Source organism: Lactuca sativa, chromosome 8 (genome assembly GCF_002870075.4).
Source record: "Lactuca sativa cultivar Salinas chromosome 8, Lsat_Salinas_v11, whole genome shotgun sequence".
NCBI lineage: Eukaryota > Viridiplantae > Streptophyta > Magnoliopsida > Asterales > Asteraceae > Lactuca > Lactuca sativa.
Window position 1 is genome coordinate 151462356 of NC_056630.2, and position 72089 is coordinate 151534444.

At 37.7% G+C, this 72089-nt stretch overlaps 1 protein-coding gene across 1 annotated transcript; it reads right to left on the reverse strand.

Annotated features, from left to right (window-relative positions):
- Positions 1-42572: 42572 nt before the first annotated feature.
- Positions 42573-47906, reverse strand: LOC128127860 (extensin-1-like). Its single transcript, XM_052766572.1, has 2 exons — positions 47419-47906; positions 42573-42585 (listed from the first exon to the last, which is right to left on the reverse strand). The coding sequence occupies exons 1-2, from the start codon at positions 47904-47906 to the stop codon at positions 42573-42575; spliced, it is 501 nt and encodes a 166-aa protein (XP_052622532.1).
- Between the last annotated feature and the right edge of the window lie 24183 nt (positions 47907-72089).

The window sequence follows — 72089 nt, forward strand, 5'->3', positions numbered from 1 at the left end:
TGTGCACCGATTACAGAGAGCTGAACAAGGAAACAATAATGAATAGATATCCGTTGCCGAGTATTGATGACCTGTTCGATCAACTACAAGGTTCAAGTTATTTTTCAAAGATCAACCCGAAGGTCAGAATATCTTCAGCTGAAAGTAAGAGAGCAGGATATCGAGAAGACTGCATTCATAACACGATATGGACACTACGAGTTTTTGGTTATGTCGTTTGGACTAATCAATGCTCCAGCATCATTCATGGATTTAATGAACAGAGTTTTTAATCCGTTCCTTGATAAATCTGTGATAGTGTTCATAGATGACATTCTGATTTACTCGAAAAGCCAAGAAGAGCATGGCAGACACTTGCGAGAAGTGTTAGAAGTCTTGAAAAAGGAGAAGTTGTATGCAAAGTTCTCTAAATGTGATTTTTGGATTCGAGAAGTCCAATTCTTGGGTCACGTGGTTAACCAATAAGAGATAATGATTGACCCAACAAATATTGAAGCTGTGATGAAGTGGGAACAACCGAAAAGTCCACAGAGATCCGAAGCTTTTTGGGATTAGCCGGATATTACCGATGGTTTATCCAAGGCTTTTCTTTGATCGCTACTCCACTAACAGCTGTGACCCACAAAGGAGCTACTTATGCTTGGAGTGATAAGCACAAAGAAGCATTCGAGTTCCTAAAGAAGAAGCTATGTGAAGCACCGATTCTTTCTTTACCCGATGGAGTTGAAGACTTCGATGTCTATAGCGATGCGTCTGGTGTGTTGGGTTGGGTTGTGTTTTGACCCAAAGAGAAAAGGTGATAGCATATGCGTCTTGACAGCTGAAGGAGCATGAAAAGAACTACCCCACTCACGATTTGGAGCTGGCAATGGTAGTTTTTGCTCTGAAGATATGGAGGCATTACCTCTATGGCACGAAGTGCAAACTTTTCACTGATCATAAGAGTCTCCAATATCTCATTGGTCAGAAAGAATTGAATATTAGGCAACGACGATGGCTAGAACTGTTGGATATAGTGTCTAAGTCCATAACTTTATTTGGTATGTACTTGATCCGACCCGGCATGGTCCATTTGGGTTGCATGGCATTGCAATACTTGGATAGACTAAATGAGAGAATATGACACTTATGATTATTAATATATTATAAGTTCTAATGTATTAATAATAGTGTTATTTAATTAGTATTGATCAAGTATTAATCTAGTATTAATTTGGTGATCAAAGTGAGACTAATTAAATATATAGGGTTGATTATGACAATCATCAATTCTTTTATGGTGGATTAATGATCCATGGTTTATGGGTTATGGATGTAACCATTTGGAGCTCCATGGATAGTCCATGGGAGTTACAAACCCATGGGTCATGAGAAATGAAGAGTCATGACAATTATGGGTCTTCTTAATGAAACCCTAATTATGACACCACTATAAAAGGAACCCTTTGGCTAGCAAAATCGGTACCTAGTGTTACTGGAGAGGGCATAACCGATTTTGAGTGCTAGAAGTATTCTCTCAAGTTATTCCAAGTTTTGTGGCGTAGTGTGAAGCATTTGAGCCACAACATTTGGGGTGCTAGGCTCACAAAGTCTTGAAGGAATCCAAGCAACATCAAGGTATGTATTTCTACTAGTTTATATTTTATTTATTCCCCATGCTATGCTAGTTAGGAAATAACCTTGAAAAAGAAATTTGCATGTATATAGAGAAAACATAGATTCAACGTTATTAGGGTTGCATGTACACTTAGGAAGTGTTAGAATGCTCAAAACCCATCAAGAACTACTTAAGGACTATGACTGTGAGATACTTTACCATCCCGGTAAAGCAAAATGGTGTCGTTGACGCTCTCAGTCAGAAAGTAAATCTTGAAAGAAATAGGCCAAGAGTGTTGAGAATAGAAGTTGTCTCGACGATTATGGAAAGTATAAAGAAAGCTCAATAAGAAGCTTCTGAAAAGAATGACCGGAAGGAGGAACGTTTAAGCAAAACGTTGGTGTTTGGTATAAACAGTCATGGACTGAAGGTATTCCAAGATCGTATTTGGGTACTAAAGTCAGGAGGAATAAGAGATCTTCTGATGGAAGAAGCTCACAAAACTATGTACTTAATTCATCATGGCAGCACTAAAATGTGTAGGGACCTAAAACCCTATTACTAGTGGCCAACGATGAAGCTTGATATTGCTAAGTACGTGGTGGAGTGTGTGACATGTGCGCGGGTAAAGGCACAAAATCAGAAACCATAAGGGAGTTTAGAACCTTTACATATGCCTATGGGTAAATGGGAAGACAGTGCTATGGATTTTGTCACTAAACTGCCCAGAACATAGAATGGTCACGACATGATTTGGGTGGTCGATGATCGCTTCACTAAGAGTGCGCATTTCATAGCAGCCAATGAGAAATGATTTATGGATAAGCTTGCGAATTCTTACGTGAAGGAAATTGTGAGGCTTCACGGTGTTCCGTTAACGATTGTGTCAGATCGTGACAGTCGTTTCACCTCGCGATTTTGGAGAAGTCTACAAGAGGAATGGGGTACCAACTTGTGTTTGAGTACAACTTACCATCCACAGACTGATGGTCAGGGCGAACGAACGATACAAACGCTTGAAGATATGCTGAGAGCATGTACCCTGGAATTCCAAGGCAACTGGGATGAACATTTGCCTTTGGTAGAATTTTCCTACAATAATAGTTTCCACTCGAGCATTAAGATGGCACCTTATCAATATATGTATGGACAAAAATGTCGTACGTCATCTTGTTGGCTTGAGGCTGGGGAAAAACAATTTATGGCACCTGAGATAGTCCATCAAACTATTGAAAATTTGAAAATAATTAGGGAGATAATGTTAGTAGCTCAGGATTGTCAAAAGAGCTATGCCGACAACAAGCGAAGACCGATGACTTTTGAAGTTGGAGATTCGGTTTTGCTTAAAGTCTCACAGTGGAAGTGACTTATAAGATTTGGAAAAAGGGGAAAGTTAAGTCCAAGGTTTATTGGACCGTTTAAAGTTCTTCAGAGGATTGGTAACCAAGCTTACAAGCTAGAACTACCAGAAGAACTGAATGGAATTCATAACACTTTCCATGTGTGTTATTTGAGGAAGTTCATGGGAGAAGTTCTCGACATAATTCCAATTTCTGAGTTAAGAATTGATGAAAACAAGAGGTTAATTGAAGAACCAGAGGCAATCGTTGACCGAAAGACTAAGAAGTTGCGACGCAAGATGGTCGAATTAGTGCTTGTCCGATGGAAACATACAAATAGGCCAAATCTCACCTGGGATACGGAGAGTGACATGATGAGTCGCTATTCACATTTGTTTGTTGTTGTGTGATTCCGGGGACAGAGTCAACCTATGGGGAAGAGAATTATAACGTCCGTGTTTCCAGGCTAGGCATTAATGATGATGTAATAGTCTAGGTTAGCCTTTGTAACCCATTTTGAAATAATAAGAAAGTATTATTTGAGTATTATGTGTTTATTGCTTAATTTTGTGATTTAAATGGATTAAGGAATAAAAATAAGCGATAAAGTAAAAAATATTAAATAAGCCCGATATCGATACATGAAGTTGTAGTGATCGTGGCAAGGTTTTCAAATATATAAAGAATGCCAAAATCCGAGTTATAACGAATAAGTAATGACCTGTCGAAGCTTCGCTACAGAACTGGCACTATACCGCGCGACATAAATAGTGAATTTACGATAGAGCGATATTTAGCCTTAGTAATCAAAACGAAAATTATAGAATACGTTAAACTGAGAGTGTGCATAAAAAGAACGTCTAAATCTGACTTCGTATGAGGAAGTTATGATTTTTCTAAGTTCCGACTTAGTAGTATGTAGTCCAAAAGTCGAATTTTAGATCGAGTGATTGTTAGTCGAAACAATCTAAACGAGAATAGAAGATCTCGTTAGTAGTAGTTCAACGGTAAAAGACAGACGAAAACGGACGTCGGAAAAAGAAGTTATGAATTTTTAACGGACTTTTCCTGTCCTGGCCTGTTACACATATAATAATAAAAATAAAGTCAAACTTAGCCGACAAAATCTAAATGAAAGTTGTAGAGCATAGTCTCACCTACACATGGATATAAAGAACGTCAAAAACGGAGCTCGTATGCGAAAGATATGAATTTTAGAAGTGTGGAAATGCGGAGTACGCCCAGCGTACTCATGGTTCATGGTCTGGGTTGGGCCACATCGCCCTACTCCACCTCTCAAGTGCCCCGGATTCGTAAGTAGTTACACACCGTTCTGATCCACTTAGTACACCCAGCGTACTTGGAGAGTACGCCCAGCGTACATGTCGACGAGCCAGTACGCCCAACATACTCGATGTACGCCCATCTTATTGCTTCTAGAGGGAGTACGCCCAACGTACTCTGAAGTTACGCCCAACGTAATCGCAGGGATCAGCCCCTATAAATAGAACTCATGGGCTGCCGAGTTTTAGTGGTTAAATTCTTCACTCTCACTTGTTATTGCCTCATTTTACATGCAAGTTATACCTCGAAGCCCCGATATCATTCCCGAGACCCGGAGCATGTCCCGAAGCCCTGAGGATCCCGAGAAGTAAAGTTTCTGAGCCGAAACTCTGCTCGCGAGAAGCCCAATTTTCAAGAAAGCATCCCGGTTTCACCGAAGAATACTACTCTTAGAGTCGTAGTATTGTACGATCATCTTCTGATCAAGTGAGTACATAGTACCTTTCACATACACGATTTTAATACAAGTATTGATGAATGTATTAGATATATTATATGAGTTATAGTCTATGAAATACGTGCTATGTGAGTATATACTATTTGTTATGTGGTATGAGTAATGAATGAATATGTTATGCAGATTTTAAGCTGTTTATAAACAAGTGTATTTTATCTACAAATATGTTGGATAGAACATGGGTAGATAGTGATGTGTGATGAAATAAAAATGATAAGAGGCCTTGATGTGATTGTGATCTAGTCGTCCAGCAGAATATAGATGACGACCACGGACTTTTCTAGACAGTTCAGTGGAATGCTGCCAGGCTCATTACTGTTGGATTAGTGTCTCAGCCCGTAACTATATTTGGTATGTACTTGACCCGGTTGTTCATGGTCCTTTTGGGTTGCCTTCACCAAAGCAACTTGACAAGGTAGTTTAAGGAGAGAGAGAGAGAGAGAGAGAAAGATTGAATATTATGGTTTATTAATATATTACAAGAATAATATATTAAAGGAGAAATCATATTTATTTAATTAGTATTGGTCATAAATTAATTAGGAATTGATTTGGTGACTAAAAGAGATTAATTAAATAAAGCGGCATAAACTGTCAAATGTATGATAGTTGAGTTTTGGGCTGGGAAACCAAATGGACTAAGGGGGGAACATAATTATGATGGGGATCCATCATATTTTCGTCCAAGGCCTTATTCTAGAAGGTTCCTTGGGCTGCTTGGTGGCTAAGCTGTCCATTAGGGTTTAGACTGAAACCCTAGCAGCCAGCAGTATAAATATGACCCCTAGGCTATGAAAATCGGCTACACTTGATTCCATGAGAACCCTAGGGCCGAAATTAGCATCTCTCACCCTCTCTCATATTGCCTTCTTGCTTGTGGGGTTTGTGAACCATTAGAGGAGTTGCAATTGTGACTCTAAGATCAAGATCAAGGAAGCTACAAGGATTTCAAGCTATTTGAAAGAGGTAAACACTTAAATCTGTTCTTATGATGTTATTTTCGAATTATATGTGATAGATCTAGGGTTGAAAGTCGTGGATTTAAAGCATGTACAATAGATAAACCTAGATCCAAGCATTACGGTTTGTATGAGCATATAGGATTGTTCTTATGCATAAAACCCATAAGTGGTATCAGAGCCTTTATTGGTTTCAGTTGTATGTGATGCTTTAACTGTTTGATTGCTGAAAATCGTTTTTTTATGCTAACTATTTGATGAACTCTTTGAGTTCCATGAGGAACTCGACGAGTTGGATGAACTCGACGAGTTCCAATGTGGACTCGACGAGTTTAGCTGTCAGACAGAGGATATTTCGGGATTTGTTGTTGTTTTGTCATGGGATTGATGCCTAAATCATTTTTTGAATATAAAATCCAAATTTTATTATATTTGCATGATTATCCCTGCCAAAACAATAGATAATTTCAAATCTTTTAAGTAATAGTTGTTTATATGATAAATATGGATTATTTAATTTATTTGGTAATTATCTTATGTCTAAAATTGGATTAGATCAAATATAGATGATTATGAAATTAATTGTTTAATTTAAATTATTTGTTATTTGATCCCTTTTGTTTTGAAAAGTTCAAAACTTGCCCTCAAGTTTTGAAATTTAAACTTTATGATTAAAAGTTTAATTTTGAATAATTTAAATTTCAAACCCTTAAAATTTTACAAGTTTAAAATTCAACCCTATACTCTTATATTATTACAAGCTTAATTAATATATATATATATATATATATATATATATATATATATATATATATATATATATATATATATGTATAACTGAAATGGTAGTCTTACCGTTAGTAGGACTCATTCACGAAGCCAGTCTATAAGGTGGGTATAAGGTTGTTGCCTATAAAATGGCGCTTAATGGGTGTACACTCACACCCACCGGTTGCTTGACTGGTGGAGGGTCATTAGCCGAACGGGTAGGATAGGGCAATCATCTCCTCATTAAAAGTATAATGTAAGATAAAATTATAATTCCCAATCTTAGTTACTTTAGGGTAAAATGTGAAAATGATGCTAATCCATGGAATTGCACTTTGTACCCTTGTCAAACGTTGGTGGAGCGCGTGTGGTTAACCGACACACTAATTTGGGAATGACACTGGTAGCGAAGGGTGACTCAATATTTCTCAGAAATCAATGGAGCGTGTGTGGTTTACCGGCACATTGATTAGGTGATGGAGACATTGAGTGCACCATGTTGATTCACATGGTTATTCACAACTTGTTTGCGATCCTCGGTATCTCGGTCGCAATTTGAAGTGCATATCGAGATTTAAACTTGCAATTGATAAGTTCAATGAATCTCAAAGATCTAGGAGTTTTCAATACATTTAAAATTTAAATCTCTTTTTTTGTTTTTCATGGTGAGAATTAGTGAATCGTCTTTCACTTACCTTCAAATTATTTACTTTTAGAGTACGGAATCCCTTTCTAAGTTGTAAATAATGTGGTTGGTTCCTAGCCCTAATTTCTCATTTGGTTGTTTAGATAGGGACTCATTTCTAATCAAACTTTGTTCCTTTCTTTTCAGATGTCTACAAACAACAACAACAACAACAACGCTTCTGGGTCATTCTCATTGATGAACCTATGTCAAAAGGTTACATTTGATGGGTCAAACTTCAACGAGTGAATGAGGTACATTCGCATGATCACACGCTACGAGGACAAAGAATATGTCCTCGATGAAAAGCTTGAGAATATCATCCCAGATGTTGCTACTCCAGAAGAGCTGGCCGCCTTTGAGGCCCATGAGCGTGATGCTACGAAAGTTCATTGCATCATGCTAGCCACCATGAACCTCGAACTCCAAAATTCCTATGAGGACATGTATCCGTATGAAATGCATCAAGATTTGTTGGACAGGTATCACCAGATCGCGAGGCAAGAGCGCTATGAGATCATTACTAACATGATCACTGCTAAGATGGGGAGTGGAGAATCCCTAACCTCTCATTTGTAGAAAATGCAGAGGTATGTTGATCGTCTTCTAAAACTTAATGTTAAGTTTGATGAGGATTTGGCTATCGACATAATCCTCCACTCTTTGCCATCCTGCTACATCCAGTTCAGAATGACCTACCACATGAACAAGGAGGAGGTCTCCTTGAGTAAGTTCCAAGGACTGTTGAGGACTGCTGAGAGCAACCTCAAAGACAAATCCGTTGCACAATCCCCTGCTGTGGCCACTCCTGTGATGCAATAGGTCAAGGAAAGGGTAAAAAGAGGAAGGCTCCATGTAAGAGCCACCTAAAGGGGAAGCCCCGTGATGGTTCATCCTCAAGTGGGACCAAAACAGGCCCCGTTAAACCCTCCTCCGATCCCAAGGAAGCAGAGTGCTTCTATTGCCACGAAAAGGGCCACTAGAAACGAAGTTGCCCTAAGTATCTGCAAGATATAAGGGATGGGAAGATTAAGCCCACCTTTGCAATTATGTATTCTATTAAATCTAACAACTCATCATTTGCTACTTCATGGGTTCTTGATACAAGGTGTGGATTTCATATTTGTTCTGATATGCAAGGCCTAAAAAGAAGTAGGGAAGTGGAACATGGAAAGATGAACCTGATTATGGGACACAGGGGATCGTCGCCTATGACCAAAGTCGGAGTTTCTTATTTAGTGTTGAGTAATGGGTTAAGGCTAGATTTAAATAATTGCTATTATTCTCCAGATATGGCAAGAAACATTAATTTATTTCATGGATTTTTTAGACAAGGTTTCAAATATTCTTTTGATAATAGTAATGGTTCTATTAATGTTTATTTGAATGGTGTCTTTTATTTCAATGCATTACCTTGTAATGGGATTTATGAATCTGTGATGGTTGTTGTTAATTTAGGAAATGATGTATTGAATACTGATTCATCTACTAGCCTAGACAAAGCATGCTTGTGGCATTGTCATCTTGGCCATGTCAACAAGAAACGCATAGCCCAACTCCAAAAGGATGGAGTGTTGGAGTCATTTGACCTTAGGGACGATGACATGTGTGAATCTTGTTTACTTGGGAATATGACCACATTACCCTTTACTGACACTTGTGAAAGGGGTGAGGGTCTATTGGATCTCATACACACCGATGTGTGTGGGCCCTTTAGATCCACCACAAGGGATGCTTGCCGCTTATACATGACTTTTACAGATGATTATAGAAGATATGGATATGTCTGTTGGGTTTTGAGCATTCTAACACTCCTAAGTGTACATGCAACCCTAAATACCTTGGATCTATGTTTTCTCTATTATACATGAAAATATGAACTTCCAAGGTATTATCCTAATCTAGCATACAAAACAATGAATATAACAAGATAGAATACAAACCTCTTTGATTTAGAAAGTCTTCATGAAGCTTGAGTGCCTAGTGCCCCAAGTGTGACACCTCAAATGGTTCACACAACACCAAATACACTTGGAATAACTTGAGAGAAACTTGAACACTCCTTGAAATCGTCTAGCCCTCACACTCACACATAGTGCATGATTTCTTGAGCCATGGGATTATTTTATATGGTGGCTATTAGGGTTACACCATGTAACTCATGACTTTACCCATTCCTTATGCTCCATGGATTTTAACCTCCATGGAGCATCCATGGGCCACCCCATGGACTTAGTCCAACATAAGGAATCTTGGATCACAAGCCCACATATATAAGAAGGAATGATTTACACAATCAACCCTTATATTTAATTAGTCTCCTTTTGATCACTTAATTAATTCCAAATTAATTCTTGATCAATACTAATTAAATAACCTTATTAATATATTAGAACTTATAATGTATTAACAAACCTTAAGTGTTATTTCTCTCATTTTAGTCTATCCAAATGCATGATGCCATTCAACCCAAATGGACCATGCCGGGTCAGGTCAAGTCTTACCAATTATAGTTATGGACTTAGACATTAATCCAACAATATCTACTTAATCAAGCAAATGTCAGAAACCTTTGAAAAGTTCAAAGAGTTTAAGAATGAAGTGGAGAATCAGCTGGGCAGGAAAATCAAGATGCTTCGGTCAAACCGAGGAGGAGAGTACCTAAGTCTTGAGTTTCACGACTATCTACTAGAATGCGTAATTGTTTCGCAATTGACGCCTCCGAGAATGCCACAATTGAATGGTGTGGATGAGAGACGTAATCGGACCTTGTTGGACATGGTTCGCTCTATGATGAGTCGGGCTTTGTTACTGATAACTTTATGGGGGTATGCCATAGAGACTGCCGCCCATATCCTTAACTTAGTTCCTACCAAGAAGGTTGCCAAAATGCTTCACGAGACGTGGACATGGAAAGCTCCCTCATTGGCAAACATTAAGGTTTGGGGTTGCGAGGCTTTCGTAAGACGAGAGACTCACGACAAGCTTGAACCTCGTAGTGAGAAGTGTTATTTCATCGGCTACCCACAGAAGTCCTTTGGTTATCTTTTCTATAGACCGAGTGACAATGTTGTCTTCGTTGCTAGAAGAGGAGTTTTTCGAGAAAGGGAATTGTAAGCCAAGAGGACAGTGGGAGGAAAATTGATCTCGAAGAGATTCAAGGGCAAAACGATGAAGGAACCTCTAACACTGACACTCAACCCGAGGAGGAAACTCATGTTGAGCCCATTGACGAGTCCTTACCTCTCAGACGTTCTAGTAGGGTTAGTATTCAACCCCAATTTTATGGTTTTCATATTACTAGTGAAGGGGATACGTTTATTAGTGATGAAACACTAATGAATTTGGACGAACCTAGCAGCTACAAGGAAGCCATGGCAGGCCTGTAGTCTGCTAAATGGAAAGAGGTGATGGACAGCGAGATTCAGTCCATGTACGACAACCAAGTTTGGAATTTGGTTGATAATGTACCGGGTCGTAAGACAGTCTGGTGCAAGTGGATCTTCAAGAAGAAGACGGACATGGATGGGAAAGTGCACACTTATAAAGCACGAATGGTTACAAAGGGCTTTACTCAAGCTCCCGGAGTTGACTATGATGAGACCTTCTCACCAGTTACGAAGATAAAGTCTATTAGGATTATGTTCGCAGTAGATGCATTTCATGATTATGAAATATGGGAGATGGACGTGAAAACCGCTTTCCTTAATGGAAAGTTGGCTAAGGATGTTTACATGAATCAGCCAGAGGGTTTTGTCAATGCGCAGCATCCAAATAGAGTATGCATGATTGAGAAACGCATTTATGGATTGAAACAAGCGTCTCACATATGGAATCTTTGTTTTGACAAGAAAGTTAAGGAGTTTGGCTTTCTACGAAGCGAAGATGAATCTTGTGTATATGTCAAAGCTAGTGGGAGTATAGTGAACTTCCTCGTATTGTAGGTCGATGACATACTGCTCACAGGAAATGACGTCCCAACCTTGCAGGAGGTCAAGTCATGGCTTGGGAAATGTTTCGCTATGAAGGACCTCAGAGAGCCTGCTTATATTCTTGGGATAAGGATAGTGTTGAGAGAAAAACTTGGGGAAAAACTTGAACAAACGTTAGTACAAGTATATTGCGGAATAGAGTTAATCTCAAAGGATCAAAAGCTCAACAATAATATAGTTAGATAGTTAGTTGCGGAAAGTAAAGAAATGTAAATGAAAACAATTGTTATATCAAGAATATGTTGGATTAATGTCTAAATCCATAATTATAATTGGTAAGACTTGACCCGACCCGGCATGGTCCATTTGGGTTGCATGGCATCATGCACTTGGATAGACTAAAATGAGAGAAATAACACTTAAGGTTTATTAATATATTATAAGTTCTAATATATTAATAAGATTATTTAATTAGTATAGATCAATAATTAATTTAGAATTAATTATGTGATCAAAAGAAGACTAATTAAATATATGGGTTGATTGTGTAAATCATCCATACTTATATAGTGGGCTAATGCTCCATGGATTATCAAGTTTAGCTCAAACCCATTGGATGCTCCATGGATGCTCCATGGTGTATTTGAACCCATGGATCCATGGAAATGGATAGCCATGACAATTAGGGTTTACCCTAATTGTAACACACTATATAATGATCTCTTTCTTGGGAAAAATCGGCGACTAAGATATGCATGGAGGGCAAGCCGATTCTTGAAGTGTTCTAATTTCTCTCTAAGTTATTCCAAGTGCTTATGGTGTTGTGTGAACCATTTGAGGTGTCACACTTGGGGCACTAGGCACTCAAGCTTCATGAACACAAGCACCAACAAAAGGTATGTTATTCTAACTTGTGTTATACAAAGTTTTGTATGCTAGAATAGAACAATACCTTGGAAAGTTGATATTTTCATGTATAATAGAGAAAACATAGATCCAAGGTATTTAGGGTTGCATGTACACTTAGGAGTGTTAGATTTCTCAAAACCCAACAGTGGTATCAGAGCCTCGGGTTGTTTTCTGTTATATTGATGCAAATATTTTATTTTCAAAGTTGAAAATAAAGGAAAAGAAAAACATGAAGTCTGTCAAATTTTAAGATAATTACTTGTTCTTGTGAAAAACTAATTATTTGTAAAATTTGAATAATTTGCTTTATGAGTTGAATTATGTCAAATTTAATAAAAGATAAAATGATATGATTATTTTATTAGTTTTAAAAGTTTGATCTAAAGAGTTTTATTTTTTGAAACCTCCATAAGTTATGGATATGAAAAGGTTTTAAAAAAAATTGATTCAAAGTTTTTATGGAGTTACAAAATTTGGTGTTAATGTTTTAAAGGATTCCATAACTTAAGAATAAGTTATGGATCACTAAAAGTTTTTTGTTACCTTGTTTTATGAGTGAATTTAGATTAATGAATAAAATTATGTGATAGTTGGTTTTAATCCAAATTAATATAAAAGAAGTTCATAAAATGTGTTTATGTAACTTATAAGTCACATTTATGAATCTTAAAACTCATATAAGTTGCCATAGGTTACAAAATGAAGAGTCTTTTTCCTCATTAAATTGTTTTATGACTCCATAACTTGTCCTCAAGTTATGGATGTTCAAGAGTCACCTCATTAAAGTTTTTAAAACTTTAATTAAACTCATAAGTTATGAAAATCCAAGAGTTTTGAATAGTTTCAAAACTTGCCCTCAAGTTTTGGAATTTGTAAAGTTTTCCCCATAAATACTTTAATTCCAAGTTAGCCCTTAGAATTTTAAAAGTTAAAATTCAACCCTTATACTTTGTAATATTATAAGTTAATATATATATATATATATATATATATATATATATGTGTGTGTGTGTGTGTGTGTGTGTGTGTATAAGAGTAAAGTCAGTCTTACCGTTAGTAGGCCTCTTTCACGAAGCCGGTCTATAAGGGGGTATAAGGTTACTGCCTATAAAATGGCAATTTAATGAGTGTCCAGTCTCACCCACCGCTTCCTTGACTGGTGGAGGGTCGTTAGCCGAACGGGTAGGAATGGACTATAATTCTCCCTTCATTAAAAGTATAATGAAAAATACTAAGTAACTAAACACTTATAAATTCCCAATCTTAGTTACTTAGGAAAATGTGAAAAGGTGCTAGCCCATAAAATTACACTTTGTACCTTACCAAGTCGTTAGTGGAGCGTGTGTGGTTAACCGGCACACTAACATGGACTAGTAAGAGTGGCAAAGGGTAACTTGACTTTATTATAGATCGGTGGAGCGTGTGTGGTTAACCGGCACATCGATTAGGTAATATTGTTAAGGGTACCAAGTCAATTTGTATGGTTATTCACACCTTGTTTGTGATCCTCAGCATCCCAATCACAAACTTGAGAGGGCACAATCGAGATTCAAACATGCCATTGAAAGTTCAATGTATCTCAAAAGATCTAGGAGTTTGAAAACCAATAAAACCTAATAATAAAATATTTCGTTTTCATGGTGGAAATTGGTAAATCGTCATTTACCTACCTTCAACTATTTTATAATTTGGATTACGGCATCCCTCTTCCAGTTATAAATAGGTTGCTGGGTCCTAGCCTTAATATTTCATATTGGGTGTTATATTAAGGACTTTAAATCAACTAACTTGAATTTCTCCCATTATAGATGTCTAGTTTAGACAACTATGGTCTTCCCAAATCTTTAGGAACAAGCTTCCTAATGAAGATGATATCCCAAATGGCAATCAAGGTGAAAGATCAATCCCTTGTTGGGCATTTGTGGGACTAGAAATCATACTTCACTTCATCCACCTCCTCCAATAAATCTTCCTATCCCACAAGTTTTAAGACTTGATAAGTTCTAAATCACTCAATCCCTATTGGCAAGCAAAGTCTATATGTTCTTAGATCTTGGGGATTAAGCCACATATTGACAAGTCGGGAGAGTCGGGTGTCGAAGTCTCGAGGTAGCTAGCTGCTGACTTGGTTCTTCAGTCACTTCATGATGACAGGTCGCGACAAGACCCTTAATGATCTTACCTATTTGCTTGATGATGCTAAATCAGCAGTGATTTGGAGCATTAGTAAAGCAAATTGAATTGGAAGATCTACTTTCCAAACCTATTTGGACATTGAAAATGGTGACATTGGAGGTCCAGGAAAAAATTTCTCTTCCCAATGGAAAGGGATCGGCCATAGTCAACTCGGTTGACCAAATGGTAAAGAGAAAGGTTATGTCTGTGATAGTCCCATTTACCATTTCCAAAGAGTCCATATGATTCTGTTGCCAAAGGAAAGACATTGGTTGCGAAGCTGCTAAATTTACCTGAAATATCTTAAGGATGCTAAAGTCAATAGATTTGACTCTACTTCAGGTAAAGTCCATTGTCTAATTCTATTAAGTTTCTATTCTGAGATTCTTATTGCAAAATGTGACGAGGTCACATGTTGATGTTTTAAGAGTCAAAGGAAAAGTGAAGAAACTTAAAGGAAGTATATGCTGATTCTGATCGCAAAGATGGATTTCGATCGCATGGTTCGGTGATTAGAATTTTGAGTTGTTACTTAAAAGTTATGATATATTGCTTAGGAATAGATAACAATAAGTTTTCCATATGGATTGTAAGGATAAATTTTTCCGCAAAGTTTTAAAATAAAAAGAAAAATGGTTTTGATTTTATTTATTTTAAGTATCCTTACAATGGCATTTGTGAAAAATTGTTGATTATATGTTTCCATTGATAAGCAATATGGGTAAATGAATTTGATTCTTTCATTAGTGGAGGTGTCATAATTTACCAAATAAGGAAAGATTCTCATCACCCAAGTTTCAGTTGGATAGAAACTTGGAATCATGCAACTTGTATTGTATGATCATGAGAATTTTTATTTATTTGGGAAATTAAGTCTAATTCCTTGTTCACATGTATATGTGAATCAAGTGAAGGACAAAGGGATCGGATACACTTGGGTGTGCGCTGATCAAGTCCACCACAAAGTTGATAAGATTATTCATTATTATTTAATAAAGTTTACTAAATGTGGTTATACTTACAAGTTTAAGGATAGTTCTGGATCATTGGAGAATTTTCAATGATAGACATAATGAGTAAGAAGAATCAAATAAGGCAGAAAAATAAAAGTTTCTCTAATCTGAAGAGATGGGAGAGTACTTGAGTATCTTGTTTTATGATTATCTTAGTGATTATGAAACCATGTCACAATTGATCCTCTAAGGACACCTTAGTTCATTTTGTTTGGCTAAGGCGAGGAATCGTGAATTGTTGAAATGGTTAGATCAAAAGATAAATTATACTTCGTTCCAAAATTAAATCTTAGAGTCATACTCCAAGATTAAGCCTTGAGTGACATAATCTTAAGAAAGGTTTAAAACACTTGTTAAATGTAGAGTAAAATGTGTTCTTACTCTTGTACATTTGAAATTGGTAAGTTGTGATGTTTTGGATAAAACAAAGACCAACTAAGACCAATTGTGAGAAGTGTTTAACTTGATAAGAATCTGCACTAACTCTTGAATATTCGTTTTTGTCAAGGAATGGTTCTTGACAAAGAGAATCTTATATGTCAAGAGGTCAGTGGGAGTCTTAAAAGGATCTTAAGATAGATTCAAGAACTAATCAAGGGTTTTGTTAATCACTAGACCACGACTTGAGGTTTGTAACCTATCATGTTGACATATTTTGTGCCTATTCCAGTTAAAGTTGGTTTTGCATTGGAGTTCTGAGAGTTCTGAACTGGTTGCATAACAACTTGGAAGCAATGGCAGGTCCTTGAGCTGCCAGGTGGCAAGAAATTAGATTGAGTTCAGTCCATATGAGTTTGGATTTGTCATTATCCTTGTCTTGTGACTATGGTTTTGACAATTCACATGGATAAGAACACATACACCATTAAATCTAAGTGTCATAAGGTTTCTCTCCGATTCATCAAAATGATAGTGAAGAAACTCTTTCACTAAGTAGATTTAAGTAGATAGCAAGTGTGAAGTTTGCATTCTCATGTCGTTAGTGGAGCGTGCGTGGTTAACCGACACACTAACTAATGAGAATGACAAAGGTTTAGACTCACATGTGAGATATCTAAGGAAAGGTTTAGACTCCAGGTGTATGATTTGATAAAGTCTTATCAAGGAAATCTAGTATCAGAAATCTGACTGATTTCTACGTACATGTCAAAGCTAGTGGGAGCATAAAGTGTTATGCTAGTTAGATAATAATCACTATGCTAGTGGGAGCATGATGATTATGTTGCAAGTTAGCAATGTTGATTATAGAAAACAAAAGTTTCAACTCGCTTTGAAAAAGTTGTTTTACTATAATTAAGGGAGAGAAATTTATACTTCATTCCAATTCTACAAGATTAGATTGAGATTTTAATCAACTTTAGTCAAGAATATATATGAATGTTATGTTGGAATGGTTCAACATAAGGAATTTCTATATATGTTGCTTTCTCAAAATTCGATTATGATTACGGTATCCCTCTTCATAGTTCGAATTATGAGAACATGGCAAATAAAAATTTTATAGCATGAATCGTATCCCATATGCTTCGGATATAGGATCGATTGCATATGTTATAATATTCATCCATTCTAAATTTTCCTAATGCTTATGGCGTTAAGAAGGGAAAAGGGATTAGAACTGGATATGACTAAGATGAATAAGCAATTGTCGAGAACAATTTGGGGTTTTCCAAAGTTTGGTTACTCATGGACAATTGGAAGTATAGAGTAAGGATCGTATTGACATATTTTGGAAAGAGGCAACTCTTGTTCAAAAGTGATGGTCAAGATGGGAATATGGATTTGTTTCCATAGGTGGAAGTTATTCTTTGAATCTGTGTAAGATTAAAGAACTTAATGCAAAGAAGGATGTTCAAAGGAATGTACTTTGAATTTGAGACTTCATCTCCATGGAATTGCTTTCCATTGGAATACTTTGTAATGTTTGTTGCCAAGTCTTTGTGACTTGTGTGAATATCATTACAAGAGGATCATTGCATAGATTACGGTAAATGACAAGAACTTGGTATTCTTACATTTACAATAAGGATTGGGATTGTGAAATGAGAATCATTGAAGTCATGTTCAATTGATATACATTTCACAAAGAGATGACCATATGTAAACATAGTGTGCATACTTGGAGTATGGCATAGCTATTGTTTAGAGAAACATAGTATGCATGCTTGGAGCATGGCATCACTACTGTTTCAATTCAAGTATTAAGTTGATTAATCGAAACATGAATAATGAGTGATCAATATGGTGCTTAGATAAAAGGTGTTTTATTTACGCTCAAAGTGTTGAGGCCATATAGGACTAGTATTATTTTGTGTTTCACTTTGCATGTTTTGACTTCCAGAATAACTAGGTCATTCTCCTGAATGACCAAGTTATTCAAACCATCCACAGTCGGTCATATGTTGGAAGTAGATATGAATCAAGACTGTCATGAATTTGGCTTGTATGATTTGTCTAAAGTGCTTTAGACAATGCAATAGTTGCTACAACATTCTTGAGTACTCATAAGGGCTGAGTATTGGATTCAACCCACGCTCATTGGATTCACTTCATGGATTTTATCATGAGTGAATCATGAGACGATAATATCTTATATTCTTCAAACCTAGAGATATGAGTTGTTGACTATGAGTTGGTTATACGTAAACGCATTGGTAACTCGATGTTATAAAACGTGCCTTTGTGTATGATTCAACAAATAGTTAGTGCAATCATATGAGTCTAAGTTAATCCATTCCTTTTACCTTCGGGATAAAAGCGATATCTTTGGGCCCCTCGATGATTTAGTGATGACAAAAGTAAGTGCTCGGCCGGGTCTGGACTGATTTGATTTGTTCAATTAGTCAGTCGTCATAAATCAGAAATTGGGAAACAACAAATGGACAGAGACAATGATTATAATCCATGTCTCAGTCCATATGATATCTAGAATAGAGGAATGTATGATCACTTATCTAATGGACAAGTCATTGACAGAGGTCAGAGTTCATCGACAAGGTCAGAGATCGACAGAAGCTTTTGAGAGCTACGATTCCTAGTCGGGTTCTGAAGTCATACTTGCAATAATAGTTTTAGACTTATCCAAGTGGGAGACTGTTGGATTAATGTCTAAGTCCATAACTATAATCGGTTAGACTTGACCCGAACTGGCATGGTCCATTTGGGTTGCATGGCATCATGCACTTGGATAGACTAAAATGAGAGAAATAACACTTAAGGTCTATTAATATATTATAAGTTCTAATATATTACTAAGATTATTTAATTAGTATTGATCAATAATTAATTCAGAATTAATTATGTGATCAAAAGAAGACTAATTAAATATATGGGTTGATTGTGTAAATCATCCATACTTATATAGTGGGCTAATGCTCCATGGATTATCAAGTTGGGCTCAAACCCATTGGATGCTCCATGGTGTATTTGAACCCATGGATCCATGGAAATAGATAGCCATGACAATTAGGGTTTACCCTAATTGTAACACACTATATAATGATCTCTTTCTTGGGAAAAATCGGCGACTAAGATATGCATGGAGGGCAAGCCGATTCTTGAAGTGTTCTAATTTCTCTCTAAGTTATTCGAAGTGCTTATGGTGTTGTGTGAACCATTTGAGGTGTCACACTTGGGGCACTAGGCACTCAAGCTTCATGAAGACAAGCACCAACAAAAGGTATGTTATTCTAACTTGTGTTATACAAAGTTTTGTATGCTAGAATAGAACAATACCTTGGAAAGTTGATATTTGCATGTATAATAGAGAAAACATAGATCCAAGGTATTTAGGGTTTCATGTACACTTAGGAGTGTTAGATTGCTCAAAACCCAACAAAATACTCTTAAACTGATTCATAACAAGGAATGCATTCACTCCAAGTTAGTAAGTGAGATCAAGTTTAGTGATTAATTCTAGAAGACTTGCTCCGAAGAGAGGTTATGTTCCAGTAGCAGTTTGAGTGTGAAGAGTAATAGGATACAGAAATGAGGAAGATAACTTAGAGAAATATATTCAGAATAAGTTCATGAGTTAACAGTAAGAAGTAACAAGTGAGAAGTAAGGAGTTGTAGTAAGAAGTTGTATTTTGAAGTCTATTTGATACAAGAGAATGAGTCTCTATTTATAGAGATTCAGAAATAAACTACTCTATAAGCAGCCATGCAAGGCATGCTGAACAATAGAGTACATTACATAAGATAAGTAAAGGAAATAACTAAGATTGCGGATGCTGAAGAGTTGATGACTCCAGATGCTGAGATGATTGCGGGAGCTGAACCGTTGCGGTAGTAAGGAGACGGTTGCGGTAGTTGAGTTCAAGAGGGTCACTTTTATGATTCAACAGATAGTATGAAACAGGGAAAAGAGACTGATAGGACCCAGTCAGGATACATACTTTGATAAAATACTAAAGCGTATTAGTATGGAAAATTCCAAGAAAGGGGAGTTGCCAATCCAAAGCAATACCAAGCTGAGTAAGACTCAGAGCCCGAGTACAGAGGCAGAGATAGCTGATATGAGCCGAGTACCTTACGCTTCATCAGTAGGCTCTATCATGTATGCTATGACTTGTACTCGCCCTGACGTGGCCTTCGCTTTGAGCATGGTCAGCAGATATCAAGGGAACCCTAGTAGAGCTCATTGGATTGTAGTTAAGAATATTTTTAAGTACCTACGAAGGACCAAGGGATAGTTTTTAGTCATCAGTAGGAGTGATCAATTTAGGGTATGAGGGTATAGTGAAGCTAGTTTTCAGACAGATCGGGATAATTACCGATCGCAGTCGGGCTGGGTCTTTACCCTAAACGGAGGAGTAGTGACTTGGAAAAGTTCCATACAGAAGACCGTAGATTATTCAATGTGCGAATCAGAGTACATTGCGGCGAGCGAAGCGTCAAAGGAGGCTATATGGTTGAAGAACTTCATTGGAGACCTTGGAGTTATGCCATCCATAAAGGAGCCGATGGAAATTTTCTGTGATAATGAAGGAGCGGTTGCCTTAACCAAGGAACCAAGAGATCATGGTAGATCTCAACATATCGACAAAAAATACCATTTTATCAGACATCAGGGATAAGAGGGGCTCCTTTTTGTGAAGAGGGTATCATCAGAAGAAAACCCAGCAGATCGCCTTACAAAGAGACCGAGTAGGGTCAAACACTTGTAGCACGCTAGGAGCATTGGGCTGAAGAATGATATAAGTTTGGATTAGATTGGAAACGTCTAATAGATAATTTGTACTTGACATTTGATGAATAAATAAAGTTGTGCTATTTATGAGTAAAGCTACTATCTTGTGTTGGTTATTTATCTATTATTTCAATTTTGCATGTTTTCACTTCCTAAATGATAGGATTTTTCGAACAGTCCACAGTCGTTCATATTTTGGAAGTAGATGTGAATGAAGATTGTTTGTAGATTGTCTAAAAGGTTTTGGGCATAGCAAAGGTTTGTTGAAAAGTTCATGAGTGATTATGAATATGATTTGAGCATTGGAATAAACCCGCGCTTGCTGGTATCACTTCATGGTGTTTTACCTTGAGTGATTGCAAAGCGATAATATCATATAGTCTTAAAACTTAGAGATATGGTGTTTGCTGGTTGGTTATACATTGATAATGTGTAAACACATTAGTAACTTGATGTTATAGAACACATTGTTGTGCATGGTTTAATTAGTAAATAATAGATGCATATGAGTCGAAGTTAATCTTTTCCTTTTATTCTATGAGAATAAATATGATATCTTGGCCACTTGATAATTTGGTTTGACTTATGTGCCAGGCTTGTTCAGAATGAAGTTGATGTGTTCATTTAAATTCTATGTCAAACAAATCAGATATCGAGGGACAAATGTTGGACAATAAGCATTGTCAGCATGATATCTAGAAAAGAGGATTATAAGATCCCTTATCTGAAGGACAATTTACTGATGAGAGTTGACAGCGAAGTATAAGAGCAACTATTGCTAATCAGATCCTGAAGTCGTATGTGAGATATAGTTACTAGACTTATCCAAGTGGGAGACTGTTGGATTAGTGTCTAAGCCCGTATCTATATTTGATATGTACTTGACCCGGTTGTGTGTGGTCCTTTTGGGTTGCCTTCACCAAAGCAACTTGACAAGGTAATTTAAGGAGAGAGAGAGAGAATATTATGGTTTATTAATATATTACAAGAATAACATATTAAAGGAGAAATCATATTTATTTAATTAGTATTGGTCATAAATTAATTAGGAATTGATTTGGTGACTAAAAGAGATTAATTAATAAAAGGGGCATAAACTGTCAAATGTATGATAGTTGAGTTTTGGGCTGGGAAACCTAATGGACTAAGGGGGGAACAAAATTATGATGGGGGATCAATCATATTTTCATCCAACGCCTTATTCTAGAAGATTCTTTGGGCTGCTTGCTGGCTACGCTGTCCATTAGGGTTTAGAATGAAACCCTAGCAACCTATAGTATAAATATGACCCCTAGGCTTTGAAAATCGGCTACACTTGATTCCAAGAGAACCTTAGCGCCGAAATTAGCATCTATCACCCTCTCTCATATTGCCTTCTTGCTTGTGGGGTTTCTGAACCATTAGAGGAGTTTCAATTGTGACTCTAAGCACAAGATCAAGGAAACTGCAAGGATTTCAAGCTATTTGAAAGAGGTAAACACTTAGATCTGTTCTTATGATGTTATTTTCGAATTATATGTGATAGATCTAGGGTTGAAAGTATTGGATTCAAAGCATGTACAATAGATAAACCTAGATCCAAGCATTAGGGTTTGTATGAGCACATAGGATTATTCTTATGCATAAAACCCATCAATAACCTGTAGGTGTAGTGAACTTGGGTGTTTATTTGATGTATTATATCCCCCTCATGGTTTCCTTAGGACATTCATTGTTGAGGAAACCCCTATGCAGTAGTGTCCGTCCCGATAAAAATCCATGATTAGGTCCCTTGTAATAGTTGTTGTCATAGGGACGTAAAGTGAGGATAATGGGAATGGGTAATCGGGTTATTGTTGGTTGGTGAAAATTAAATATAATGATTTATTGTGGGTTGAAAAGCCTATATGCTTACCAGGCTCCCAATCCTGACCCACTCAGTTTCTTTGTATTACAGGTAGTGGCGCGAGAGCATAAGCTGGAGAACTTGTGAAGATGTTTTTTTATAGACCTGTAGTTGTATATAACTCTGTAAGGTCTATGTTTTATTGTTTATTCTTTTGTGTCTGTATCGGAACATGACATCCTGAGTTTTGATATACAATGAAAATACATTTCTTTAAGAAATGCTTTGATAAATCTTATTTTATCATGTAATGTTTTGGGGACAATTCTGCAACTCTTTTAAATCAATGGATTTACTTTGAAATTAATTTAAAAAGCATAAATGAAACCGGTCTTTTCTGGCCCTGATTTTGGGACACCCACCAACCCCCAGAAGAGTGAAATATTGTCTACAAACCAAAATATTTAAAAATTGTTTTTAAACATCAAACCTATGGTTTGGTTTGATCATCCCTAGTTGGACGTGTCTTGGTTTCTCCCTATTCTCCTTTTTTCTTATCTACAAGACCCTGACCAGCATCAACAAGCTTTCCAGTCAACTTAGCCAAGGCGTCATGCCATCCTACTATGTTCTAGGATCCTACATTCTCCATTTCTTCTGCTAGCTTGAGCTTGGCCTCCCAGAAAGCCACAACAACACTAGCCTTTGTTTCAGTAATCACCTCATTTGTGACAACCCGATATTTTAAGTCAATATAATGACCTAAGTCAAGTAGCGTAATCTATTTTTGAATTAATAAATCAATAAAAATAGAGTTAGAAATGAAATGTTCAAAAGTCTCAATTGGTATACATAAAATGATAGATATCGAGTCAAGGTTTTCAGAAATATAAATAACACTCAAATATGTGTTATAACGAAGAAGAGATGACCAATCAAAGATCCGCGTCACAATCAGTAAAACACTGTTAAGTGTAAAACGCGAAATTTCAATAAAAAACTTCTTAGCCTTAGGTATCTAAATGAAAGTTGTTGATATCATTAAACCGTGAATGTACATAAAAACAACGTCCAAATCTGAGTTCGTATGAAGAAGTTATGATTTTTCTAAGTTTTGGAGTAGCGGTAGACAACTAAAAACTCAAAACAAAGACCGAGTGACGTTTAGCTGATACAACCTAAACGAGAATTGAAGATCTCGACAATAGTAGTACAACTGTAAAAAGATAGACTAAAACAAACATCGGGTGAAGAAGTTATGAATTTTTAGCAAACTTTTTCTGTCCTGACCTATTAAAAATATATATTTAAAAATAAATTCAAAATTTGCCAATGATGTCTAAATGAAAGTTGTAGATTATATTCTCACCTACGTGTGGATATAAAGAACGTCAAAAACGGAGCTCGTATGCGAAAGTTACGCATTTTAGAAGATTGGGGCACACAAACCAAGGGGGAGTACGCTATGGCGTACGAGGGTACGCCCAGCGTACTCAATGTTCGGCCTCGGATCGACCACGTCTCCCCTACTACCTTCTAGCCCGTCCCATCTGAAGTCCGGTATCTGACGAAGATGTCATGCATGACGTACGCCCCGCGTACGGGAGTACGCCCAACGTACGAGGTCAGTTCCCACCACTATAAAAATAGGATGCGAGGCTTCCGAACTTATTTGTTAATTTACAACATCTTTCCCATATTTTCACACTCTCGAGCCTTTCGAAACTACCCCGAAACCCCGGTTACATATTCAAACTCCGATGAAGGTCCAAAGGTCTGAAACTCCCGAGAAATTTTTCCATTTTTCCGGTTGAAGTGCTGCCCAAGAAAAGTCTCGTTTTCTTCAAATCATCACACTTACCAGGTGAGTTCATACTCCTATATTTTCACGTTTTTACTATATTTTAGGGGAAAATACAAGTGAAACGCAAGACAAATTTATGTTAAAAATGCAAATTTTTACATACAGTCTCTAATGCTTTATCTACATTTTATGTATAAATGTTAAATAAGTAAAATAATGTTATTATGAAAGCTATACTTTACATGCAAAGTTTGTAATCAATCAAGGGTTATCATTCAAATGAAACTCACTTTTGAAAAACTATAATATCTATAGTTTACAAGATATTTTACACTTTATGAACACTATAAAAAGGAAATACTTACATTTACAAAAAAAATGAACTTTTCGTACGTAAATCTATTTGATACTAACTTTTGTGAGACATTTATTTCACATACTTTCAAGTACGCATTTCAAGCACTGTGTTATAAACCATAATCTCATGTAGGGAGAGTGTGATACTTGTGTACAGATCTATACGGGATTGACAATCCCGCACCTAAACTGTTAGCTACAGTTGGACCGGCAGGTCCGGGGTGACAAACGTCATATCATTCCAACACCTGAAGAACATTGTTACAGCCAGTCTGGGTCAATAGTACGGTTATAAAACTCACATGAAGTATTAAAACATCTGGTTTTTAGGGCTATCAAACGCCTTAGTGGTTATATATACATATATAAATCTACTTACACGATTTTAGATTTGGAAAATACTTATGCATTCCAGTTTTTGGAACTTTTAAAACTACTATTCATTTATGGAAAATATTGGATTTTCTAGAAACAAACTCAGTTACTTTATACAAAAAGGCATACAATTCTTATACAAAAATGCTTATGAACTCACCAACTTAATTGTTGACACTTTTCAAAACTACTTGTATTTCTCAGGGATTCAGTAATACAAGTAAACAACAGGTTTTAGGGAAGGGACGCTAAGGCGTCAATTTCAAACTTATTATATCATCATAATGTAATTTCTTTTGAAACATGTATTACAATCAGCAATGTAACTTTTTAAATTATATTTATGATGATTGTGTTTGATTTCTTTTCTATTTACTCAACTGTTATGATACTACATGAAGTCATCCGCCCTCGAACAATTCCGTCGTTCTGGTTTGGGGGTGTGAGAGATTGGTATATCGAACCACATAAGATATACAAACTATAAATGAAAAGGGACTAAAACTCTCTGACGAAACGTTTACGCACCAACCATACTTCATTAAATTAAAATGTTAGTTTCATAAATGTACAAATACATGCATGCAACCGTTTAATGTCATAGTTAGAGCTATACAAAAGTATAAAGACAAGTTGGACACTATGACTAAGTCTCGGAATATGTAATCAGATCTAGGATGAATATAGCATGATCAACTATATTTATCCGAGATATGAACAACGTATGTCAGAGAATAGTCGTAGTGAGCAACAAGTCAAAAACTTACCAAAGTAACACTAGAATCAAACTTAAAAATTTAAATACTATAGGAGTGTTTACGACACAATAAAAACTATAACAAGCGAGTAAACGCTGACATTTCGTTAGGACTAGGATCATCAATTAAATAAAATTAAGCTTATAAAAACTAAAAACCTTCACTGACAGGGCTATAATTGCAAAATGAATACTTTAAGGTTACACATGATTGAGGTTGCATAGACTTAGGATTTATGATTTTGTTGTAGGCTCTTTTCCTTGTTTGGATGTGGGCTTAGAGTGAAGCTACTTATCCAACGGTCCATTCAATCTCAATTGTATGTAATTCGTATACACTAGATTATTATAGGAGGAATCGGTGTAGATCTTATCATAAAATTTTCTCTTTACACTCAAATTCTATATATAATTCTCTTATCTCTGTTCTTGATTAGACGAAATAGCATGATTTCATATTCCCAGGGATCCCTACTACCAAAACCAGGGCAATGGAGGTTGGGTCGAGGAGGATCTAGAAGAGGATCTTGAAGAGGTTCCCGAGGAAGATCCAGAAGAGGATCCCGAAGAAGAGGAAGAGGAAGAAGAAGAGGAAGAAAATGATGAAGGCACTGAGTCAGAACCCGAGGTCTACAATGCTCCCCAGGCAGTACCAAATCTCTGACGGAACTTTCAGGGCCTGGTTCCCCGCTGGGCTGTAGATCTAAAACGATGAGGCAGGGAACAAGGACAACGCTCCCCCTACAACATGAGACAAGGTTTTTATAACCTCAGTAATGGAGGTTCGGCTAACAGGGCACTCCCTGTCATGGTTCGTCGCTTCGCCAACCAAGGAGAGCAAGCAAGGGTAAACGCCAACCAAATCATGGACGTTGGTTCCACTGCCCAAATCACGGCGGTACGTCCTCGTCGCCTGGACAAACAACATGATCGAACAATAGAGCACACCTTTTCCATTCAAAAAGACATTACCGCTGCTAGATCTGAGGTAAGGAATTCCAGAAAAACCAAGCCGCAATGGAGAGGTGCGTCATCGAGGCTGAACATCAAGTAGCTCGAGCTCAGACTTCTATGACAACATACCATGGTCCACAACTTATCACCCACTCGGAGTAGAGCGCGTACTTCTTGAGCTATGTATAGACTTATCGAGTAAGCATTGGTGCTACTCTGTCCTTCATGTATGTAAACCCGACAGATTGTGAATACAAAATTCGAGGGTCTGAATGCTGTCAAATTTTCCCATTTTCATTAATGTACTCTACACCTATGTTAAGGTCAAATTTTCCTGATCGATGTATCGAATATTAATATCAATGAGATTGACACGCATTTATTATTTCATTGGGTATTTCGTTAAGGTCTTAAAATACTAAGGAAATCATGTACTTATTATTGTAAGTTTCCATTTCACAATTAACTTACAAATTCGGATATGTTCGGAACGTAAAGCATATAATACTAAGACTTTCCATAATCATTTCTGAAGACTTATCAAGAATTCGTCTTTTAACTTATGGCAGAATCATGCCACCAAGAAGGAATCCCCGATGAATTAATACTACTGGAACACCACCACCAATTCCTCCACCACCAGCCCCATCAATGGACAACATTGTTTTTCAGGTTGCCGTAACAGCTGCAATTACAGCAACGATGGTACAAATGAGTAACAACGGGTGGGGAGGCGGAATAAATAGCTCTACTAATGGCCAACACCAAGGTCGTTCCAGGGAATGCACTAACAAGGACTTCACCAATAGCAAACCCATATCCTTTAATGGGACTGGAGGAGTTATGGCTCTATCCCAATGGATAGAGAAAATGGAAGCAATATTCGAGATCTGCTCATGCCAAGAAGGCAGCAAAGTAAAATTTGTTGCCTGTACTTTCTCCGAACGAGCCCTAATGTGGTGGAATGGCCACGACAAGTCACTAACTCTGGTAGTGGCTAACTCCATGGGATGGGAAAACCTTAAACAAATGTTCTTGCAAGATTACTTCCCGAGAGGCGAAGTACAGAAGCTCGAGCAAGAGCTTTGGAGCCTTACTACGGTAGGCTCGGACATCACAACCTATACCATTAGGTTCAGTGACTTAGAAATACTTTTCCCGGGAATGGTTGCTCTAGAGAGCAAGAAGATCGAGAGATAGTGCCAAACAACTGGCACAGTCCCTCGTTGACCATGGTGTTTGCCAAGGATTTATGACTGTAGTTACGAAGCAACCCATAGAGAACAACTATAACGACAACAATAGCAACACAACAACAACAAGAATTTTTGGAACAAAAGGAAGAGTCAATCTTCACAAGAAGCTTCTAAGAGAAAACAAATAGTGGCAGTTCATGCCGCTACTGCTTCTACTGTTGTTCCTGTTACCCCTACACCAGCAAAGCAATATGCTGGAAACCTACCAAAGTGCAGAAAATGCAATTTCCATCACAACGGAAATTGTCGGGAGATGCACTATAATAACTGCAACAGGAAAGGGTACACTACCCGTTTCTGTAAGGCATCGACGTGACTAATCAGCCAAGTTCCTGGAGTCGGTGTGGTTCAGGCGTGTTATGGGTGTGGTGAAGCTGTGCACTACAAGAGAGATTTCCCTAAGTCAAGGAATGCTGGTGCCATAGGAAGAGTGCTCAAAATAGTGCAGAACGAAGCAATAGTCGATCCCACGGTGGTTACGAGTACGTTTCTCCACTATAGCGCTTATGCATGCATACTCTTTGATTGTGGTGCGGAGAGGAGTTTCGTGAGCCATGAATTCAAACACTCACTTAAATAAAAACCCCTAATCATTTAATAAGATATTTATAGTCGAAATGGCAAATTGTAAAATAGAAAGCACAAACAATATGTACGTAGGTGAGTTCATACCCCTATATTTTCACGTTTTTACTATATTTTAGGGGATAAATTACAAGTGAAATGCAAGAAAAAATTATGTTAAAATGCAAATTGTATAAATGTTAAATAAGTAAAATAACGTTATTATGAATGCTATACTTTACATGCAAAGTTGGTAATACACCAAGGTTTATCATTCAAATGAAACACACTTTTGAAAAACTATGATAGATATAGTTTACGAGATATTCATGATATTTTACACTATATGAACACCATAAAAAGGAATTACTTACATTTACAAGACAAATGGACTTTTCATACGTAAATCTATTTGATACTAACTTTTGTGAGACATTTACTTCACGTACTTTCAAGTACGCATTTCAAGTACTATGTTATAAACCATAATCTCTTGTAGGGAGAGCGTTGTGTATAGATCTATACAGGATTGACAATCTTGCACCAAAACTGTTAGCTACAGTTGGACCGGCAGGTCTGGGGTTACAAACGTCATATCATTCCAACGCCTGAACAACGTTGTTACAGGCAGTCTGGGTCAATAGTACGGTTATAAAACTCACATGAATATTAAAACATTTGGTTTACGGGGTTATCAAACGCCTTAGTGGTTATATATACATGTATAAATCTACGTACACTATTTTAGGTATGGAAAATACTTATGCATTCCGGTTTTTGGAACTTTTAAAACTACTATTCATTTATGGAAAATATTGGATTTTCAAGAAACAAACTCAGTTACTTTATACAAAAAGGCATACAATTCTTATACAAAAATGCTTATGAACTCACCAACTTAGTTGTTGACACTTTTCAAAACTACTTTTATTTCTCAGGGATTCAGTAATACAAGTAAACAACAGGTTTTAGGGAAGGGACGCTAAGGCGTCAATTTCAAACTTATTATATCATCATAATGTAATTTCTTTTGAAACATGTATTACAATCAGCAATGTAACTTTTTAAATTATATTTACGATGGTTGTGTTTTCTTTCTTTTCTATTTACTCAACTATTATGATACCACTCGAAGTCATCCGCCCTCGAACGATTCTGCCGTTCTAGTTTGGGGGTGTGACATCATCCATCTTAGCCGCATGCTCCTTCTCTTTCTTAGCCTTCTCCTTGCTCAGAAGCTCCACATTCCTCAACAAATCCTAGTTAGTCGCCTTCCACATCTTCTCTTGCTCCTTTAAGGCTAGTTCAACCCTCTTAACCTAAATCTTCAAGTCAGCGGAGACATAACCAAAGACCTGAAACAAGAATGACATGCAAAACAGTGAAATGTAAAATATGAAAAGCAAAGTTACACTGACACTTACAGCTTGAGAAAAAGAAACCAGCATCAGCTGTAACAACCCAAATTTTCAATAAAAATTTTCATTTTTTTAATAACGAAATCATTTCCATAAATTATAAAATCCTAATCATAGTTGTTTTGAAAATTCATAACATCAAATAAATTATTCATAAATCAGAATGTCCCCAAACAAAACGCTAGAGAGAACATGTAACGCCCGGGTTTTCAGGGCTAAGCATTTTTGTCAATGTAATAGTCTAGGTCAACTCTTGTAACTCTTTTTGAAGTAATAAAGATGAAATATTTGAGTATTATGTGAACTATGTGTGTTTATGTGTTTATTATTTAATTATAAATGTATAATTAATAAAGAATAAAAATAAGCGTCAAAATTAAAGTATGAGATAAGCCCGATGTCTCTACATAAAGTTGTGGAATATGTCTCAAGGTTTCCGTACATATAAAGAACGCCGAAATCCGAGTTATAACGAAGAAGTTATGGCCCATCGAAGTTTCACGACAGAACCGGCACGATACCGGGAATCATGAATAGTGAATTTACGATAGAGCGAGATTTAGCCTTAGCAATCTAAACGAAAGTCATAGAATATGTTAAACTAAGAACATCGATAAAAAGAACGCCCAAATCCGACTTCGTATGAAGAAGTTATGATTTTTCGAAATTTCGGAATAGCAGTGTACAACCCGAAATTCGAATATTAGATCGAGCGGTTTTTAGCCGACACGACCTAAACGAGAATCGAAGATCTCGTTGAGAGTAGCGTAACGAGAAAAATGGGCGAAAACGGATGTCTGATGAAGAAGTTATGAGGATTTAACGGACCAATCATGTCCCGGCCCGTTAATAATATAAAATTTAAAATCGAGCCAAAATTAGCCAACGAATTCTAAACGAAAGTTGTAGAGTACGTTCCCACCTTCGCGTGGATATAAAGAACATCGAAAACAGAGGTCGTACGCGAAAGTTACGAATTTTTAAAGTTGGAAAGTGAAATTGCGAAATCTGATGCTAGAACGATGACGTGGCAAGATCCTGACCGTCGCTTGCTGATCACGGCTCGCTTCGGATGGCCGACACGTCGCCTCTCAGACGCCCAGCGTTCGCTTCGGACGCCCAGCGTTCTCCTTGCGCGCCGCGTGCGAGGACGGAACGCCTCGCGTACTTTAGCCTCCTGCGGTCCAGCTTGAGCCACGTCGCACCCTTCGGAGGATGCCACCTGCTGATCTTATCCGAGCCATTACGCCCCGCGTAGGTCCGAGGTACGCCCAGCGTACCGAGGCCTCGCAGGATTATAAAAGGAGGCCGAGACTTCATCATTTTTCACACCTTTTTCACTTCTCTCTCTAACTTCTTTCTCTCTCTACAACCCCAAACCACCCTTAAACCCTAGTTAAGCCCCTTAGCACCCTAGGGAAGCCCCGAGGCTCCCGGAGTCCCGAGAAAAAGGAGTTTTTCGGTTTCGAAACGCTGCTCCAATTAAGTCCTGGTTTTCGATAAAAATCGCTATAAGTGTGCTATGCTTACGCAATTTTTAATATAGCTTTCAAATAATTATAGGAATGTTATTAGGTCCTTAAAATAATTATTTGGGCTATTATTATGAGTATTATTAACACTTAATAGTACTCGGACTAATTAATTTGTCGCGGTTATCGTTAAACTAAACCCTAGTGGTATCGATACTAGGTTTTATCGAAGGAATATCATTTTGAGAGTATCGAAGCGCTGTCCGAGTGCTGAGTCACCACCTAATCAAGTGAGTGCATAGTTACTTTCAGCTTACACATAGATATGAAGTATTTTATAAATTACGTGCTATGTGTGCATATTATCTGATTACTTGCTATCTATGCTGGATGAACGTTGTTATACATGTTTTCAATGATTTAAACTGTATATATGTATTTTATATCTACGAAAATGTTGGGGGTAAAACATGGGTAGATGTAATAGGTGATGTGTGATAAAATGATGAGAGGCCTCGATGTTGATGTTATTGTTTCTGTCATCTAGCGGAGTATAGATGATGACCATAGACTCTTCTAGACAGTCGAGTGGAACACTAGCAGGCTCGCAACCTGTAGGTGTTTGTGAACGATGTGTTCACCGGTGTACTCCATCCCCCACATGGTTGCCTTTAGGACATTTATTGCCGAGGAATCCCCTTAGCAGTAGTGTCCGTCCCGATGATGATCCTTAGGCTAGGTCCCTTATGATAGGTGTTTAGGGACGTAAAGTGAGGATAACGGGAACGGGTAATCGGGTTATTGTTGATTGATGAAATTAATAAACTTATTTATTGTGGGTTGAAAACCCTATGTGCTCACCAGGCTCCCAAGCCTGACCCACTCAGTTTTATGTATTACAGGTAGTGGCGCATGAGCATAGGTGTGATGTTTTGGACGAGGGATTACGGATATAGGCCTGTAGATATGAAATAATGTAGTAAGGCTTATATTGTACTGTTTATGCTTTTGATCTGTACGGACATGACATCCCGAGTCTTTTAATGAAATACATTTCTATGGAAATGCTTTTGATAAATCTTTACCATATTTTTGTTTTGGGACAAATTCCGCAACACTTTCATTTAAAATGTAACTCTGATTTTTAAACAAAGCATAAACAAACCGGTCTTTTCTGTCCGTGATTTTGGGGATGTCACAGAACATGCGGCGCCATCACATCAGGCTCTTGCCCTTAGATCCTGAAGTACTTGAAACAACCAAAAAACTATAAGCTAATGCTTAGTGAGTTCCCCAGAGCATATCCCACATAATACACATAATCATATAGTCCATATCAAACACATCAGCCATGCATATAAACATATAAGGATGCCTTGGAAACCCTCCAGGGTCTTACTTCAAGTGCCCTGGAAACCCTACAGGGTGTTAGCCCATTACCTCGGGACCCCCCCCCCCCCTTCCAGAGTTCTTAACTAATGATGCCATGGAAACCCTCCAAGGTATTACACCCTAAGGCCTCGAGAACCCCCTGAGGTCTTTACATAGGATACCATGGAAACTGTCCAAGGTCTTACACCTAAGTGCCTAGGGAACCCCGCGAGGTCTTTCCTTAGGATGTCATGGAAACTCTCTAAGGTCTTACACCCAAGTGCCTTGGGAAACCCCCGCGGTCTTTCATGCAAGTATCAAAAATACAAATAGCATACCACATAGCATATAATCAACTAGTACATCACAAAGCAATAATAGGATGACCTTGGTGCCTTCGAACCATTGGTATGATGAGGAGACTCACCTCTCAAGAAATGTTGAACTGGTACGATCAAATCCTGACTCACAGCTCCAAACTCAACATCCTACAATCACCATGTGGTTAACCTCATCAAAATCCCAGATTACCAAAATACCCTCAGAAGTCAAATTTGGTCAACCCTTAGTCAATGTCAAAGTCAATGGCCAAGGCCAAAAATCCATGTTGACCCAACGCGTCAAGTAAAACTTACTGACTCGTCGAGTTCCTTCAGAGCTCAGAAACTATGAAAACTCGACTCAACTCATGAAGTTGCCAAATAAGTCGTCGAGTCCATGTAGTGTCCAGAAGGTCACGAAAACCTTAACCTACTCGTCGAGTTATCTCACCAACTCGCCGAGTTCACTCTGAATCTAGAAAGCAGGAAAACCCTTATCAAACTCGTAGAGTTGCTTTAACCCTTTTCTTATTCAGATGCTTTTAAGCGAAACAAAGGCTCCAAATTGTAGATCTAGCCTTATAGGGTGTACTTACCACGTAAAGTTGCCAACTTTATGTGCATGAAAGGCTTCAAGAGACTAAAATATTAAAACCAAGTTTGATAATAGGTTTAGGGCATGGAGAAGGGCCAAAGCTTGATAAAGTTGATAACTTTATGATTATGGGGGCCTAGAGGTGTCCAGATTAAAAGTTACAACTTCAATTCAATCCTAACTTCCAAAAATGGATCAAAATTGGGCTAAAAAGACCCTAACTCTTGAATGGAGAGATCTAATAGGAGAATGATAATGGTAACAACTTTTTTCCTTCAAATGCTTGCTACAACTAGGTAGATGGTGGATCTACAAGCTCCTTCTCGTTCCAAACTCTCTAATCTTCGAGATCTTACAGAAATGCACCAAACACACACTCTTAAGACTTACACACATTCAATATGGAAGGTTAGCTCAATTAGGATTTGCTTCTGGACTATAAAGACGATGAAGGAGGCCACAAATGGACCATAAGTTCTTTATATAGGGTGCAAAACCTGAAAAATTAGGGTTTTCCTTTCCAGTGCCTACTCACCAAGTTGGGCCTTCCAACTCGTCGAGTAGATCCTTCATCTCGCATCCATAAGGATTCCTAATCGACGAGTTAGGGCTCCCAACTCATCGAGTCCAATTTTAAAACCCTAAATATTAGAGAAATAAATGATACCTGAAACAAGCGTGACAAATCTCCCCCCACTTAAACTTGACTTCCTCCTCGAAGTCTGTTGATGCAAACAAATCTGGGTAGTGCTCCCGCATCTCATCCTTCAGCTCCCATGTCCATTCTGAGCCCCTCTAGTGCTTCCATTGCACCTTCATAAGCTTCACCTGTTTATTACGAAGAACCTTAGTTTTCTTATCCAAGACGGCAATGGGCCTCTCAGTGTACTTCAGGCTCTTATCCACCTAAATGTCATCCAAAGATATAACTGCAACCTCTTCAGTTATACACTTCCAAAGCTGAGTCACATGGATGGTGTTATGAATCTGGCTAAGCTCGTCCGGTAGATCCAGACGGTAAGCAACCTTGCCCACCAGGGCAGTAATACTCAACATACCAATATATCAGGGCCCTAACTTGCCCCTCTTTCAGAACCAAATGCACCCTTCTATGGTGACACTTTCAGCAATACGAAATCTCCCACTTGAAACTCAAGATCCAAGCGACACTAGTCAGCATAACTCTAATGACGACTCTGCGTGACCCGCATCCTGTCGTGCACTTGCTGGATCAACTCAATAGTCTTAAGCACCACCTCAGGGCTTCCCGTAACTCGGTTCCTAAGTTCACCCCAATAAATCGGGGTCCTACACCTCCGACCATACAACATCTCAAAAGGGGGTAGATCGATATGATCATGTTAACTATTGTTATATGAAAACTCTGCTAGTGGGAGGTATGTATCCCAACTTCCTCCGAAATCCAATACGCATGCCCATAACATATCCTTGAGTGTCTGGATTGTCCCCTCGCTATGTCTGTCTGTCTTGAGGTGATATGCAGTGCTGAACTGTAACTGTGTGCCCAGTTCCTCATGGAACTTCCTCCAAAATCTAGATGTAAATTGGACATCTCGGACAGAGACCACTGACACCAGCACCCTGTTCCTAGCCACCACCTCTCGTACATAAATATATGCTAATATCTTAGCAGATTTGCTCTTAGAGATCAGAATAAAATAGGCACTCTTCGTCAATCTGTCGACGATGAACCATATGGCATCCACACCCTTGCTATCCCTGGTGACTTTGTGATGAAGTCCATGGTTATCTATTCCCACTTTCGTATAGGAATGGGTAGCAACTGAACCTTGCCACGTGGCCATTGATGTTCGGCCTTGACATTCCTGTAGGTCAAGCACTGCTCCACAAACTAGACGATCTACCGCTTCATGTAGGGCCACCAGTAACTCAGCCTCAGATCTCTATACATCTTCGTAGCCCCCGGAGGTATAGAGAACTTGGACTTGTGTGCCTCCTCCAATATCTTCTTCCTCACTCCCCCAGACACTGTTACACACACACCCGACCACATTTTGTCAAGAGTCCCCGACTATCCCGTACCAACAATTGAAACTGGCCCTGAATCCGATCTATTTTCTAGTTCTCTTTCTTCAAACCCTCCACCTGAGCCTCATTGACATATCTATCAATGGAGAAATCACCGTCATTCTCAAACAGATGTCCCTAATCGGAGTACTCACCGCCTTGCGACTCAAGGCATCGGCCACCACATTGGTCATCCCTGGATGGTATAAGATCTCACAGTCATAATCTTTCAGTACATCCACCCACCTCCTATGTCACATGTTGAGGTTCTGCTGATCCATCAAATACTTCAAACTCTTGTGGTCATTATAGATGGTGCACCGTACTCCATATAAGTAACGCCTCCATATTTTTAGTTCAAAAACTACTGCCCCCAACTCCAGGTCATGAGGGGGGTTAGTCGCCTCATGAGGCTTCAACTGCCTTGAGGCGTACGCGATCACATGTCCCCTCTGCATCAAAACAGCCCTTAACCTGTAGATCGATGCATCACAATGCACTACCAAGTCATCCAACCCATTAGGTAGTACTAGAATCGGGGCCTCACATAACCTTTGTCTCAAGGTATCGAAAGCCAACTACTGGTCTGGGCCCCACCGGAAAGTCATATCCCTCTTGGTGAAACGGGTCAATGGTACGACGATCTTAGAGAAATCCTGGATGAATCTCCGATAATACCCCACTAGACCCAAGAAGCTAGGAGTCTCATATGTATTCTTTGGTACTTCCCACTGCATCATCGCCTCAACCTTGAACCGAAATACCCTCTTGGTTGATGATGTGCCCCAAAAACCGCACCTCATAACCAGAAATCACACTTTGAGAACTTGGGATAAAGCCTTTCCGTCCTCAGTGTCTCCAATAACTTCCTTAGATGCTGCTCATGTTGCTCCTTGGTCTTAGAATAGACCAAGATATCATCAATAAAGATGATCACAGACCGATCCAACATCGGCCTACAGACCCTGTTCATGAGATCCTATAAACACTGCTGGGGCATTGGTGAGCCCAAATGGAATCACCACAAACTTGTAGTGACCATATGGAGTTCTGAAAGCTGTCTATGGTATATCCTCATCCCTAATCTGCATCTGATAGTACCCCGTCCAAAGATCAATCTTGGAAAACCAAGATGCACCCTGAAGCTGGTCGAACAAATCATCGATCCTCGGGAGCGGATAACAGTTTTTCACCGTTAGCTTGTTCAACTCCCTATAATCGATACATATCTTATGCGACCCGTCCTTCTTCTTCATGAACAGAAACCATTTTAAAAACATAGAACCAAGGAATCATGATTTTTTCAAGTTTTAGACCTTATTATTTATCGAAAAAAATCTAAAAATATAGAGATTCATAACTTTTTATCTTCTTTCCCTTGATATCAAATTTGATATTTTTTTTTTACTTTTTTTATCTTTTAAGATTCACTTTGTGAAATTGCACTATAAATCATTAATTTTATATAAATTCACTATATGAATCTACATAAATTCACAGTGTGAATTTGATTCACAGTGTAAATTTTAACATATCAATTTTTTAATTTTATTTTCATTTACTTATTTTTTAATCAAATTTGATATCAATGGATGGAATATAAAAAGTTATGAATACCATATTTTTGGGTTTTTTTTATGAAAAAATTGCTCTAAAAGTTGACAAAACATTTGTTCATTGGTTTTAAGGTTTAAAATGGTTTCTTGTTAAATCCATAGTTTCTCGAGAACTAAAAGTGGAGCGTTGGATAAAAAAAGGATGGCGGAGATGCACTGTGGCATTTTTTGTAAATACATAGACAAAATAAGACACATGGATATGATTTTCAAATGAATTAAGGGGCATTTAGGAATAAAATAATTCTTTTAATTCTCCAGACTAAATCTCTCTCTCTCTCTCTCTCTATCTCTCTCTCTCTCTATCACACACACACACATCATCTTCTTCACCTAATCACCCCTCTTCCCTGGATCTACCTCAATCACTGATTTCCTCCATGATTTCCACCACCTAATGCCGCTACCGTTAATCTGGAAACAAAATCCATCTTATCGATCCATTATATCATAAACCGATCTCCAATGAAGATCCCCAATGATTGATGGATTGACCTACAAGATGGATGCATCCTTCTTCCCTCTCAGAGTTTCATGCCCTAATAAATAAACCAGAGGTTCGATCGCTCTAGACCTCCTGATTCAGAGGTTCAATCAGTGTCGGCGCTGTTCAAGTCTTCGACCAATTTCTTCAGCTACATTTCTATTTCAATGAGATCAGGTCTCGCTTCACTACTTGGACATTTTAGCAAATTATAGGTCTGGCTTCTTAGGTAAATTAACCTAATAACATAGATTTCAATGTTTGAGATTGGAATCAGAGCTCCTTTTTGTTACAGGTTCGTAAACTAGATTCTGAGTTCTGACTTTATGTTTAATGGTGGTTGCATTTGATTCTCTTAACACTTAGCTTTATAATTCAGTTCGATTTGAACGTTAACAATGTTTACCTTTTTTTTATTGTTTTATACATCACTGCAGATGGTGAAATCATCGGACTTCATCATTTTTAAGCATATCAGGCCTTTGGGAAGTGGAGATACTGGAAGGTATATTGTTTGAATGTGTTCATTGACTTTTCCAATTTCTGACATAAATTTATAATCAATTTGTTTACAATTTTATAGAGTTAGGGTTTATAGAGTTAGGCTTTTTTTTAGTGAAAATTACAAGTTTAGTTTGTTTTCCATACAATGTTGGAATAAAAATCTAATTTGTATTGGAAATTAAAGTAGAGATTGCTAAAGGAATGGTCGATTCATGAAGCTGAGTACCATAAGAACACTGTTTCTGATCTTGTTGGGGAAAAGAAGAAAGTTGAACATGAGATTTTGACCCTCAAAACTGAGTTAAATACATGTAATGATAAATGGGGTCATGAGCTCTCTAGGTTTTTAGGAAATCTTCAAGTGCTGTTAAAAGATGAGTCTTTATTCACTTTGTCCAAGAGAAGTTTTGAGAAAAAAAAAATCGAAAAATTAAAAGAAATAGAATGTGTTCTCAAAGACATAAAGGGTATTTTTGATTAAGAACAGTTTTAAGAGCATCATTCAGTTGAGGAAATAATATCATCAGTTCTTAATATCATCAGATGGTGAAATAATCTCAAAGACATCAGGATGCTTGAAGAGTTCAATGCAGAAGATAGTGAGGATATTATTATTGGTTCATATATTGGAAACACTTTGGATAAGTTGAATGCTAGAAACCAAATTCTTGGTGACCAATTTGGTAGTTTCTAAATACTGATTGATGACATGATTGCATCTTTGTTGAAAAAGGTGGAGGTAATAAAGAATACTATGCGATCTGTGGTTAAACAAACAAACGAATTACAGGGTGAATTTGAGAAAGCTATATTAGTGTATGATAAAGCTAAAGAAGAAAATGATGCATACCATGGAAGGGTATCTAAATTGGAGGCATGATTAGAAGCATCTGGAAACATGTGCAAAGAAATAATCTCTAAATTAGTAGATTATCGGAAAAAAGAGGATAATTGGAATGAAAAATAAAGGGAGTTTTCTACTCAAAGCTTCCTCCAATAACGATCATGGTAAGTTTTTTTTTCTTATTATAATCAAACACTCATTTCATTATAATTTCTAGTGATTAAGGTCATACACTCAAGTAGTGTTTTGTTTTGCCCAATGGAATGGAATGGACAATTCCGGAAGGAATCATTTTGCTAATTTTCATTTCTCAGTCAGGGGGTGTTTTTTTTCAATCATAGAATGGCATGAAAATTTTGAATAAAACCCATTTTTATGTATGTAATTTATGATTCAACAAATATTTATATTACATCAATTCAATTACATTTATTTTTAAATAACCAAAAAGTGCTATTTTTATCATAAATTATTTGGGTTTTAATGTATTTTTATTATTTTTATTGTTTCATTAGGTGTTTTTCCTTCACTCCATCGTGGAATGGAATGAGAATTTATATTATATACCCCATTTTCGTTTATGTAACTTTTAATGACACAAATATTTTTGAACTTTCATTTATTATTTTACTTAATTTTCAAGTTTCTTTATTTGAGTTTTAATGAACTTTATTATCTTTATTTTTTATCTGTAATTAAAAGTTCATCAAATATTTATAGAGTTAAAATTATTTGAGTTTTAATGAACTTTATTCAATGGCACTAGCCTCATACTTTTATTTATTGACTTTACAAGGTACGAGAAAAAATTATATATATTTACATGTGAATTATATGTGATTCACATGTAAATCACATTTGATTCACATGTGAATCACATATGATTCATATGTGAATCGCATGTGATTCATATGTTAATCACATGAAAATGATATATGTATTTTTGTGAGTGTTTTGCATCAATCATTATTTTTTTTAATTTTCTTGTAGAAAAATAACTATTGTTACATGCTTTTGTACATGGTTTGTAAAACCTTTATACATGCTTTTGTGTCAAATGGTAATATATTGCTATTTCCCACTGTTCGATATTCTTGGTACCTAATATAGGCTCATTTTGACTTTTGTTGTTGCTATAATATTGTTATTTGAAGCCTTATTCATATAAGTCATTTGAAGGTTATTCTTGATATTCTGGGAATGCTAAAAAAGCCTAATGTCAATGCAATGCTTCATGAATTTGGATTCCAGGTGTGTAGTCTCAATTAATTTCAAATTTCTTAGTTTTTTTTAATGATTTTTATGAACAAGTTTTATGTTCTCCTACAACTGCTTTATGAATTGTATTTGGATGCCCTAACATTAATTTGGATTTCAGGTGTGTAGTCTCAATTTTTATCTTTTTTTGCCGTATATAAGATCCATTGTATTAATTTGGATGTGATTCATATATTTACATGTGAGTCACATGTAAATCACATGTGATTCACATGTAAATCATATGTGATTCACATGTAAATCACATGTGATTCACATATTAATCACATGTAAATTATATGAATACTATGTGATTCACATGTAAATCACAAGTGAGTTACATATGAATTACATATAGATGTACACATTCATATGTTATTCACAAGAAAATCACATGTAAATCACATACTAATCACGTTTGATTCACATGTATATCACATGCGATTCACATATAAATCATATGTGATTCACATGTAAATCGCATTAGATTTATATGTGAATCGCAAGTGATTTAATTGTGATTTACATATGATGTCATATGTAAATGATATTCATATGTGAATCTCATTGATTCATATGTGAATCGCATGTGATTCATATGTTAATCACATGAAAATCACATATGTATTTTTGTGAGTGTTTTTACATCAATCATTTTTTTTTAATTTTCTTGTAGATTTGGAAGAAATTGTGGCGAATATTGAAGAGGTGAAAAATGATAAATTAAAGAAAATTAGGAAATATTGACACAAAGGCATGAAAACACTTTAAAATTTGTAGCATTTTTTCATTTTTTATATTTTATTTTGTATCGAATAAAATACTTGTACTATTATGTTTGTAGATTAATTAATAAAAATGATATTTTTTTTGTGATTTACTTACGAATATTATACTATAAGAAATATACATACATGCATTTGAAAAAAAAAATGCATATATGCACCTAAAAATCTACTTTTAAAAAAAAATGCAGTTTTGTTTGAAAAAATTGAAGTTCTTTTAATGAAAAAAATGTAATTTTCTTTAAAAAAATTGTAGTTTTTTTTGAAAAAAATGTAGTTTTTTATTTAAAAATGCAGTTTTTTTAAAAAAATTACAGTTTTTTTTAAAATGCAGTTTAATTTAAATTGCAGTTTTAAAAAATATATATTTTTCAATTATTTTTTAAAAATTCATTTTTCTACAAAAAAAAATAAAAAATTTGCATTTAAAAAAAACAAAAAATAATATTTTTAAAAAAGTCTAAAAATTTGATTTATGATGTAAATTTTTGGACATTTATAGTAATACATTAAGTAACACAAAAAAAATTAAGCATTAAATGAGATTGGTAAGATGACGATCATGTCCTTAATGAATTACTTTTGATCTAACACTCAACTTTTAGTTCTCGGGTTCTCAGGAAACTACGATTTCTCAACCGATCTCACCCCTATATATATATATATATATATATATATATATATATATATATATATATATATATATATATATATATATATATATATATATATATGTATATATATATATATAGTTATGTTCCAATGAGAACATTTGAGAACAATTTTAACCCACTACTTTAAATCTTACTATAAACAAATAAAAACTACCTACCCCAACACCACCCTACCAATATACGTTAGTACGTCTTTTAAATTTCGCCGGACCACCAGTAAGAGCACCGGACAGCCGCCAGAACTGCCATACCTCCGCCGTCGGCCATCTAACTGTCGGACCACTGTTGAAAGCCTCGTTTCTCCGCTCTCTAGGAATCTGCTTCACCTCCTCGTCTCATCTGAACCACCTATCATACCTTGTTTCTTCAAATCTGTATTTGAAGTTGAAGGCACTAGATCTGATTCGCGGTCTCCATGATACAAATCAAGAATCTGGAGAAATGTCAACCGGAATGAATGTTGTCGCGTCTGAGGTAAAATTGGGGAGATTTGACTGCGTGATTTCGATTTTGGGAGCTAAAAAGCAAGTGGTGGTATGATAAACAATCTGATCTTCCAAAGGTACTATCACTACTCTCTCTCTCTCTATCTCTCTCTCTCTCTCTCATTAGCACATTCTAGTTTGATTTGTACTCTGATCAGGAAAACAATGGATCTGAACGAATTATGAGTCAGATTCATGATATTGTGAAATCTGACATCGTTCCGTTTATAATCACAAATCGTTTCTTCTTTAAGTTAATTGTTCGTGTCAATGATAAATGAAAATAGTAAGCTCTAGGGGATGGATTGGAGTCTATTAGAGAGTTAATGATCACTATAGGATTTCATGCACACAAGGTGTTTGTCATATTGTCTGAAAGAACCTAATAAGTGTAAAAGTGGCAATTTATGTGAAAATTCTTAACTTTGAACCCTCATTAAGCCAATATCCTAATGAGTAACCAACAATAATGTTAAAAGTGATAAACTTAAGGCTTAAGCATTAAGTACTTAATAGAACACCAAAAGTGATTTAAAAGCTATTATGATCAATTTTCCCAAATATGTCCTCCAACTTCTAAAATTTGTGCAAATCAGTAGGAAAATCTAAAAATCATGAGACTTATTTTTCTTGAAATATTATTATGTCTAGTTTCTTTAAACTTTGAATAACATTTCGAAATTCCAAATCCTTGAGGGGTAAAATTGGCAATCTTCTAAGTTTGGTCCGTGTTGTCATATATTTCATGCATTCTCTTCAAAAAAATCATAATAAATTCATCAGAACTCCAAATGCCAAAATTCCAAAGCTTGTAGTTAGATATGAATGTATAATTTCCCACATATAAAGCGTTTGATGTAATTCTTAGTAGATTGGTACATTTTATTACAATAGTGTTGAGTGGTCCATAATGTGACAGCTTAAAGTTACTAACTTGTAAATTTACTATAAAATCAACCAAAATCATTAGAACGAGATCTTTATATTTTTGAAAATATAAAAGAGGGAAGTTTACCAATATTATTGTATCGAAATTTAAGAATGGGTTGAAAGGTAAGAAAACAGATCCCAAAAGAGTACTACAATCAAAGAGAAAAAAAGAAACTATATACATAAGTTTTATAAGAGTAATACAACAAAGCACAAGCTAAATAATGTTATGATTGTTGTGTAGGTTCTCAGAAAGCAAAAGATCCATCTTGCTCATGCTAGATGATTTTCATGTTCAAGGAGGCGAGTTTCATTAACTCTCCTATTATGTAGGCATTACTTGTTTTATGATATTGTTTACGTATACCCTAATCCAGTAGTGTGGACAAGGAAATACAAATTGTAGTTTGTTTTTTAGTGTGAAATGCAGACATGATTCATTTTTGTGTTCTCGATTCGCTAATTGTTCTCGTTTATGAAATCACATGCGATTATATGATCTAATCACATATGAGTTATATGCACAAGATTCATTTTTGTGATTTCGATTCAATAGTTGTTCTTTGTCTATATTAATCATATGTGATTAAATTTATAAAATGACATATGATTAAATACATGATAACAAATATTTAATTGAGAACGCGAATTTGAATCTTATTCACATAAATCATATGTGGTTAGATACATATAATCACATGTGATTAAATACACGAGAACAACTATTGAATTGAGAACACAAAAATGAATATTTTCCACATAAATCATATGTGATTAGATACATATAATAACTTGTGATTATGTGTATCTAATCACATTTGATTTATGTGGCTAAGATTCATTTTCGCATTCTTGATTCAATAATTGTCTTTTTTCCACTTTAATCATATGTAATTAAGTACATTTAATAAGATGTGATTATATGTTTCTAATCACATATCATTTTATTTGAAAAAAATGAATCTTGTCGATATATATCATATGTGATTAGATATATACAATCACATGTGATTATATACATGATAAAAAAAATTGAACCGAGAACACAAAAACAAATCGTTATCCAAAATAATCATATGCGATTAAATACATCTAATCACATGTGATTATATGAATCTAATCACATATGCTTTACGTGGACACAATTCATTTTCACTTTGTCGATTCAATAGTTGTTCTCATGTATTTTATCACATGAGATTATATGCTTAATCACATGTGATGAAGTACATGAGCACAACTACTGAACCGAGAAGGAATAAATGAATCTTGTCGACCTCAAATCATATGTGATTATATACATATAAGCACATGTGATTAAATACACAAAAGCAATTATTCAATTGAAATCGCAAATATAAATATTGTCTACATAGATCATATTTGATTAAATACATATAATCACATGTGATTATATGTATCCAGTCAAATATATATATATATATATATATATATATATATATATATATATATATATATATATATATATATATATATATATATATATGGATAAGATTCATTATCACATTCTAGATTCAATAATTATTCTTTATCAACTTTAATCATATGTTATTAAATACATCTAATCACATGTGATTATATGTAAGTAATCACCTATGATGTATATGGACCAAAAATAATGTTGTCTATATAAATCATATTTTATTAGATACATATATCCAATAATATATATATGTGGATAAGATTCATTATCACATTCTCGATTAAATAATTGTTCTTTATCAACTGTAATCATATGTGATTAAATACATCTAATCACATGTGATTATATGTATCTAATCACATATGATGTATACGGACAAAAAGTAATGATGTTTATATAAATCATATGTGATTAGATATATATAATCACATAAGATTATATATACGAGAACAACTATTGAATCGAGAACACAAAGATAAATATTGTCCACATATATCATATGTGATTAAATGCATATAATCACATGTGATTTCATATATCTAATCACATAGAATTTGTGTGGAAAATATTTATTTTCGCATTCTCGATTCAGTTGTTGTTCTTTTGTATTTAATTACAGGAGATTATATGTATCTAATCATATATGATATACATGGAGAATATTCGTTTTCACATTGTCGTTCAATAGTTGTTCTTGTACATTTAGTCACATATAATTTATGTACACAAGATTCATTTTCACATTTTCCATTCAACAATTTTTGTTTTTCCACATTAATCATATGTGATTATATACATACAATCAGATGTGATTAAATACATGAGAAAAAATATTGAATAAAAAATGTGAAAACAAATACTATCAATATAAATCATATGTGATTTGATACATATAATCACATGTGATTAAGTATATGAGTACAACTATTGAATTGAGAAAGAAATAATGAAAATTTTCCAAATAAATAATATGTGATTGGGTGAATATAATCACATGTGATTATATGTATTTAATCATATATTATTTATGTGGACAGTATTCAGTTTCACGTTCTCAATTCAATAATGGTTTTTTGTCCATTTTATTCGTATTTGATTAAATACATTTAATCACTTGTGATTAAATACATGAGAACAAATATTGAATCAAGAACGCGAAAACAAATTTTGTCCATATAAATCATATGTGATTAAATACATATAATCACATGTTACTAAATACACATGTGCTTATATGTATCTGATCACGTCTGATTTATGTAGACATGATTTAATTTTGTATTCTTAATTCAATAGTTGTTCTTTTACCACATTAATCATATGTGATTAAATTGATATAATCAAATATAATTATATCAATTGATATATGATTTATGTGGACAATATTCATTTTTGTGTTCTTGACTCAATATTTGTTCTCGTATATTTGATAATATGTTAATATATGTATTTAATTACATATGATTTATACAGACAACATCGATTCAGTTTTGTCCATATAAATCACATATGATTAGATAATTTTAATCATATGTTATTAAATACGTGAGAAAATTATTGAATCTAAAACTCAAAAGTGAATTTTGTCTATATAAATGCTATGTAATTAGATAAATTGAATCATATGTGATTATATACATGAGAACAATTATTTAATCAAGAACGCGAAAATATATTTTTTTCTACATAAATCATATGTGATTAAATACATATAATCACATTTGATTAAATACATGAGACTAAATATTGAGTCGAAAACATGAAAATCAATATTGTCCATATAAATCATATGTGATTAAATACATATAATCAAATGTGATCAAATACAGGTGACCAACTATTGAATGGAAAACCATAACATGCGATTATACGTATCTAATCATAAAAGATTTATATAGACAAAATTCAATCTCGCTTTCTCGATTCAATAGTTTTTTTTTTTGTGTATAATCACATGTGATTATATGTATTTAATAACATATGATTTATATGAACAAAAACGAATCTTGTCCACATTAATCATGTATGATTAAATACATGAGAAATTATTGAATCGACGCAAAAATAAATATTGTCCACATAAATCACATGTGATTAAAAACATAAAAAAAATTTGTTGAAGAGAAAATGTGAAAATGAATCTTGTCAATATAAATGATATGTGATTAGATACATCATACATATAATCACATGTGATTAAATATAAGAGAACAACTAACGAATCAACAATGTGAAAATGCATGTTGTTCACATAAATTATATGTGATTAAAACGTATAATAAGATGTGATTATATATGTCTAATCACATGTGATTTATGTGGATAATATACATTTTTTTAATTTTGTGTATTTAATCATATGTGATAAAAGGTATCTAGTCACATATGATTTATTTAGACAAAAACGAATCGTATCCATGTAAATCATATGCATACATATAATCACATGTGGTGGTGGTGGTGGGGATGTTTTTGTTGGTTTCGGGTGGTGTTGATGCGTGGTGGTGGTCTTGGTGAGTGGTAGGTGGGGGTGGTTGTGGCTGGTGGTGGTAACGGGTGGTGTAAGTGGGTGGTTGGGGGTAGTGGTGATGGTGATGGGTGGTGCAGGCGGGTGGTGATGGGTGGTAGTGATTGGTGGATAATTATGGTTGGTAATGACGAGTGGTGGTTTTTGTAGGTAGGGGTGGGGCTTGTGGCGACGGGTGGTGATGATGGGTTGTGGAGGTAACGTGGTTGTGGGTGGTGGTGGTGATAGTGATGAGTGGTGGTTTTAGTGGGTGGGTGTGGCTGATGGTGGTGATGGGTGATGGAGGTGGGTGGTGGTGGCTAGGTGGTGATGATGGTTGGTGGTTGTGGTGGTGGTGGGTGGTGGTTGGGGTGGTTGTGGTGGGTGGGTGGTGGTGGTGGCGGGTGGTGGTGGGTGGTGGGTAATGATGGGTGATGGGTAGTGATAGGTGGGTGGTGGTGGTTGGTAGTGATGGGTGGTGGTGGAGGGTGGTGTGATGGGTGGTAAGTAGTGGTGGTAGGTAGTGTTGGTTGGGTGATGATGACGGGTGGTGGAGGTGGATGATGGTGGTGGTGGGCGGTAGTGGGTGGTGGTGGGTGTTGGGTAATGATGGGTGGTGGGTAGTGATGGGTGGTGGACGTGTGTGGTGGTGGTCGTGTGTGGTGGTGGTTAGGTGGTGATGGTGGGTGGTGATGTTGGTGGTGGGTGGTGGTTATTGGTGGTGGGTGGTGGTGGTAACGTGTGGTGTAAGTGGGTGTTTCGGGCGGTGGTTGTGGGTGGGGGTGATTGTGGCGTGTATTGGTAACGGGTGGTGTAAGTGGGTGATGGTAGTGGTTATGGGTGGTGGAGGCGGGTGGTGATGGTAAGTGATGGTGACGGGTGGTAGTCATTGGTGGATAGTGGTGGTTGGTGGCGACTATTGGTGGTTTTTGTAGGCGGGGCGGGGCTTGTGGCGGCGGGTGGTGATGATGGGTGGTGGAGGTGGCCTGGTTGTGGGTGGTGGTGGTGATAGTGATGGGTGGTGGTTTTGGTGGGTGGGTGTGGGTAGTGATGGTAGTGGTGGTAGTGGTGGAGGTGGGTGCTGGTAGCGGGTGGGAGTGGTTGGGTGCTGATGATGGTGGTGGGTGATGGGTGGTAGATGTGATGGGTGAGTGGTGGTGGTGGTGGCGGGTGGTGATGGATGGTGGGTAGTGATAGGTGGTGGGTGTTGCTTGGTGGTGGTGGGTTGTGATGGGTGGTGATGGTGGGTGGTGGTGGAGGGTGGTTGTGATGGGTGGTAAGTAGTGGTGGTAGGTGGTGTTGGTTGGGTGATGATGATGGGTGCTGGTAGCGGGTGGTGGTGCTTGGGTGGTAATGGTGGTGGTGGGTGATAGTTATGGTAGATGGGTGGATGGTGGGTGGTGGCGGGTGGTGGTGGGTGGTGCGTAATGTGATGGGTGGTGGGTAGTGATGGGTGTTGGGTGGTGTTGGGTAGTGGAGGTGGGTGGTGGTGGTGGTTGGGTGGTGACGGTGGTGGCAGGTAGTGGTGGTGGTGGTGGCGGGTGGTGTTTGTGGTGGGTGGTGGGTAGTTAGGGGTGGTGGGTGGTAGGTGGTTGTTGGTGGGGGTTGGTGATGAGAGATGGTGGAGTGTGGTGGTGATGGGTGGAAGGTAGTGGTGGTGGGTGGTGTTAGTTAGTGAGTTTTTTAATTGTTTGTAACTTTTTTTAGGATTTATATGAATATTATTTTATAATTTCATGTCTTCATGTCAATATTTTCTTATTTTCTTCAATTTATCATTTTTACCTCTTCAATATTCACCACAATTTCTTCCAAATCTACTTGAAAATTAAAAAAAAAAATTATTGATGCGAAAGCAATCACAAAAATACATATGTGACTTTCATGTGATTAACATATGAATCACATGCGATTCAGATATGAAGAAATACTATATATATATATATATATATATATATATATATATATATATATATATATATATATATATATATATATATATATATATATATATATATATATATATATATATATATATATATGATCACTAATCATCTTTTTGATTTTTTTTTTCAGTTAGGGTGGTTTCCCTACCTCCTACTCACCTAATATATTGGTATGTTTCCAGGGGTTGTAAGATTTCACCTCTGACATAAATTTACGTCTCTTTTGATTCCTTTAATTAATTATTACTCTTTTTATTGGATTGTTGTTCGAATGATAAGATTATATTAGAAACAAGATTATGTGTCATATGATCTTTTATGCATCGTATTCTTCCTGTATTTTACTAAATTTCATAGTTTCCTTTGAAATATATACACTTGAAGTTTCTTATATTTGTTGTACTACTGTGTAGATGAGGGATTTCCAACCAATGTGACTCCATATGATATCCCTTTCTAGACATAGGATTTATAACAAGTTTAAGATCCATCAACGCTTCTTGGAAATCTTAGTGTCTTGGTAGAATTTTGGAATTCTTATCAGAAATATTATAATGGATTCAATATCTTTCATAGGGCCGTTCAACATACATAAGGACCATGCTTCCTACACAAGTAAAGAAGTTTGTATGTACTCTTAAGTTTAGTCCTTTTATGATCATTTCAAGTTTAAATTTTTTTTTGTTAAAGCATCATTAATCGTGTCACTTTACCAGGCTCTTTAACTGCTATAGGAATTGGGGAGAAATCAGGAACTGTAACCAAGACTACTTTTCATGTATATTCTAACTGTATCAAGTATACTATTTTTAGTAATCATTGGTGATGGTGTCCACTTGCATAAAAACTGGAACTATTTCTTGTAAAAATCAAGGATGTGGAACTTGGACAAAAATGGTTAAATTACAAGTAATATAAGGAAGAATGGAACAAAAATTATGAATTCCATCTTTAAATTAAAGAAATGTAAGTGTACAATTTTAGTAAAATAATTTAAACACCCTATGCTTGATATTGTTTAACTATATCGTAAATAAAAAAAAAATTAGTTGATTCTTTGTTCTAATTTGCCGTCGATACAACCCAGAACACATAGAAAAAAAAATCAACCAAATCCGACTTGATATGAATGAGATATGCGTATTTAAAGTATTCATATGCCATCTTTAAGGCTGCATAACTTGAGTTATACATATCCATATCAATTGATTCTTGAGCTAAAAATGTAGTTAGGAATGAGAGGACGGTGCAACAAGTCACTTTATTTGATTTGATGATCGAATGTAATAGTTATAACAGTTTAAAGTTAGCTACATGCTAACTATTGGTGTTTTAAAAATGATCAGTTGACTTTTTTTCTCCGAATTTGATATTTTTAAACAAATTCAATGAAATTGACTTAGAATAAGTTAATAAAATATGAGATATAAGTTTTAGCCAAAATATGGCAAGTTTTGGTTGAGAAAAAAGTTTTTTACCTAATTTTAAAAAAGAGTAAAATTATCAAAATGACATAAAAAAATAATGAAACATACGTTAATATTTAAATATTTGTATTTCTTTGAAAACATGTTAGAACCAGAAAAGTTACTAACATGACATACTAAAACTTGAGAAAACACACATTTTAGGCAAAGTAGGATGCTAAATGAGAAAATGGTCCAAAAATGTGTCACACCCACAAACCGGGACGGCAGAAATGTCCAGGGGCTAGTGACTTCATCTTGTAATATCATAACAATTGATTATAAATGAAACATAGAAACCAAATATCATACATTATAGATACCAACTTGCATTGTTTACAACTTTGAATTTGTTCATGAAATTACATCAAAAAATAACACAATGTATAATGTTTCAAAAATACAACAATTATCCAAAATCCATAGCTGCAAAACTTGCTTACTGAATCTCTGAGAATACAAGTTATTTTGAAAAGCGTCAACATAGAATGTTGGTGAGTTCATAAGCATATTGTTAAGAAAACTTTGTAATAGTTTGTAAAACTGCAGAAAATCCAATATTTTCTATAAAAAATGGTTTGTGAATCTCGTTCCAAATCATGTATAATTGCATGCGTGTTCTTTGTTTTTCCTTGTTTAAAATTATAATGAAAGTGTTCCCAAAAATTCCTATATTTTCTGTCATACGAAGAGTTGTGGTCTGAAAACCCTAAGACCCGAGTGGTGAAAATTGTTTACAAAACAGCCAAAAGATAGTTTCATGTTTTATAAAAAAATAGTAGAGTGTAAAAAATATAGCGTAACTTCAAAATATTAATGTTATTCTCTACGTGAGTCGTTACAACCATACTAATGTGACTAAAGCGTCTGTCTTGACGTTCATCAGGAATGAGTTTCTAATAAGATAATTGTCACCCTATACTGGCCTGTCTAGTTGTAGCGAACAGCTCAGGTGTGGGGATGTCAACTCCATATAGATCTATACAAAATATCCCGCTCTCACTCTAGAAGAATCTGGTTATAACTACAGGACTTACGGAGTACGTTAAATAGGTACGGCGAAGGAGTGTCTCATAAGAGCCTTAACAGAATTTACGCAAATTTTTTGTGTCGTAAAAGTCTTTTAGTCCATTAATTGAGTAATTTTATTTATAAATTATTTTTATAAATATTCAAAAATGGACTAATATATTCATAACATTTTGTGTAAAAACAACATATTACTTTAGGTTTTTCACCATAACAATAATAATTTTTACATATCTCGGTTTTTCCACAATATACATCAAACTCAAAAATTTCATTTTATTTTATGTATTTATACAAATTTTGTGGAAAGGTGAGTTTATCCCATTTTTACTACATTTGTCATAAATAACCCCCTTTTTACCATATTTATCATAATAACCCATTTTTACCATAATCATCACAAATGACCCATTTTTACCACACTTATCATAAATAACCCATTTTTTTTTTACAAATGCTTGTAGTAAAAAATTATGTGTTCAAAATTTTACCATTTTGTGTGTAAATTTTCATGTTTACCATTTTTCCAACTTTCATAGCCAAAAATTGTTTCAAATTTTTCTTGAACATATTTTGTGATTTTTGAAAAACATTACATGAAAATCACTTTCACTTAGTAAGTTATTTCATCTTTAGCATATCACTAAAACAAGTGACATTTCACCAAGATAAACTTTGTCGCAACAACTTGAGACTTAACAAAGTCTCGAGTTTGAGGGTATTAGCATGAAACAATCACACTCTTACACACACATACATACATACACACAAATACATGCAAATATACAAAGATTTTACACAATAGAAGACTTGTATCCTCCCCCAAAAGAAAGAAAACTACAAAATAAGGGGTATAAAGCTTTTTTGAAATGTAGAGGGAGATAGAGAAAGGTTTTCAGTCCTAGCTTGCTTTCTTGAGGATATTCTTGGAGTTATGGATGTTCTAAGAGACTATACACGAAAATAGAGTTGTAAGAGGAAAGATTTTAGTTTGAGATTGGAACAAGGCTATGAAGTTTAACATGGACTTACCAAGAATCTTTAAGATCGATCCTTGATGATGTAGAGCTCAAAATTTTCCTTGAGAGAACAATAGAACTTGAGAGAAAATCATATGAGAATGTGAAGTTTGAATGAGAGTGGAAGGAGGGGCAGGGGCTTTGGCCGATTATGAGAGGGGAGGGGTGGGTGGTGCTTGGGAATATGTTGGACAAAGCTCTCTTCCTAGATGCATGCAAGATAATTGACATTGTTATATGTGGTGTAAACGTGAGGTTTCACATTTATTATCCACCATTTTTTTTCTTTTTTTATAAAATCGATCGGCCTAAGGAAGAGAGAGAAAACGGGTTCGGTTTTTCAAGAGTAGCCGAAAACACCTTAGGCCCACTAAAGTTTTTTGGTTTGTATGTGTTCTTGGGCTTAGTTTGGGCCCAAGAAGGGTTTCGGTCCAATAATAGGCCTAAAGGGCATGAAATTTTCCTAATAAAGATTTTTGGTTTACTGAGAGGGCCCAATAGAGATTTTAGGCCTATTAGAACCCAAAGAATGGTCTTCATCCCAATGAGATTCTATGTGAAAGCTTTCGGCCCAAAAGGGCCCATTAGGGTCTAAGAATAAATTTCATGGTCCAATGTAAGTGCATTAAGAGCCTTCGGCCCATTACGAAGCCCAAAGGAGGGTTTTCGGTCAAAAGGACCAATTGGAAAGGCTATCGGCCCATTAGGGCCCAATAAGAGAGTCTTGGCCCAAATAGGGGTTTTGGGCCGAGGAAGCTTGAGCTAAGGCCCAAATTTGAGTAGCCTTAGCTTATTGGATTAGGTTTTGGGCTATACGAGGTGGTTTCGACTTAAATCATAATTTTTGGATGTATAACTTAAATAGTATTTAAGTTTGATTTACACTAAACGTAGTGTTACAAGGTTACACAAAGAAGTTATCTTGTATAAGGATAGAAAATTTAACCCTAATTTGCTAGTTGTGACATCATCCCCCCATTAGAGGGAATTTCATCCCAAAATTCTTTCAAAAGTTATCCTTAAGATCTAGAGAAGAGATGGGGGTATTTTTGCATCATATGATCCTTGTGTTACCATGTGAATTCGGGTCCACGTTTGGCACTCCATCGAACCTTCACAATCGGGATGCGGCCTTGTTTTGTAAGTTTCACTTCTTTATCCATGATTCCAACCAGTTCCTTAACGAACATGAGATTTTCATTCACCTCAATCTTGTCAAGTGGAACAACGAGAGTTTCGTCCGTTAGGAAATTCTTCAGGTTTGACACGTGAAAGACAGGGTTTACATTGCTGAGTTCTGGTAGTAACTGCAACTTGTAAGCTACCGGATCGATCCTGGCAAGGATGTCGAATGGTCTGATGTATCGTGGATTTAACTTTCCTTTCCTTCGGAATCGTATCATCCGTTTCTAGGGAGAGACTTTCAACAGCACACAATCTCCTACTTGAATTTCCAGAGGCTTTCGCCTTTGGTCTGCGTAGCTCTTCTATCGGACTCGAGATGCCTGGAGTCGTGCTCTGATCTGGACGATTTTCTTAGTTGTTTCTCGGATGATCTCAGGTCCTATGAGAGTGTTATTTGATACCTTTCACTTTGCCAGTTGGGTGTCTCCTACCTCAGCCCAACAGAGAGGTGATCGACATTTTCATCCATAATGGGCCTCAAAAGGAGCAACTTTGATACTTGTGTGATAACTATTGTGTTATGAGAATTCTACTAGTGGCAGGTGGGCATCCTAAGCCTTGCCGCAATCTATCACATAGGCCCTTTACATGTCCTACAATGTTTGGATGGTCCTCTCGCTCTGTCCATCGGTCTGGGGATGGTAGGCGGTGCTCATATTGAGCTGATTTCCCAACGACTTCTGTAGCGACAGCCAAAATCGAGACGTAAACCTACTATCTCTGTCCGAGATAATAGATATTGGCACTCCATGTAATCTCACAACCTCCTTTATGTGAATCCGGGTCAGCCTTTCCATTTTATACGTTTCCTTTTTTGGTAGGAAATGGGCGGATTTGGTCAACCAATCGACAATCACCCAGATGTCATCCAGTCCGTCTGCCGAATTAGGCAATTTGGTTATAAAATACATTGTTATTCATTCCCATTTGCACTCGGGTATCACTGGCTATTGTAATAATCATGAGGGCTTCTGATATTCTACTTTAACCATTGCGCAAGTCAGGCACTTGCTCATGTAGGTAGTGATCTCTGCTTTCATATTCAACCAACAAGAATGTTGTTTAATATTCAGGTACATTTTAATAGAGTCGGGATGGACGAAGTACCTTGTTTTTTGTGCTTCATTCATAACCACGTCTTTGAGCCCACAGAACTTCGGTGTCCATATCCATTTGATAAAGTAGTACGTCCCGTCCTCTCTGATGGTTAGGCTCTTATCCATTCCATGAAAGCCTTCGTTTGTGACGTTTTCTGGTTTTAGGGCTTCTAGCTGAGCGTCCCTGATTTGAGAAGACAAGTGGGAATGAATGGGCATCGTTAGTGTTTTCACCTTTTGATCCAAGTATTCTTTTCTGCTTAAGGCATCAACCACCATATTTGGCTTTGCCTGGATGGTACCATATTTCACATTCATAGTCATTCAGCAGCTCTACATATCGTTGTTGCCTCATGTTTAGTTCCTTCTGATTTAGAATACGTTAGAGGCTTTTATGTTTTGTGAATATGGTACACTTCGTACAATAGCGGTAGTGCCTCTAAATTTTGAGAGCGAACACCACTACTCCTAGTTCGAGATCATGAGTAGTATAGTTGACTTCATGGGTTTTCAGTTGCCTGGATGCATAATCTATAACCTTCCCGCGCTACATAAGTACACAACCTAACCCTTGATTTGATGTGTCGCAATACACCACGAAGTCTTTTGTTCCCTATGGCAGAGACAAAACTAGGGCACTCCATAGGGCTTGTTTCAGGGTCTAAAAAGCAGCTTCTTGTTTAGCACTCTAGGTGAAAGGTACACCTTTGTGGGTTCGAGCGGTGAGTAGCTTGGCGATCTTGGAGAAATTCTAATTGAACCTCCTGTAATACCCAACAAGGCCCAAGAATTACCTGATCTCCATTGGTGTTCTCGGGGTTGCCCTGTTGGGTTTTGAGAATTCAAACACTCCTAAGTGTACATGCAACCCTAAATACCTTGGATCCATGTTTTCTCTATTATACATGCAAATATGAACATTCCAAGGTATTATCCTATTTAGCATACAATAATTGATACTTGGGTAATCAAATGGATAGAATACATACCTTTGTTTGATGTAGCTTGTCTTCATGAAGCTTGAGTGCCTAGTGCCCCAGGTGTGACACCTCAAATGGTTCACACAACACCAAATGCACATGGAATGACTTGAGAGAAATGGAACACTCCTTGAAATCGTCTAGCCGTTATATTCACACACTAGTGCACGATTTCTTGAGCCATGGGATTCTTTTATATGGTGGCTATTAGGGTTACACCATGTAACTCATAACTTTACCCATTCCTTATGCTCCATGCATTTTAACCTCCATGGAGTATCCATGGGTCACCCCATGGACTAGTCCAACATAAGGAATCTTGGATCGCAAGCCCACATATATAAGAATGAATGATTTACACAATCAACCCATATATTTAATTAGTCTCCTTTGGATCACATAATTAATTCCAAATTAATTCTTGATCAATACTAATTAAATAACCTTATTAATATATTAGAACTTATAATATGTTAACCAACCTTAAGTGTTATTTCTCTCATTATAGTCTATCCAAATGCATGATGCCATGCAACCCAAATGGACCATGCAGGGTCGGGTTAAGTCTTACCAATTATAGTTATGGACTTAGATATTAATCCAACATGCCCAACCCTCAATAGCTTTGATCTTCGAAGGGTCTACATGTATCCCTTCTTCACTGACTATGTGTCCCAAGAAATCCACCCTGTGAATCTAGAACTCGCATTTGGAGAATTTTGCGTATAGCTTCTCTGCCCTTAGAGTTTCCAAGACCCGTCGTAGATGTTGTCCATAATCTTCCTTACTCCAAGAATAAATGATTATATCGTCGATGAAGACAATTACAAATTTTTCAAGGAACGATCGACAGACTCGGTTCATCTGATCCATAAATGATGCGGGTGCATTCGTTAGACCGAAGGGCATAACCACAAATTCATAGTGTCTGTAACGAGTTCGGAAGGCAGTTTTGGGGATATCTTCTTCTCGGACTCGCAGTTGATGGTATCCAAATCTTAGATCTATTTTTGAGAAGTAGCTAGCCCCTTGTAATTGGTCAAATAGGTCGTTGATCCTAAGAAGAGGGTATTGATTTTTGACAGTGAGCTTGTTGAGTTCACGGTAATCAATACACATGTGGAAGGAGCCATCTTTCTTTTTGACAAAACAACCGGAGCTCCCCAGGGTGAGAAACTCAATCTTATGAATCCTTTGTCTAGCTGTTCGCTCAATTGGCAAGATAGCTCTTGCCTTTCTGTAAGGGCTAATCTATGAGGCAACTTAGCAATTATCATGGCTCCGGGTAGTAGGTCAATTAGAAATTCGACCTGGCATTCAGGGGGTATTCCCAGGTGGTCTTTAGGAAATATGTCTGGAAAATTACATACCTCTGGGATATCCCTGATGCTTTTTTCCACTTTCTGTTTATCCACTACGTGGGCTAGAAAGGCGTGATTCTTTTTATGCAAGCACTTTTGTGCCTTGATGCACGAGATATGACAGGGTTTGCATCGGGTTTATCGCCGTAGATAATGAATGCTTCATTAGTGGGTAGGTGAAGATGAACGGCCTTCTCGTTGCACATAATAACAGCATGGTGGTGGCTTAACCAATCCATACTGATGATCACATTAAAGCTTCTAATGTTAACCGACATCAAGTTGATTTGAAACGAGTGATTATTTAATGTTAATGTGCACCCTATAAAAATGTCATTTGTTGTTTCAGTTTTGCTTAACTTTTGGGAATTTTAATTTAGTTAGTGTTTGAATTTATGACTCACGAAACTCCATTCTGCCCCACTGTTGAATAAAATGCATGCATAGATGTTGTTGATGGGAAACGTACCAGTGACTACGGCCGGATCCTGCACCGCCTCTCCTTGTCCCATAGCTATGACTATATTTGACCCTCTTACATTTCGCTTGTTTTCCTTAGAACAGTTCCTTTTTAATGGCCGGTCTCTCCACACCCGTAGCATGCCTGACATGCCCCTGACATGACCTGCTATGTAGAAATTAGAAACATAATGGAAACTAGGTGTTTCAGTCCTCCCTTACTTAAACTGGATTTCTTCCTCGAAATCTGACTCGGTTACAATTTATGGAAATTATACTAACACACAATTGATGTCCTGCTTCCAGTCACTTCATAACATCATCACATCCAAATTGTAAACCTGAGAGACCATATTGAACCCAAATAATGCCAACAAACAATCCAAACACTATAAAACATTTGAATGCAACAACTACCTCTCTCTCCCCCAACAGTACGACCCCAATCATAGCGAAACTACTAAAACCGTGAAAAATATCGAAGTTGCGTCTGAATCGATTCATACCTTATAAAACCAGGAATCCATCAATTTAAAACACCATGTATATACATAACGGATGACGATCATCCACTCTTCATACTTACCCCATGTCCATGATCAAGAACACCACTAAACCATACATAATAATACTCAAAACATTTCGGTCAACAATTTCAACCCATTCCTATTTTTAGAAATCACCTAAACGTTCTTAGATACACACTTGACTTTCTAACAAGTCATAACTATCCAACAACTTCTATGAGCGTAACAATGGTCAATCTGGAAGAAAACTCGGGAAACATCCACACTCCAATACGCTCAGGGGTACAACCATCTAACAAATCATCCAAGATTCCTATAACGAACTCCATCACTGGAAACTAAACTCCCTCAAATGTGTTCTTGCAATAAAAAATAAAGATCCATTAAGAAAACTCCACAAGGACTACCATTAAACAACCGTGGATTTACCAACAAGTTAAAATCCTACCTAAGCCTGACCCAAATCCATCGGCTACTAAGCCATCAGTAGTATTTCCATACTGCTCGAAAAACCGACTATGTTAAAGACAAATAAACCAAACACATAGGTCTTCACGAGACAAGTGTCGTCCCAACACACATAAGTGAAATCCATGATATTCACGATGCATCGTTACACCATCCAACCATTGGAATGAGAAGCTCACGGTTCCTCACTGTTCTTGCCATCACCTAGTCATAGACATGGAGACTCCCGACCAGCACCCGGTGGGCCTATAGGGATATAACCATCATCCCACCGACCTATAGGAACCCAGTCAACATCCCAATAAACACTTACAAAAAGCAATAGGAGGCATGTAACACACAACCCTTCCATAGTCTAGAATGCCACCGATGCATCATCATAAGAACCATACCATAAGGTTAGAACAAGTATTATTATTCTATCATACTCAATCCATATATACCCTCACACTAATATTTATGGAACCACCAACATTTCACACTCTCCAGGAGAAACACAACTAGTGGATCAAATGAAGCGGTGAACGTCAATCGCTACCAAAAACATTCTCTTGATAACCAAAACAAGATTCCACACCTTAAATGAAGCTGAAAAGATCCACCAATATGAAATAGAACTTTCAAATTCATAGAATAATTCCAAAATTTACCTAGATTTGTTGCCAACACCCTGATCGAATCAATCCCAAAACCAACCCACTCGACGTGACCTGCCAAAACTAGAAATTGTGTAGGCAACATGCACACTTAAAAACTAAACAATGTTGCTCCAACATCCGAGCTCTCAATAACCAATGACAACGGCTAACTCAATCCTACTAGGAACAACAATTCCACAACCAAACAATTGAGAGTACACATACACCTTACTGAACTTGATGAAGGGTTAACGCCTCAATTGCACCTTCAATTGATACAACTTGAAGCTTTTGACTAACTTCAACTGTTTATGAGGAACACAATAACCAAAGATTAGAAATGGATGAAAACTAAACACCATGGTGCCACACATACTGAACAAAGCCACACAAAAATGCTCTTATCGAACTCTGAAGCTATTCAACAAATTAACAATTTCCCATCTCAACCAAGGATACATGACAAATACTATGAGCTAACCCTGTTCAATCTATTTGATACCTAACCTGAGTAACTCCAACACTCCTCTCTAAAGATCCCTTATGCTTCTATAAGGAAATATTGAACACAACGAGGTTCTTGCCCATCTGCTTCCTGCTGAGAGGACATCATATGTGTTCTTGATGATATTAGCCCGGGGACAACTTGTTATGCATTCATAATTTGAAAAATCCTTAAATAATCCGTTACCATGGAGGACTCTAATGGATCCTTGATAAATACAACGAGAAAACTTCCTAACTACGAGTACTTCAATGGTAGCCCAACTTTGTCCTCTTATGCAACAATAAGACTACACCAAAACCCTCGCATACTTAAACCATAGATTCCCTTAACCCATTGCACCGGACCATAAGAATCAATCAGACTGATAATGTTCCAAGAAAAATACCTAGTTCTCCTGTTTTTAGGGTTCAAACTACCACCGAATGAATTTTGCAAACAACAAAGTCTCAGACAGGATCAACTAGATACATACCAACATTGACTCTCAGAAGGCATAACATAACACAAGATGAACCTTCGAATAATAAACAATTAATCATAAGGAAGCTCTGAGTCTTATATGGAGATGTCGAAAAGTTTCTCCAACATTGCCGCCACATTCTTAGCAAAATCGATTGAAATACCATTGGATTGACGAGGCACCTTATGTAGTGAACTTCACACAACCAAAACATACATTTGAAAAATTTACCCACATCCTTAACCTCATCTGAAGGTTGATGGATCCCTTACAATTTCTTAAATAATAGATTCAATAAACTCAACATATCAAAAGAAGTCTCTTTTACGAATCAGGAGCATCTTGATACTCCTCGGATACACCCGATCTTCTCAAAATCACGTAACATATCCAAATTACGACATGGTCTTCACTTAGGCCACCGGACCTAAAGAAAAGTCAAGTATCACACATTCCCTTGCTATAAGATGGAAATGATTCGCCGTGAACCAAATGATACCTCCTTACGACAAAAAGTGATGCAGAGAACACCCTCTATTTATTTTATCAATCGATTGCCACATATATGATCCCTTATCCCTCAAACATGGAAGGATAGAAGAACATAACCTCCCCGAAAAGAGCGACATCCCAAGCCAGCTGTCAACCACTCATCCTTGGGTCAATCATCATAATATCATCCTACTTGAGTTATGCAACCCAAATTGGAGCTACTTCTAACAAAGTCTTTAACACCTTAAGATCAACTAACTTATACAGATCTTTACCCTTTAGGTCCAAACTGCCATAGCCACTTGGGGGCGAACCAGTACCAATTTCATCCTCATCTAGAGAAACCATAATCAAAAGACCAAGAACATGAGGAAAACTATAAATAACCCTAGTGCTACCCGATACTGTCTACTAACAACAAGATCCCTAGCAGCCTTGTGACTTTTCCTGATCCTCATATGAATCTAGTGCTTCCAGTAGTACGGGACCATACTACCTTCCACACCTATCTGTGTTTGTTTTAGGAGTCATCCCAAAGTCCTAGGTTCCCGACCATAACTAGGTGTACAAACACTTATACACTCAAAAAGCCAAAAGCTACACTTCCTAGATTCTCATCCTAGGATTCCTCCCACACATATGTATACACAGGCATACCATAATACCTTTCACAGGTCACTCGGAACTTCAAAACACCATGCTATCTCGTTAGAAAAAAACTTCTACCAATATCAACGAACCATCATACAAATACTAACCACATGCAACTAGTTAGGCAATCCTTCGACTAAGAAATCAAACACTACAATAGTTGGAATCAAACAACATATCAAGCAATCCGAGACCATCTTATCCTAGGTGCATGCAATCACAACATATTCCCATAATAGTTAACTAATATCAACATAGATTTCAATAGCACAAAATAATCAACATTCAAACAATCAATTAACCAGAAAATGCCTAGGCAATAAAAAATCTCAAATACCATGCAACTTTAACATGAAATTCTTCAAAGCTCCTTAGCCTATCAACTAACATGCATTTCTAACAATTCTCATCTCAGCAAATATACAACCTATATGGATACTTTGAGAGATCACTTCCATTAATTCAAGCTGATTACACACAATGCATCTTCCTTTTTGCTTTTAAGTTCTTTAGTTTTTGTTCAAAAAGTTAATAAAAGATTATTTAATTCTAATTTTTTAGCACTTAGTTTTTCTAGGTAAATTTCTTCCTTTTTTTTAAAAGATTAAGTGTTTGAAAGGTTTGGTCCTATTCGGGGCCTAAGGTAAGCTCCAACGCAACACACATGAGGGAATCAATTCATCGGGGAGTAAATGACCTTTACGAGGCCATAGATCATGTAACACAACACATAGCTGCCCAGGAACAAAACCCTAGTATTAGTGGTTTGAGGCCTATTTAAGGGATCTAACTCCATTAAATCCCTACCAACATCTGCCTCAATCCTCCCAAACAAACCTCTGAAAACCTAATCCCCATTGGTGTATTTTTGAGCATTGAGTGCTTTTTATGTTCACTTTTGAAGGAAGAAGAAAGTAATGGAATCACTTAGAAGCTCAAATCAGCTTGGATTCAAAAGTTTCATTTCCTTAACCATCTTCAGTTTAACAACCAAAAAAATTACTAAAACCTAAAAATTTTCAAAACCAATCCAGGTAAATAAAATTATTCAAATATCAACATAGTTCACAAATTTTTTTCAAAATGATTTCATATCGGAGTTCCCTGAAATCCTAAATCATAAAAGGTGAGGATGTGTATGTCACGCCTTCGCCTTGCCATGGTCACCTGAAGTACCTGAAGCAAATATCAATAAACGTATGCTTGAAGGCTTAGTGAGTTACCCCCAAAATACCAACATATACCACCCGACAGAATAATAACAAACAACATGTATAATGAGCCTACAACATGACTAGACCGCCTCGCATGGCCTACAACCTATCTGGACCGCTCCCAAGCCTTCGGCATGACTGGACCGCCTCGCAGGACCTACAGCCTATCCGGACCTCTCGCGGGGCCTTCGGCATGACTAGACCGCCTCACAGGGCCTACATCCTATCCTGACCGCCCCAGGTATGTTGGCCTTCAACACGAAGCAGGACCACCTCAACCCAACGACCAGACAACAATAATGTGCACATAAATAACATATGTTATCAGATAAATATCACAAACGACCATTCTAATAGATCAATTAGCATAACAAGATCCTATGACCAGGATACCAACATAGCAGGCCACTAAGCAGACCACCAACCTAACTACTAGAGTATTAATCAATACACACAACATGCAATAACCCGGATACAATCCGAAGGGCCGGCATTGGTGCCTTAGAACCTGTTAATATAGTGAGAATAACTTACCTAGCAAGTAGCGTAGAACTGAACTGAGAGTCTCCCGCCGTTATTTCACCGACCACCTCGAATGCCTAAAATGATGAATACTAAATTAATAAGTGGGATCTCCAATATTGCCAAAGGGTCCATATTTTCCGTTTCCCCAATTTGGTCCCAAGGCCCAATATCAATCCACTAACCCAAGTCCATATGCATAAGCCCAACAATGGCCCAATTTTCCTAATTGGACCTTACCAAAGGACCCCTTATCATAATTGGCCCTACTTCAAATATTCAGGGCCCAACTAGGCCTAAGTCCAAATAGTCTAACAGGGGCCCAACCCGAAGCTCAAGTCCAAACGGAGGACGTACGCGGGGCGTACTCTTCCGGAATTACGCTGGGCGTACGTGGGGTTTCACCAAAACCCTAATAAGTGCTTAATGACTTAAGCACTTAAGCCCAAATTCCCGATCCATTGACCAAATGTGCCATTGAACCATAAAGTTTCGAAATTTATCACTTTGGACGTCCAGAAAGTTCTTAATACATGGTCTTAATCCATTAAGATCTTCCTACTTCATACATGAGACAAATCTAGCTATTGGGACCTTATTTTTATCACTTAGGACCTCTTCTATGGTCTGAAAGGACAACCCATTTCGTCCAAGTCATCACATGCACCATTTTGGAACTTTTGGGACAAGAATGCTTCCATAAAGCTAAAATGACTAGACCTATAACACACAAGCATAAAGTTCGAAGCTTTTTACCTTATAGAGCTTCTAGGGTACAACACAACTTTAGGTCTATAGCCTTGATCTCCTTCTCCAACTCCTTGGTGTAATGACTTCACCTTTAAAGGTTCAAAATGCACACCAACTCACACTTATACACAAAACTCGTGTTTGGAACATTTTCTTGGATATGGAGGCTGAGGAGAATCAGAGGAAATGAGATATAAAGGTGTTTATATAGTCCCCAACCCTAAATATTTGGGTTTGCAACTTACATGAGTACGCCCAGCATACTAGGGTGCGCCTAGTACACTCAACGTACCCTTATGTACGCTTAACGAACTCCTTCCTGAATCAAAGTGGAAACTTTAGTCCTTATACCTCTCATGACGCAACTCAACCATCTCCAAGGACTACAATTGACAACTTATAAAAGAGAAGGGATTCGAAGTATACCTGCGAAGTTTGGGATGTTAGAACTCTCCCTACTCGACCTAGACTTCGTCCTCGAAGTCTACTACAACGAATAAATCTGGGTAGTTCTCCCACATTTCGGAATCTGACTCCCAAGTCCACTTAGATCCCTTCCGATGCTGCCCCTGCACCTTTACCAGAGGTTTTCCTTGTTACATAGATTTTTTATCTTCTTTCCCAAAATGGCCACTGGCTGCTCCACGTAGTTCAGGTGCCTGTCAACCTGAACATCATCCAACGACACTACCGCATCCTCATCCAATATGCACTTCCGCAACACAAAAAACGTGAAAAGTGTTATGTATCTGTCTGAGCTCCTCTGGAATATCCAGTCTACAAGCAACCTTGCCAACCCTGGCAATAACTCGAAATGGTCCAATAAACCGGGGGCCCAATTTTTCCCTCTTCCTGAAGCGGATCACACCCTTCTAGGATGAGACCTTCAGGAGCACCATATCACCGACCTGAAACTCAAACTCAGATCGGCGCCGGTTAGCGTAGCTCTTTTGCCAACTCTAAGCGGTCTGCAGTCACTGTCTGATCTGCTAAATCCTCTCGGTAGTTTGCAGAACTACCTCAGTCCGACCCATTACCCTATGACCCACCTCTCCCCAACAGACTGGGGTGCGACATCTCCTCCAATACAATAGCTCATAAGGTAGGGCGCCAATGCTGGAATGAAAGTTGTTATTGTATGAGAACTCAAAGAGGGGTAGGTAGGAGTCCCAGATCCCACCGAAGTCAATCACACAAGATATCAACATGTACTCAAGAGTCTATATGGTCCGCTCACTCTGGTCGTCCGTATGCAGATGATAAACTGTACTGAAGTGCAATCGTGTGCCCAATTCCTCGTGGAACTTCTGCCATAATCAGGAGGTGAATCGAACATCACGGTTTGATACGATAGAGACCGAAACCCCATGCCGCGCGACAATCTTACAGACGTATAGCTCGGCCAACTTGTCGGTCGAAGAGCTCTCCCGAACGGCCAAAAAGTGGGCACTCTTGGTCAGTCGATCCACGATGACCCATATGGCGTCAAAACCCCTTGCTGTCTTTGGCAGCTTGGTGTTAAAATCCATCGTGATCTGCTTCCATATCCACATTGGTACCCCAAGAGGCTACAACTTTCCTTGCGGCCTCTGGTGCTCAGCCTTGACCATCCTACAGGTCAGGAACCTCTCCATATACCGAACGATCTCTCGCTTCATGCACAACCAGCAGTAACTAAAACACAAAGCCCGATACATCTTGGTGGCCCCGAGTGAATAGAAAAGCGAGACTTATGAGCCTCCTCCAAAACAATTTGTCTGACCCCACCAGACATCGGAACCCAGACCCAACCATAACGAGTCACCAATCCCCTGCTATCCAGCACAAACCGGATGTTCTCACCCTTAATCCTGTCCAGTTTCCAGTTATACCAACGCATATCCTCTTCTTGAGCTTCCTTAAGCAAGCCCACGAATTGGGAATCCACTGATATCCTCATGCATGTCACTGAAATAGAAGGTCCGGCTACCTTGTGGCTCAGAGCATCATGAACCACGTTAGCTTTACCAGGGTGGTAAAGGATCTCGCAGTCGTAGTCCTTGACTACATCCAACCACCTGTGCTTCCTCATATTCAGTTTCGATTGATCCATAATATACGTCAAGCTCTTATGGTCCGTGTAGATGGTACATCGGACCCCATAGAGGTAATGCCTCCAAATCTTGACAGTGAATACTACTGTCCCAAATCCAGATCAAGTGTGGGGTATCTCGACTCATGCGGTTTTAGCTGCCGCGAAGCGTAGGCTATCAACCTTCCTCTCTAAAGGAGGACCGCTCCCAGTCCTGTGATGGATTCATCACAGTATACCACAAAGTACTCCACTCTCTCGGGGAGGGTCAATACTGGGGCCTTTCATAAAAACCATCTGATGGTCTCAAATGCCCTCTGCTGCTCAGGGCATCACCAAAAATCCACCCCCTTCCTCGTCAGATGAGTGACGGGTGTTGCAATCTTAGAGAAATCCTGTATCAACCTTCGGTAGTACCCTGCCAAACCCAAAAATCTCCTGATGTCTGAGGGAGATCTCGGAACCTCCCACTTCATAACTGCCTCGATTTTGGCTGGGTTGACCAAAATACCATCCTCGTTAACAAGATACCCTAGGAACTGGACCTCCCGAAACCAAAACTCGCACTTCAAGAACTTGGCATGAAGCCGTTCTCACCTTAAAACCCCCAATAACTCCCGCAGATGCTCCCCGTGTTGGACCTGAGTCTTGGAATACACCAAGATATCGTCAATGAACACTATGACTGAGCGATCGAGCATCGGTCTACAGACCCGATTCATCAGGTCCATACATATCGTCGGCACATTGGTGAGCCCAAATGGCATCACCACAAACTCGTAATGTCCATACCGAGTCTTATACACAGTCTTCTCCACATCCTCTTCCCTCACACTAACCTAATGGTACCCGGACCTCAAATCAATCTTGGAGAACCACGATGCCCCCTGCAACTGATCAAATAGGTCGTCTATCCTTGGGAGTGGGTAACGGTTCTTCACCGTCAACTTGTTCAATTCCCTATTGTCTATGCACATTCGGTGTGATCCATACTTCTTCTTCACGAAGAGTATCGGTGCTCCCCATGGAGAACTGCTTGGACGAATGAACTGCTTGCCCAACAGTTCCTGTAGCTGTGACGACAACTCCTGCATCTATGGTGGTGCCAACCGGTACAGTGCCTTGGCGACAGGGCCGCACCAGACATTAGGTCGATCCTAAACTCGACCTGCCTCTTCGGAGGCACTCCACGTAACTCCTCTAGAAACACGTCAGCAAACACTGCAACTGAACGCTGATCGCTGACTCGCATATCCACCACATATGCTAGATAACCCGCATACCCGTGCAAAATGTAATGTCAAGCCCTGACAGCTGAACAAAACCCTAAACCCAATCTGGTGCCCTCACCATAAATCACCAGCTCTCCCCCACTTAGGGTTCGAACTGCAACCCGTTGACCATCGAAGTTGATCATGGCACCAAACCGACTCAACCAATCCATACCTACTATCACGCCAACATCCCCCATTGGGATAGGAATCAGGTCAATCGGACAGGTTACTCCAGATATCTCTAATGTGGAACCTCAATAGACTGAAGAAGAAGAAACCTCGAGTTCGTTGGCGATAGAAATTAGCAACAGACACTCAAGCTCCCCGACCTGGAAACCGAATTCTCTACCAAAAGTCAGAGAACGACCGACTCGCACCCGAGTCGAATAATACCAAAGCAGGTAAGGAGTTCACTAAAAACGTACCTAATACATGTATACACATATATAAGCATAAAACAGATATAATCAACGAGATAAAAGGATAGAAACATACCAACCACCACATATGGAGCTGCTATGGCCTCCTCGGCCGTGAGCTGGAAGGCACGTCCCCAAGCCTTCGGGGGCTCTGCTCCGCCTTGCCTCCCATCAGTGATCCTTAATGTAGCCGGCGTTGGAGCCTGCACCGGCCTGGCAGGTAAATATGGGCAGTTGGTCTTCACATGCCAACCTGATGACAGTGAAAATAAATCCTCATATCCGGGGTAGGGGCAGGTTGGCGGCACTCTCGCGCGTAGTGACCTTCCTTGCTACATTTGTGGCATCTAGTACTCGATCGAGATGCTTCGGTACGAACCTTACCAGAATTCCCACAAGTGCGGGCACGTTACACTCCCGTCCCGGAATCAGTGGCCTTGAACCGCTTCGGCGCTGGCTTCGCCTACCCTGGGGCCTTTCTCAACTCTCGTAACTGTAACTCAATCCCCAGCTCACGCCACCTCGCGACCTCCTGAAGCTCCAACAAGGTATCACATCTCTGTGTCACAACAAACTGTCTGATATTAGTCTTCAGCATACTCAGATAACGAGTCATCTGAGCCTGCTCAGAAGCAAAGTCCGGGCATAACATCGCCCTCTCAGTAAACAAACCGGTGATCTCTGTCACCGACTCCGTGCCCCGACGCAGATCTAAGAACTTTTGTGTTAGTCTCTCCCTCTCCACGTGTGGAACATAATGGGTAATGAACATGTCTCTGAACTGATCCTAAGAAATCATAACTCACTGCTCCTCAGTGGATGATCTGGTAACCAATCTCCACTAATCTTCGCCCCGGACCGTAACAGGTTCAAAGCACACCTCACCCTCTGATCAGCATGACATGAACACATGAAGAAACATCCCTCCACATCAGAAAACCATCTTATAGCGACGATCGGATCCTGAACCCCATCAAAAGTAGGGGGCTTCATATTGTTGAAGTACCGGTACTGAAATGCCCGGACAGCTCCTCCCCTTGCCGCCGTTACAACCGATGTCGCTGCAGCGGCAGCCGTCTCAGCTAGGGTTGTATAGCACTCGTCAAAGTACTCAACCATGGCGGTCTTAATAGACCCAAACATCTCCGGTAACTTCCCCCGAATAGAGTAGCAACCTCATCATGCAGAACCTCACGAATCCTGGCATCCAACTCAGCTGTCCCCATCTGACCGATGACCTCGGGCGGTAGTGATCCATCCTGACCGCCAGCTCTTGATCTTGATCCTGATCCCGATCCGGATCCAGCCTTAAAAATTCTCATAACCAACTTAGTGAAAATATACCAAGAAAGATATTAGATAATCCGCATAATAATTGGGAACCAAATCCCAACTAACCCTAGGGATTGTGACTTCCTTGACACGCTTATGGGTCCTGTGCTTTCAGTAGTACATGCCCATACTACCTTCCACACGTACCCATATTTCTCTCAAGTATCATCATAACACCCTAGTATACACATGCATGGTGTCCACTCAACCCTCGCTCCCAATGAAGGGCTAATTGTTTTATAACTAGCCTACCGGCCTCATACAACTCACCCATGAAACTTCCACCAACCTTGCAACGCTAGTGTATGCTAGCTACACATAACGCTGGACCCTATAGACTTTTGAATATTCGATCCTACCCTAAGCCCCCAATAAAACAAGAATATAACATAAGGTCAAATCAAACATTCTCAAGCTATAAGATTGTAATTATGTATAACCGTGATGCATACACTAAAAAACTACAGTAATGATGTCAATCTCATATAAAGGAAACCCTAGGCTAGCAGGTATCACATAATTAGGCAATTATTTCATGCAATTTCGTGAAGATCTCTAGCCTAGTACTAGCATGTTGTTCTAACATATCATAAAATCAAATAACTGTATGGTATTTTGGGGTCTACTTACTGGCTCTGGCTGACAATACACATCACACCCCCTTTATTTATTTTGAAATTCATTTAGAAAATCTTTTCCTTGATTTGAGACTGGATTCACACGATTGTTCCTCCAATTCACTCAAACCAAGACTCTGATACCATCTTGTAAGAACCCAAAAATTTACTAAAAATTAAAACTTTTCAAAAGCAATATGGGTAAATAAAATTATTCAAACATCAACATAGTTCACAAATTGTTTTCAAAATGAATTTATATCAGAGCTCCCTGAAATCCCAAATCATAAAAGGTAAGGACGTGTACGTTACGCCTTCGCCTTGCTCTGGTCACCTGCAGTACCTAAAACAATAATAAATAAACGTAAGCTCGAAGGCTTAGTGAGTTACCCCTAAAATACCAACATACACCACCCAACAAAATAATAACAAACAACATGTATAATGAGCCTTCAGCATGACTAGACCGCGTCGCAAGGCCTACAACCTATATGGACTACTCCTGAGCCTTCGGCAATACTGGACCGCCTCGCAGGGCCTACAGCCTATCCAGACCGCTCGCTGGGCCTTCGACATGACTGGACCACCTCACAGGGCCTACAGCCTATCCGGACTGCCTCGGGTATGTTGGCCTATAGCACGAAGCAGGACCACCTCAACCCAACTACCAGACAACAATCATGTGCACATAAATAACATATGCTATCATATAAATATCACAAATGACCATATTCTAATAGATCAATTAGCATTACAACATCTTATGACCAGGATACCAACATAACAGGCCACTATGAAGACCATCAACCTAACTACCAGAGTGTTAATCAATACGTATAGCATGTAATAACTCGGATACAATCCGAAGGGCTGACATTGGTGCCTTAGACGCTGTTGATATAGTGAGAATAACTCACCTAGCAAGTAGCACAGAACTGAACTGAGTGTCTCCCGACGTTATTTCACCGACCACCTCGAATGCCTAAAATGATGAATACTAAATTAATAAGTGGGATCTCCAAAATTGCCAAAGGGTCCATATTTTCCATTTCTCCAATTTGGGCCCAAGGCCCAATATCAATCTACTAACCCAAGTCCATACCCATAAGCCCAATAGTGGCCCAATTTTCCTAATTGGGCCTAACCTCCTAATTGGACCTTACCTAAGAACCCTTATAAGAAATGGCCCTACTTCAAATATTCAGGGCCCAACAAGGCCCAAGTCCAAATAGTCTAACAGCGGCCCAACCCGAAAAGCACAAGTCAAAAGTCCAAATTGAGGACGTACATGGGGCATACTCCTCTGGTACGATGGGCATACACCTGCCCTTTGTTGAACGCCATCGGGGGTTGTTGACCTCGTACGTTGGGCGTACAGGAATTACGTTGGGCGTATGTGGGGTTTCACCAAAACCCTAATAAGTGCTTAATGGCTTAAGCACTTAAGCCTAAATTCCAGATCCATTGACCAAATGTGACATTGAACCCTAAAGTTTCGAACTTTATCACTTTGGACGTCCATAAAGTTCTTAACACATGGTCTTAATCCATTGAGACCTTCCTACATCATGCATGAGACAAATCTAGCTATTGGAACCTTTTTGAAGATCTGAAAGGACAACCCATTTCGTCCGAGTCATCACATGCACCATTTTGGGACTTTTGGGACAAGAATGCTTCCAAAAAGATAAAATGACTAGATCTATAACACACAAGCATAAAGTTCCAAGCTTTTTACCTTATGGAGCTTCCAGGGTACAACACAACTTCAGATCTATAGCCTTTATCTCCTTCTCCAAATACTTTGTGTAATGACTTCACCTTCAATGGTTCAAAATGCACACCAACTCACACTCACACACAAAACTAGGGTTTGGAACATTTTATGGGATATGGAGGCTGAGGATAATCAGAGGAAATGAACTATAAGGGTGTTTATATAGTCCCCAACCCTAAATATTAGGGTTTGCACCTGACTTGAGTACGCCCATCGTACATGAGTGTACGCCTAGCATACTAGGGCGCGCTTAGTACGCTCATCGTACCCTTATGTATGCTCAGCTTACTCCTTTGATGAGAATAAATATCAGATCGTTTAGATCTTTTAGAGGTGTAAAGATGAAGAACAAATAATTCAAACACAATATGATTATGAACACAGTATGGAATCAATGTAAAGCTTATGATTCATATATAGTCACGCCTCAGCAGAGCTCGATGAAGAACTTCCAATGTAGATGCGAGCTAAGGTTTACAAAAATTGATAAGAAAAATAATGAAAGCATTACCAACAAAGGATGCATGCATGAACATTAAATACTAAAACCCTATAGTAAAATAATGCACGGTTGGACAGGCCCAAACCGGCAACCAAAACTGGGCTAAGGACCAAGCCCATGATGCAATACAATAAGCCCAACAATCTCCCCATTTGCGTCAAATGAGGCGATAGATTATTTCTTTTGAGTACGCTTCACTGTCTTCACAACCTTAAACAGCCGAGGAATGATAGCAAGAAGTGTCAGCCGAAATTGAATGTACCATCTCAACATGTCAGTAAACAACTTCTTGTCGGCTACTAAGTTCTG

Coding starts and splice junctions, on each gene's coding strand:
- LOC128127860 (XM_052766572.1), bottom strand. CDS start 47,906: ATGACTACCACCCGTCACCATCACTTACCATCACCACCCGCCTCCACC.